The sequence below is a fragment of the Ambystoma mexicanum genome, chromosome 3q, assembly GCF_040938575.1.
Source record: "Ambystoma mexicanum isolate Mex_15411 chromosome 3q, UKY_AmexF1_1, whole genome shotgun sequence".
NCBI lineage: Eukaryota > Metazoa > Chordata > Amphibia > Caudata > Ambystomatidae > Ambystoma > Ambystoma mexicanum.
This window is the reverse complement of record NC_090926.1, coordinates 446,390,876-446,462,964: the sequence shown is the minus strand read 5'-3', so window position 1 is coordinate 446,462,964 and position 72,089 is coordinate 446,390,876.

The following is a 72,089-nucleotide window of genomic DNA, read 5'->3' as shown; positions in this document are numbered from 1 at the left end:
TAGACATAGTGTTAAAGGTAAGTCACCTAAAAATACATATTACATAAAAAGAAAAGGAGAAGAAAAATATATCAATGATTATAATGCAATCATTGCCCACTTATGGAATGCAAACATAGATGTGCATTACATTGCAGACAATTCTGCTACAGTTGCACGATATGTCACAGCATACTTAACTAAAGCAGAAAAGACAGAGCTCCAAGACCTCTGGAATGACCTGTCATCAGATAAAACAGTATCTCAGAAATTATACAGCTTGGGCATAAAAATGCTCACCCATAGAGAATGTGGATCTTATGAAGCAGCTGATCGTTTAACTGGTACTTCATTGTATGGTAAATCTGAAAATATAGTATGGCTAAGTCTTGGTCCAGCTAAATCTAGAAAAAGAGTTCTAAAATCATATGAAGATATATAAACAATAGCCAAACATGATCCCAACAGCCAAGACATTTTAAAAAACAATTTATTGGACACATACTACCCAAACAGAAGTAATACTTTGGAAAACATGTGTCTATACCAAATAGCCCAAAACTACACATACACAAATAATATGAAACCTGATGAAAAAAAGGGTAAATATAGAGTGACAGACTGTGAAGGCAGCTTAGTTAAACTCACTAAACCAAATTTAATTAATCATATCAAATTGTCATTGAAGACTCCTCAACATAAAGACGTATATTACATGTCCCTGCTACAACTCTTCAAACCATGGAGAAAAGAAGAACAATTACTAGATAACTATGACTCATATGAGAATGCTTTCAAAGCAAATGAAAGCACTACAACTGATGTAAACTTTACACAGTACAAGACAATGTTGCACAATGAATAGCAACATGAAGAAGAACTCCAAGCCCAACTAGATAAGGATACTCCTGACAGTAGTCAACCGTCTGTAACAGGAAGCCAAGAACCACTGGGAGAACCACTAATAACAAATGAGGCAGAATTAGCTATGATAGAAGTAGAAAACACCATGTGTCAGTATGAAGATAAGGAAGACTTAACTATACTACAATCAAAACTAAACAATGAGCAAAGTAGCATTTTTCAAGAAGTAACAAAACAAATTACACATGGTGTAAAACATGAAAATAAAGAATGTTCCTGCCATAATTATAAACCTATACTACTGTACATCAGTGGTGAAGCTGGTTCTGGCAAAACATTCCTAATCAAAATCATTAGTAAGTTCCTTCAACAATTGACAAACAACAAACTGTCAGCTGTTGTCACTGCCCCCACAGGTTTAGCTGCCTACAACATAGGTGGGGTTACATTACACCGATTACTACTATTACCAGTAGAACACCAGAACAAATTAGACTATTACAAACTTTCTGCAGAAGCTGCAATGGAATTACGCAGAGTATTGAAACAAATGAAAATGCTACTAATAGATGAAGTGAGCATGGCCTCCAACCTGATGTTAGCTTTGATTCACCTCAGATTACAAGAAGTACTCAAAACAGACTATGAAGAGCTCTTTGCAGGAAAACACATTATTGTTTTTGGAGATCTGCTTCAATTAACACCAGTAAAAGGTGAACCTATTTTTAAAACATTAGGGCACAAACTCTGCCGTAAAACTGTTGGCAGCATTGGAAATGTCAACCTTTGGCAACATTTCCAATACAGAGAATTAACAGAAAACATGCGCCAATCTTCAGATCTAACTTATGCCAACATGTGCTACAGATGTTATGGAACAATTAGCCCACAAAAATGTCAATTGTATGGCCTTAATGCCAAATCTTGCAAGCTGTCTCAAATTCAATTAAATAATGTTAAGTAAAGAAATGCAACCAATAATGGAAATTAGCGCCACAGACAAACTAGATGTACATTGTATGACACTACCCATGTGTGACCAAGCCACAACAAGACTAAATAATTTAGAAAAATCAATCTCAAACACAGCAGGCTTAGAAAAGATGTTAAAATTATCCTTAAATTGCAGAGTAATGCTTAAACGTAACCTTGACGTGGACCAAGGTCTAGTTAATGGAGCACTGGGTACAGTTGTTGGCTTTCAAACATACCCATGTGACAATAAAATTCAGTTTGTCAATATACTCTTTGACAAACATTCAGAAGTAAAACGGATAGGACGCTCAACATCTAGATTCCTTCTCTTCAAAGATATGTATGTACGCAGAGAACAATTTTTTCTAACTCTTGCATACGCAGTCACGATTCATAAATCACAAGGTCTTACCCTAGACAAAGCAATGATAGATATTGGTAACACAGACTTTAAAGAAGGCATGAGCTACGTAGCACTATCACGCTTACGTACACTTGACGGTCTATTTCTAATCAACTTTGATGCAAGTAAACGCTGATATTCCTTGCATTTTAGAATATAATAGACTTCGCTCACTATACACTCCCCATCTAAACACATATTCTGTTCCACAAAAACTAAAACGTTGTAAAAGAAAACTAAATCAAACAGAAATGCAACAGGACGTCACTGCAAATCCTCCAAAGAGAGTAAAAGAAGCTAATACTTCATCAAGTACCACAAACAAAAAACAAAAAAAAATCAATTAGAGAAAGTAAACCAGGTACTTCTTTAAAGAAGGAAGACAAACTCCAAAAAAAGCAGTTAGATACAGAACTACCTGGACCATTTAAATTCTCAAATATAGTTTGCGTAAGTTGCTATGAAAATGTAGCAATGAATATTCTATTTCAATTACCACCAATTGTTGACAACATTTACTTACACTTTAGAGACCCATTGTGTATGCAAATGTTAGTACTTCATAGAAACGCAAAAAACAATCCTGACAACACATATAGTGTTTATGGAATAAGACAAGAATTGGACTACTGTGCTGGAATGGTGAAATTCACTATAAACTCACAGGAAGATCCACAAGAATTTTTAATGTACTTACTACAAGTACTGGAAAACAAAAACATACCTATAAAGGAAATCTTACAGATTTCATACATGTGGAAACATACATGCACTCTGTGCAACAATGTGACACAAGAAGAAATTCTCAATGAACGCTTCATATGTATATCAATACCAAATTGTGAATCCATTCCATTTCAGCAACTTGTACAAAATGCAAACCATGGTAGATTATGCTCTACCTGCAATTCAGATAATCGCTCCACGTTAGTAATACAAACACATAGTAAATACGTAATACTAAGGCTTCTACGTTACAATGCAGATGGTACCAAAAACAACTGCTAGCTGACTGGATTCACACATAGTCAAATATCACTTGGTAAGAAAACCTTCACAACAATAGGTATAATCTACCACGCAGGAGCCACAACCAATTCAGGGCACTACACGGCATATATAAAAAAGAAATGTGGATGGTTTGAATGTGATGATAGTACCATTACTCTAAAGCAGAGATTACCAGCAAATCTTACAAACGCTTATTTGATGATCTTAAAACCAAAATTTGATAAATAAACTGTATTTAAACCTTTAAGTAAATTTGTGTTAAAAAAATATAAACTGTTAGAATACTCCAAAAGCTATCTAACTGCTCAAAGATTCTACAACAACTAATCAGATAAATGAATACCACTAAATTAGACCAAAAAATACACAGTAAGAATACGCCAATTGGTATCTAACTGTCCCAAAATTATAAATTTGTGTTAAAATAATATAAACTGTTAGAATACTCCAAAAGCTATCTAACACCTCAAAGATTCTACAACAACTAATCAGATAAATGAATACCACTGAATTAGGCCAAAAAATACACAGTTAGAATACGCCAATTGGTATCTAACTGTCCCAAAATTTAACAATATCCAAATAGATGAATCAAAACCACTAAAATATATTAAAAAAAATAGATAGTTAGAATACGCCAATTGGTATCTAACTGCTCCAAAATTTTATAATATCAAAACAAATGAAGAATCTGTTACTGCTCCAAAAAAATACAACAAAGCAAAGTATAAAGCATTAGCCAGAAACAACAAGTGAACACTGAAAACAAACAAACAAATAAACTGTAGCATAACAGAAAAAGGGTTTTTATTTAATCCAACATGGATTTTTTTTTTCTCCCACAGACCCAATGATTTTAGCAACAAATACAGAAACTGAGCAAATTGCACAGTACTCTGATTTGTACTCTACTAAATATGAGGGTCGAAAAAAAATAAAAGTATATTGCTTATACAATGTAATAAGTCATTACAAAATACTAATACTAACATGCTATTTTCTTTTATCACAGAAATGAAGAAGAAAAACATGGACTCCCATTACTAGATCAAACAGTAAGTATACAATAATAAGGACAACCATAGCAGCATATCACATCCATAGTATCTAATACCTTTGTTCCTTATACATTTGTTTTTCACCCAAAGTTATAAGCAAATATGAATGTGATATGCTGCGGTGGTTGTTGCCAGGGCATAGAGTCTTGGGTGCATGGCCAAATGGCCATGCACCCAAGACTCTATGCCCTGGCAACAACCACCGCAGCATATCACATCCATAGAGTCAAACATTTCAACTATGATCTATGGGAAACTTTTAATGTCCGCGAACAATGTGAGTGTTCTTAGAACACTTTGAACTTGCCAGCGAACAAAACGGACACCGTTTTCAGGACACCCCCCTACGAACATTTCAGAACAACGCGATCGTTCTTAGAACACTTTCAACTTAACAACGAACAATACGGACAGCGTGCTAAGGACACCCCCTACGAACATTCCAGGACACCGGGAGTGTTCTCAAAAACGTCTTCAGAACACCCCCATTGTGTTTATTTGCGAACATTTCAGGACACCGTGGGTGTTCTTAGAACACATTCAACTTGACAGAGAACAATACGGACAGCGTCCTCAGGACACCCGCTACGAACACTCCCCGGACACCGCAAGTGTTCTTAGAAGCGTCTTCAGAACACCACCATCTTGTTTATTTGCAAACATTTCAGGACACCGCAAGTGTTCTTAGGACACATTCAACTTGACAGAGAACAGTACGGACAGCGTCCTCAGGACACCGCCTACGAACATTGCAGGACACCGGGAGTGTTCTTAAAAGCTTCTTCAGAACACCACCATCTTGTTTATTTGCGAACATTTCAGGACACCGCGAGTGTTCTTAGGACACATTCAACTTGACAGAGAACAATACGGACAGCGTCCTCCGGACACCCCCTACGAACACTCCCCGGACACCGCAAGTGTTCTTAGAAGCGTCTTTAGAAAACCACCATCTTGTTTATTTGCGAACATTTCAGGACACCGCAAGTGTTCTTAGGACACATTCAAATTGACAGAGAATAATACGGACAGCGTCCCCTGACACCCTCTACGAACACTCCCCGGACACCGCAAGTGTTCTTAGAAGCGTCTTCAGAACACCCCCATTTTGTTTATTTGCGAACATTTCAGGACACCGCGGGTGTTCTTAGAACACATTCAACTTGACAGAGAACAATACGGACAGCGTCCTCAGGACACCCCCTACGAACATTCCAGGACACCGGGAGTGTTCTTAGAAGCGTCTTCAGAACACCACCATCTTGTTTATTTGCGAACATTTCAGGACACTGCGAGTGTTCTTAGGACACATTCAACTTGACAGAGAACAATACGGACAGCGTCCTCAGGACACCCCCTACGAACACTCCCCGGACAACGCGAGTGTTCTTAGAAGCGTCTTCAGAACACCCCCATTTTGTTTATTTGCGAACATTTCAGGACACCGCGAGTGTTCTTAGGACACATTCAACTTGACAGAGAACAATACGGACAGCGTCCTCAGGACACCCCCTACGAACACTCCCCGGACACCGCGAGTGTTCTTAGAAGCGTCTTCAGAACACCCCCATTTTGTTTATTTGCGAACATTTCAGGACACCGCGAGTGTTCTTAGGACACATTCAACTTGACAGAGAACAATACGGACAGCGTCCTCAGGACACCCCCTACGAACACTCCCCGGACACCGCGAGTGTTCTTAGAAGCGTCTTCAGAACACCCCCATTTTGTTTATTTGCGAACATTTCAGGACACCGCGAGTGTTCTTAGGACACATTCAACTTGACAGAGAACAATACGGACAGCGTCCTCAGGACACCCCCTACGAACACTCCCCGGACACCGCGAGTGTTCTTAGAAGTTTCTTCAGAACACCCCCATTTTGTTTATATGCGAACATTTCAGGACACTGCGGGTGTTCTTAGAACACATTCAACTTGACAGAGAACAATACGGACAGCGTCCTCAGGACACCCCCTACGAACATTTCAGGACACCGGGAGTGTTCTCAAAAACGTCTTCAGAACACCCCCATTTTGTTTATTTGCGAACATTTCAGGACACCGCGGGTGTTCTTAGAACACATTCAACTTGACAGAGAACAATATGGACAGCGTCCTCAGGACACCCCCTACGAACACTCCCCGGACACCGCGAGTGTTCTTAGAAGTTTCTTCAGAACACCCCCATTTTGTTTATTTGCGAACATTTCAGGACACTGTGGGTGTTCTTAGAACACATTCAACTTGACAGAGAACAATACGGACAGCGTCCTCAGGACACCCCCTACGAACATTTCAGGACACCGGGAGTGTTCTCAAAAACGTCTTCAGAACACCCCATTTTGTTTATTTGCGAACATTTCAGGACACCGCGGGTGTTCTTAGAACACATTCAACTTGACAGAGAACAATATGGACAGTGTCCTCAGGACACCCCCTACGAACACCGCCCGGACACCGCGAGTGTTCTTAGAACAGTTTCACTTTGCTTGTGAACAAAATGGACACATATTGAGTGCTTAGAACACCCCCCAGTCAGTTTATTTAGAACATTTCAGAACACCCGTGATGTCTGCAAACAAATCAAACACAAAAAGAATGTCTAACACATAAAAAACACAACTTTGATCCTATCTCATACACTCCCACCCTCCCCAAACACTCCTACACACCAACACACTCTACAAAATACACATTTTGAACAAAGTTTCACCGCTCTGTCCGTGGACGTCTGCGAATCCAAGATGGCAGGCGCTACCGAAAAATCTGACGCGCTTCACGCTCCACGCCGTCCAATCAGCGAACACGTTGCATGTCCGCGAACATCACGCAAGACGATTGGGCAATCAGGACACTGTCCGCGGAGCGAACAGGGAAGTGTGTCCGCAAAACGAACACAGATATCACTAATTTTTTTTTACCTACTTTTTGGTCATTTTAAAAAAAACTACTGGACGGATTTTCACCAAATTTGCAAAAGCACGCTTTTGGGACCAAGCCGCTGCTCCTGGTCCAAATTTGGTGGAAATCTGTCCAGCGGTTTGGGCTGTAGGAGCGAGCAAAACATTTTTCCCATTCAGTCTATGGGAAAAAAAAAAGTTTTGGGACCCCCCCTATAACTTTGCCCCCCTTGGACGAATCCTCACCAAACTTTGCAAACAAATTCAGAGTGACCCAAATACATTTTTTGCAAAGTTTGGTGAGGATCCGTCCAGGGAGAGCGAAGTTATAAGCCACCCAAAAAGTGTTCTTCCTATGGAAACAGCAACTTAACCATAACTACATGGCCACTACTGTGGCCATGTAATATACGTAAAGGGATTTTGGGGGGGTTTGGCGTTGGGTGGTGGGTTGCGGGGGGTTTCCCCCGCATATATGTTACAATTGATCTTCACAATTCGGTCAATTGTGAAAAGGTCAATTGTAATTTGAACAGTTGTAAAACGAACAATTCGTATACAACCATGCAGATACTAAACCCACATCACAATTTCAATTCCCCAAAAATATATGCATATGCATGCAGGTGCTAGCAGAGAAATGCTTTACATGATTCATTTCCAAGCCTTTGTTAACAGTGAACCCCAGGTGCCGTTTAACATGTGCCCTGTTCTGTCGGGCCATGGTTCTGTAGGTCAGCCAGGTCGAGTCAACATAGCCCAAAATGTCAGGGGTGACTGAAGCCCGGTCAGCTCAATGGTGTTGCACCACTGGTGCCATGTCAGATGTTGGGAGGAGGGCAATCTGTGTTGAGGTGGAACCTAAGAGAAGGCCAAGCCTAATCGTTGCTGGGTGAGCAGAGGAGCATGTTCTAGGGGTACCAATGTACTGAGACTGGGGGTGCCGACTCCCTGCTGCAGATTCACCCATCTGACTGATTATATTGGAACAGGAAGGGGTGGGGTGCAATTTGGGCAGCTGCCACTAAGTAGTGATGTCTACAAAATGTAAATGTCTTTCTTTTTTTCTTTTTGTTGTCATCAAGAGCACAGTTATGTTGTAATAATATTTAGGGCAATTTTCAATCCCACTGGGATGGCAGTAAAAAGAAAAAAATCGGAAGCCATGTATGATAACCAGGGTTCCCTCTTTCACCTTCCCTATGCAGACTAATGGGGTGGGGCAGAGGCTGCTCAGTGCTGAGCCCTCCAACATTGGAGTAAACCGGAAGATAGTACACCACCCACGCTTCATACTTAAGCTGTTTTGTCCTTGACATTCAATAAATAATGGTCTGGAATTATTGCATTCTGACAGACACAAAATCATTGACACGCGACTTATGTTCGAAAAAGGGCTATGGGTCTTGCTGGTGGAATACAATCAGTGTATTTTCTTTGGTCGTGTAACTAAAGAATAATATGAAAATTGCATATGGATTTTTCTAAAAAAAGGTCTTCACACTAATAACGTGAACCCTCTGAACAAAAGGTAAGGGGGCCATCGATAGGAAATGTGCAGTTCTGACGGTATTGATTACGACATCGACGAGGGCGAGGAGAGGGGGATGGAGGTGCGGTTCGGAGTTTCCTTCCCAGTAGGTTTTCCTCTCCCGCCATCGATTCAGCGATTAATACCCTAGGCTAGGACGCCTCTGAAGCCAACCCTGCGCGAGGCAGCCTGTCTTGACACTCGTGTAGGAGTTTAGTGCTTATTAGAGGATGGAAGCAATCGAGCCATATTATGTAAATGCCCCGTTGGAGTCGAAACTCAGCTAATCCAATTTGCACCCTGTTTGCTGCTTGCGTAGGAAGGATGGAACTGCTGACAGGCCATATTACAGGAAGACTTTGTTCTGGGCAAAAATGAAGAGAATTGATTTTGTTCTATTTGTGCTGTTTTCATAATGAGAATCTGAGCAAACAGAGTGTGCCTGCAACCAAGCCCCCTGCTTCATTCTTTACTCACGAAGCAGCAGCAATAATCGTGGATGCTCCAATTATTACCCCAATGCAAAATTGCATTACATTGCTTAACATTGGCCCGCATATTACACAATGACCCCCATTATAAGTGAGCAGGTCCGGAAATAAAAGTGCCGGTAACAACGTTACCATCTTCCGGACAGGCTCACTTCGAGTCTGCCGGTAGGGGGTTGTGAATTACCCGCAGGCCTGGCTTGCCAGTAGTTCTGCCCCCTACCAGCTGATTTTTCACTGCAACACCAGCACTCTAACTAACGGTGCCGGTGCTTCAGTGTTTCCCATTCTTGGAAAGGGAACCTACCACCTGTAAAATCCCAGCAGCACCAGGATATCAGGTGGACGAAACGGTCAGGCGAGTCTGCCAGTAACACGCCGGTAGCATTAGCAGGTTACCGGCAGACTGGTAATGAGGGCCAATGTGTCTTTGCCACTGGGAACCAGCGGATGCATGATAATGTGACTGCATCACTGACTATGCCACAAACAGACCTCATTAGATGCACTACAGAAGGGGAATAGACTAATTTGCATGGGCAAATGCATCATGCAAAGAAAATAAAATAGGTTATGGAAACTCTATCAGAATATGGCATTGCTGGATTGACATTTCCATTGCAGGGATACCCTTTGCACCTATTGAAAAAGTGAAATAACAATTTTTTCACCAATCGGTTGGGGTAAATGCCAGGCCTCAATTACACAGGACGTGTAGCACTTGTTTGCCACATTTGCAAATTATGTAGACTGATCTTGGCCCCGTGCCAGGAAGATCCAGGTCCAGGAAGGTCCAGCCTCAGAAACAGAAAGGAGATCGATCAAGGATTTATCTGTTTTTTCAGACAGACACGGACAATCAGATAATAAGGAAAAATATCTGCTCTTAACGTTGTGATACCTAACCATCTTTGACCGGCGCAAATCCCCGCATTCACTTCCCTGCTCATTCATTTTCGCTTGCCAGCAGTAACGCAATGCCTTTGAGTGTCAGTGAAGTTGTCTTGTGTGTAGGGGCATTATGCTCTGGGAGAATTGTTTGTGTACTTGCTGCTGGCTACCATCTTCGACTGCTCCCGTGGTGGCGCACCAAGCAGCGACTCAAAGGACTTAATCAGACCAACTCTCACAGCAAGGATAGAAGGGCGTGAGAGGTGTGAGAGATGAAGAATCGAGGACACTTGCACTGTGGCTCTTACGGCAGAGGCAGCTCGAAAGAAAGGAATTGGTGCAGTGGGGCATGAACAGGGGATCAGTAGATACCAGACAATTATTCACAAAGTACTTTCATAGCAACCCAACTCTTGGATCACGCAGATTAAGCATAACAACAGAGAAGGCTCCCAGTCTGCAGCAATGGCTGCCTTGTACTTGCTGAGCGGTTTGCCATGCAGTGTCGGAATACTCATTGGTCTGAGATGAACTTGGGCAAGGAAGGAGTGCAGATGGTGCAGTATCTCAGCTATTTCATTCCTGTCGAAATTCATAATAAATGCCAATAGACACAGTTAAGTTTAAATAGGACTAACATACAATCCTCACCATGCTCTAACGTACTAACCATAACCGCCACAACTTGGGAAATGGTGTAATAACAGTAATAAGTAAGCTAAATCATCCACCTGAAAAAGACTGAAGGCGGACATATCAAATCCACCGTCTTCATTGAATGGAAACAGGATGTATCCACTGACATCAAAACTGTCCTAAAGCAACCCAAATCAATGGGAGACCTCATCCAATCTCTAACAACCTTTTAAGATCTTACTCCTACTGACATTGCGGTCATCTGCCAAGACTTCCAAATCCTTGCTCTGTGTGTCACAGAAACAGAGACGAGGATAAATGCCCCGGAAAATCATAACTACAAAAATCATGCGAGTTAGACGTCTGGAAGATGGAAACCACTGTAACTGACTGCAGAATAGAAATCGAAGAGGCAACCTCAGGATTCTCTGTCTCCCATAGAAAGTAGACTCAAAGGCTCCTTCCTGTAATACTTTGGTAGAATACCTTATTCCAAGGATACTAAGAAAAAGTTCCCACAACATTTCTAAGGAGACCATGCCCATTGTGTGCTTCCCTTTCCACAAAACAATTCCAAACACCCTAAAGCTATAATATTTAAGCTATTACAATTCCAGCACACCAAAAGAATCCCCCATGTTGGCAAACAAAAATGAGGCATTGTTTTGGAAGGCAACACAATTACCATCACAGAGGACATTGCAAGAGAAACTGTTCAGAACAGTAAGGCCTCCCTTCCTATAGACCAACATTGAGAAGCCTGGACATCAGATTTTGCAGAATTTAAATGTGGAAGAAATGGTCACATGATATTAGTTTCTGACTGCTCGTTTTCTGTTAGCAATTGCAATTGGTATTGCCTTCTGTTTTCATTGTTTACTATATCTATTCCAGATGACTTGTTGATGCATGCTCGCATGCATGCACATACATATAATATACATAGATATAATCATTGAAATAATCTGAGTCCCTATGTGCATGCATGTTCACTTATTCTAGCTCCACAGGAGGTTCGCTCATAAGGTCAATGCTAGTTCTTTCTACCTCTCTCCCTTCTGGTATACCTTCACCAACACCCTAAAACTCACTATGCATTCCTCCTCAGTTCAAATAATCTTAAAAATGCCCAATCACAACAAATAGTTTGGCACACTCACAAACGCACACACACATAGACATGATCATTTTACACTTTTTACATAGCTTGCATCACAAATAATGATATTGAGCTTATGACCCTTAGGAACGTGCATATGGAATGGATGGGATCACACTAGAGTAATTCTGAGTCCAAATAACGGAACCAACTCAGGAAGATTCCAAAGTACTGTTTTATTAACAATTATCTAAAACATTGAGGTTACAATGAACATCAACGGACATACGCACAGTCTCTCAATGATCTCCACACAAAATACAATACTTATAGTGATAATGCAACAGAGTGATGTCATACTACTTAGCAATAGTGACAAAATCTATCAACGTCGGGATTGGTTAAGGGAGACATCTAAGTATACATTTCTATAGTAGCTAGGATTGTTATTGGCTGTCCATTAACAGGTGGACAACTTATGCCTACCTCTAAAAACATGTAATTTCAGAAACATTCAGATACACAGTTTCTCATTGGTATACAAACTATAAGGTCCTTCGTTATATAGACTGATATAATTGGTTGGAACGCGTGTACCATGTCTGGAACATTCAGTTAATTTAGCAGCATGTAAGCCCAGACCCAGGTGCAAGGAGATAGAACATGAAACTACCTCGCCACCCAATTAGCCCGGGCATCTCTCATCGCCCATGCCTTCTGCCATGAAATTGTATTTGTACTTGAAATTCCGGAGTATCCTTGTCTTTGAGAATGCACGGGAGTGAGGACACTCGCTATCTTGTTTGGAACTCCAAGTTCAAACTCTATTTCCATCCTTGGTTCACGTGACAGGAGAACACAATTTGGTCGATTTTGCAGCTTTTAAATGCTCTAAATGAATTACAGCTTGGCATCCTTTGTGTTCTTTCTTGCACCTTAACGTGAGAAGGTTCATCCTTGGTATATTTGTTCTTCTTCAGAATAGATAGCTGACATTGCTTCATGAATCTTGACTCCTGGACAGGCAGCCTCACATGCAGCTCACTCAGCCTATTATTTTTGCTGCAACACAGTTTTCCATTCCTGCTTCATGGGTTCTGGCTTACTTAATGATACCAATGTCCAGTTTCTATACATCTATTGAACATTCTCTGCAACACTTTGTGGATGTTTAATATTCTCCTTTTATACTTTAAAGTTCATTAGATCCTTACTTTACCAGCGGCCCTCTAGGATCCATACATCATCTTCAGCCAGTATCTTGAGACATCTTGCACTTTCTAATGACGTCATGAGCTCTTCTTCTTGGCTCCTTTTCATATTCCTTCAGGGAGTTCCGCCCACAAGTTATCATCACATCGGGGGCACATTTGATAAGGTTCTCTTAATGGGTGTCTTCTTCCAAACACTTGCTGCAGTACTGGCACAATGGCTGGTGTCAAACACGGCATGGCCTCATGTCACTGCAATAGGGGAGGTAGGGGGCAGGATTTCGTGCAGAGGTATATAGCTGCTCCTCTACAATATAGTTTGCGTTTTCATCAAACAATACTGCTACAGACACATCCATTATTCCCTTACACCTACATTTACACCTCAATTGGGTCATTCAAATTAACCCCCCCATTGACAGATATTACATCATTTCACAATAGAAGTATAGGCTTTCTCCAAAGCACATATTTCAACCATTTCTTGTCCCTTTTGACATATCATCATAACACATAATCCTTGAACCCCATACTTTTGGCTTTGCAGTTCAATAACTTTTGATTGCAATATTAATTCACTCACATTTGTGATTGCACACCACCTCTAAGTCTATTTGAGCCCACATCCCCATTCTTTAATATATAAACTCATTTACAATCAATATTTAAACATTCCCCTACCTCTCACTGCAGGATAGATTCTGGTGTACAATAGTTTTACAGAATGCAGATACATGTAAGAAGTGTTGCTTATACTACTTCAAAACTATCTAAGGACTAAAAACGATTTCATCCAACACGTGTTCATTTTATAATAAGATTCTTTGGGAGGGGATACATGACTGGGTTGGTCGGAGCTTATGGTGTAGCATCTATTCACATGGTTCAAGTATGTCATGTATTACTAAACATGCAGGCAACCCGAACCTATGTCTCTGATAGTAGATACATGCATGTTATTGTTTACACCTAAACATACCTAATTGTTAATGATAATGTTTTATAATGTTTCATAGCTAAGCATACTTGACTCTAGTCGATCAAATAGATATCTGTACAGCTATTTTTCTTATTTCTATCCATGCTCTGATGGTGGTGGTCACTAAATTGTATGGAGTAAGGACACAAATTCATGACATCCAAGCATTCCAACTATGTTCTACGCTTCCCTGTTTTATACAGGTATAAACTACCCTTTTACTAATTTGTTCCACATAGTGAGTAAACCTTATAATCCCCTCTACTTACTCACCCTCTCCACTATCTCGTTCCTTGCTATGGCCTTGGGCCTCATTACGAGTATGGCAGTCCAGAAACAACCATGGCAGTAGCAACGTACCAGCACCCGTTCCAGACCACTATACTCCGGTAAGGGCCACGGATCCCCACAGCAGACTTGACCTGCCGGCGAATCAGGGCCCTCCGGGCATGTTTCTCACTGAAACACTGGCACAGGGCCGGTGCTTCAGTGTCCGTATTCCCATGGAGTCCTATGGGACTCAGTGGCACTGGGATTTCAGGCAGCAGAATCGGTGTTACAGGGTTGGTGGCATCCCACCAGTAGCACCGGTGGGTTACCGCCAACCACGCAATGAGGTCCCTTGTCTCTGTTTCTCCTTCCTTTTACCTACATGACGTCCGCTCATTACAATTTCTTCATGCATTATTTTTTATTTTTTATTATGCTATGGTTTTTAATAAAGCTTTCACAATGAATACAGAACATAAGCAATATAAACAACATAATACAAATCTCACCTATTACAAAAGATAAGATCAATAAAACATTACAATAAATGGATTAAAATGTCCAAAATATAAAAAATAGCTTCAACAACTCAAACAAAGCAATCAAAAATCGATACAAAGCCAATATTAAAGAGGCACTTTTACCCTCCATTGGATGAGGCGACAGTGACTGATCAGCAAGCTCAAAATCTCTATAGATACATGGTCCAAAGTGAATAAGCCTTAAGGTGAATGTTCTGGGAAAATACAAGATGTTTTAGCGATTCCAGAATTTCCTCTTCAGCACGCAATCTACAAATACATCCAGAAACAGTGATGAGTAATCTAGGTCTCTTACATTCCAGGGTTGGAAGCAAGTTCAACTTGAAACGTATGTATACATCTATACAACTGGGAAATACGCGTATGTAGCATACATTCTATTAAACGAGACATGTTCAGAATTGACAAAATGTTTATTTTTACCCTCTTCAAATTCCCTGCAAAAAGAATTGTATACTGTTAAGAAAGCAAGAGTCCTCCCTAGGGCAACATTTGCACTTTTAGAGAAACCTTAATGTTCCCAAAACTCCTTCCCAAACTTTTCTTTCATAGGTCACAATTAGTTCTACAAACCAGCAAATAATGTTAATATGTAAATATGTAATAGGGTCTTAACCATCAAGTCAAAAAGAAAAACAATGACTATTGTTACAAACTCAAAAGAGGCATATTTCTCCTTCAAGAATCCAAAGCACAAATAAATAAAGTTAAGAAGATGAATAATGGAGGGGTAAATTATGCCACCTTTTCAGATGCACTGAGGAAAAGAAATGGTGTCATTATCCAAATTTCCTAAAAATTCTAACATTACTTTGCCAAACCAGGAACAAGATATGGATGACAGATGGTATGTCACCTGACCCTATGTGCTACAAATATTCACGTGATAAGCATATAGGTCCTTAGTGCAGACTCCCTTACCTTTTTGGAATCAATAGCTAAAGCTCTATTGCCCACTCCCTCTAAGACATCTTGTTGGTTGGCTGTGATTTCAGCGTATCTCTAGACCCAATCTTAAATAAGCATTCTTCTCACAAAACTAAAATTACAAAAACAGACAGATTACTTTCAGATATCTGAACAGAAATCATGTGGTCAACATTTGGAGATCTTTCAAACCAACCAGTCATGAACCCACCTGTGTTCTTTCCTCCTCATCAGTCTCTCCTGTATAAACTATATTTTGATTAGTAATGTTGTCTTTCCATCCCTTCAGATCCAAACATTGAACTAATAATATTTTCAGATCATGTTTGCATTAGAGTCAAACTGATCTGCACCAACCCTGGCCCCCAGTAGGCCGACACTTTGGAAACAATATGTTCATAATATTCAGTGGGAGTCACCTATAAAGCAAATCAGATGCAACATTGAGTCCTACTTTGCAAATAACCTAACAATCCAAAATAAAGGTGCATCCATATTGGACGCTCTGAAATGAAACATCAGAGTCTCTTTAATTAATATCTCAACCAAAATTAATAAAAAAAGGAAAGAGATAACAGATTTAGAAATGAAAAAATAAGAAAATGATTTGGTTCTACCGACTACTTTTTAAGAATCTAATCTTATACTTACAAGACTGAAATCACTAAACTATGAGTATATTAATATTCACAGTTTTAGGGCTCATAGCTGGTTACAAACTCAAAAAAGCTAACAATCTATGATCCAATTACAATTTGGGCTGCCCTTCAGTAAACAATCTAAACAATAAGTCTAGTAATGAACATATAGCAGCAATCAAAAAAGAGGATGGGCCCATCAAAATCAGTAATAATGATACAGCAGAAGTCTGTAGGCTTTTTATTCAAAACGTTACACCCTCAGGGGAAAGTCTGATGATGATTTAATAGACACATGTTTTCCAGATCTAAACATTCCATCCATCTCCTCATCAGAGAAGGACTACTTAGACTCTCAAATTGAGCTACAAGAAATCCTCAATGCTATTTCCACTCAAGCCAATATTAAAGCCCTCGGCGCTGATGGCTTCTCAGCCACCTTTTATAAAGTGTTCCCTAAAACCCTTTCACCCCAACTGTCTTAGATCCGTTTCACCATTTTGCAAAGGTAGGGGAAATTAGCGGTACTGCAGCAGAGGCCTGAATAATGCTAATTCCGGAAGAGAATAAAGACCCCCAATGCTCGGAAAATTACAGAAAATCTCATTTCTTAATCTGAAATGTAAAATTCAAGCTAAAATCACAGCCAGTGGACTGTCTAAAGCCTTTTTTTACGATGCATTTTTTTACAATCAGGATTCATTCGAGGAGGCTTGGCCAGTGTTAACACACATTTGTTAAGAACATCATAGAAATAAGCATTTAATTCCCTGCAGCTATCAAAACATTAGCTTCTGAAAGAACATGAGAGAATGGCTCATGGCCTTTGCAGAGTGCTATAGTAAAAAAAAAAACGTGATTTCTTCATTCAATGAATCCAACTCATAATGACCCTATATAGCCATCCTAAAGCATGTGTCCGTGTTAATGGTTAAAATGCTGCCTTCTTTCACGAGAAAAATGAGTCCAGGCACGGCTGCCCACTTTTTCCCTTGTTATTTATTATCGTACCATAGCCCCTTTTGCAGTCAATCTGCCACAACCGTGTAATCAAAGTAATAGTAATGGGCAGCACACCTTTCAAAACGATGGCATTTTCAGATGAAATTATTGCATTTTCATCAGACATTGTTTCTTCTCGCTCACCTCTCCTCAAAACTAGCAAATCATACTCTACTGCTTCAGGTTATATATTAAACTCTGCTAAATCAGAAGCTAACCCAATAAACATGCACTGCATGAAAGTGTTGATCGAGAGAGCCGGCCCAAAATGGCAATCCCAACAACTAAAATGCTTGTACTTATTCTTCGATAAAGATCTTCACTTCTGCATTATTAGTTTCAATGTAACATGAATACTTAACTTAATCACTACATTAACAGGAAAACTCATTAAAGTAGACAACAACATGACAAATTGTAGAGAATTGCACCTACCAGGGAACACTATGATTAAATAGCTATGGGAAGGAGGGCAACTATTATCATTTGCCCAGCTCCAAGCAAGACATAGTATGAAATTCTATATTTGTTTTTAAAACTGAGGGCATGTTTTTCCAAACCACATCTGAACAATGACGCTATTAATGACAAAGATGACTACTGCCAATGATTATGTGACCTAAATACAACACTCTCCCACTGATTGTCATAGATGACCTCTAATCCAAATGCTCTTCAACCCTCTCCCATACCAGATTCTTTACTCTAGCTGTACAGCTTCGACACCAGATAAACTATGCACATTTGGAGTCAGAGAAAACAACCTTCGCAGGCACTGTTTCGAGGAGGCAGGTGACCCAATTAATATGCTTTTACAATGTATGATACTGTATCTTTACTGGGGGTAATTAAAAGAGAACTTGGCAATCATTTTAAATCTAAAAACAGCATCAACCTGAAGCTTACCTGTTTAGGTGCTTTGGGCACCATGTCCAGGGACAGTCTTATGTACCAGGATGTCGTCCTTCTAGAGTTCAGTGTTTTCCTAGCCATAAAATCTATATTGTGGAACTGGAAAAACCTTGCCTTCCTTTCACATTGCACTTGATAGGCAAGTGTATGTCACTAATGCAATTTTGTTGAAATTGAAATAACATCTAATATTATCAATGGGCCTCATTACGACCCGGCAGTAACCATGCCAGTAAAAACTGCACGGCTGCCGCTGGAGTCGTGTTTTTTTTTCCGGCACCTGGCAATGGGGAATTACTGGGGCATTACTGCCCTGGCATTCCCGGTAATTCCCCAAAGACAGGCGCCGGGAAAAATGTCTCCCCATATCTATTTGATTCCCATAGGACTCAATGGGAATGGGGAGGACGGAAGCACCAGCACTGAGTGCAACAGTGCTTCCGTCTAAGTCTGCAGACGGCTGCCTTTCCGGCCGCCAGGTGAGACCTGCTAATCGGGACAGCACCTGCGTGCAGACCTTGAAGTGTGCCAGTCCGGTAACAACGGTGACTGTTGTTACCAGACCAGCATACTCATAATGAGGCTCAATGTGTCTTTTTGGCATAAACTGGATGGATGCTCCACCAATATGTTAATCTACCTATGAAGGATAAACCAGTCCACCCTTTGCGATGATCCTGTTAAGATACATCCGTATGATACAGTCCACCAGCTCCAAGTATTGATTTCTCAATCTCTAGCTCACCTCCCATACCACTATAAACTAGACCCATGCTAATCTCTAAGGTTATTATCAATACCATCTCTTTCGATCTCACTATCTTCTGCTTATTCCCCCTCTCTCCTCCAAATTATTTCTTTACTCATTTTAATTTGGGTATCACCTCAACAAAAACGAATTGAAAAATAATGAGGCCAAAAACACTAAGAGGGTAATTCATAGAATTTAGCGCACAAGTGGCGCACTGTGGGATGTTTTTACCCATGCATCCAAGCCTCCAAGCCCTACCTCAAAAACTGTGCAGTACTGACATGGAAAACATCATGATGGCCAGAGTTTCCCAGAAAATGCCCAGGGAAGTGCATGAAGAATAGGCTGCCACCCATTTTGCCGATGTTATGGGCACAGAAGGGCACTGCCTAAAACCACCATTGGACTACCCACACGTTAGTCTGAAACCGTTTGGGAATGGCAATGCTGATTGCCAAAAGCAACCTAGAATTGCGGGGAACTCATTTTCTTAAATCCCAAAAATGTGTGCAGTACCAGTACTCACCATTATCAGAAAGCCGGCGTTTTAAAACCACCAGATTTTGTTTAAATCTGAATAAATGAACCCAAGCAAGCCAAAGAAAGACTTACTGAGAGGTGGATACAATCTAAAGTTATATTCTGAAGTGACTTGAAGGTTTATAACAAGACTGGCTGAGCTGTGGATTTCAGCAGTTTAAGTAAGTTTGGGCTGAAAGACACTAAAAACCTAAATGTTTAAAAGAAATGAGTGACCTACTTTTGAGTGTCACATAGGTTGCAATTGTTTAAATGTCATAGTTTTAAACTTAGAATCAGCATCCTAGCTGCATATGTAAAAAATTGTCTTGACTTAAACTGGGGAACAAAAGTGACATTAGCTGGGGCCTGGCTTAAGGAACTGAATTCTGCCCACCAGCTCCCCCCGACAGGAGTTGAGACTTGCACAACAGCTGTGTTCCCAGGCCTATCTGCCTTTTGCTGCTCCCGCCAAAAGGGATATGACACTTCCCTGATTGAATTACCTGGGCTCTGCAGGAAATTGAACAAAGCCCTGTCCTGACTCAGGCAAATGTTTTATTATGGGGGCCGTAAAAAGTGGCTTCCTCCTGGAAGTAATGGGGAGGAGCACTGCCTGTGAGAGCAAGCTGGCTTGGCAGAACTGGAAAAACCAGAAATTCAACCTTGTGCTGGGGGGAAACCACACCCCTGTAGCCAGAATATGGTTTTAGAAAAAGATGAATAACTCATAGAGCGGACTTGTGAAAATTATTTAAATTATACCATAATTCTTGTGATTTTTCTGCCCACATTTTAAGAGGTTTTTAGAACCGGTGGCATGATCTGGGGGCAAACTAGCAGTTAAGAGGGTATTACTTAAAATGTATGAATGTAAAAAATCTGACACTTCATCAAGTAATGTCCATACTCCTTGCGCACATGTGCATAAATTTGAGTAAGAATCTGATATTGGTAACCTGACCAAAAAGTGAAATATGTTGCCATTTCCGAATGCAAGCTCCCAGGAAGAGCAGATTTGGACAGGGTATACCTCCTGTGATATGTGATGGGTGCATGTAATTTTAAACAAATGTGTACCTGTGCAAATATGTCTTTTGGGTCAAAATATAGATTGTGTGTAATTTGACAGGGGTGGGTTCTCTGTACCATAAACAAACCTCATCATGATGACACTTCATTTCACTCCCCCAATCAAGGGGAAGAGGAGGAAGTGGCCAATGACAAGTGGAGAGGGGTGGAGCCTAGTGATGCTGCACACACACCCATTTTCAAAACACATAAAAGCAGACAGTCAGGACAGATAGTGACTTTCAAATCCATTTGCTGCGGGACGCTCTGCTGGGAAAATCCATACTTTACCTCCATCAATCTCTAGAGAAAGCTGTGCAGAAAGATCCAGACTTCAAATCTATCAATATCCAGAACCAGAGACCCAGACCAGACCACTGTTAGCAGAACCAGAGAGCTGACCCAGATCACTGTGAAGTGCCGAGACCAGACCAGAGTCCAGTCTAAAAGCAGACCAGATCCGTGGCGAGGCCCATTCTAATTCAAGAATATAGTGTGAGTACCTAGCAGAACTGTGCAGAACCAATCTCTTAGTTAAAATAATATAATTCAATCTATTTTAATCTAAGTAGAACTGCCTCCTAACTGTCACCTGTCATTTTCTAGTTGTTAGCTGTCACTTGTCTTTTTGAATTTTAACATTCCAAATCCGAAAAACTACCTTTATTTAATCGCTCATATCTCCGTAACCGTTTGTGCTAGGAACTTGGTTTAACTTTCCTCTGAAAGCTTAGAATCTTAGCTTTCCTACCAACCTAGGACAGCATTCCTATTCCCGATACTTCTGCCGCAATCGCGAAAAACGCACTCGCGAATTTGCCGCGATTTGCAAATTTCTCAACGTGTGAAAACAGCAGTTTTCTTGCTTTCAGTTGCCAAAAATTCGTTTAACCTGCCAGTTACTCCTAGATCCTTGCTAAAGTGAGCCTGGACTAATATTAACTTGATACCACTCACCCTGAACCTCTAGAGGGAATTAAAACCATTTTCAGCATATTCCTTTCTTCATTGCCAGCACATATAAAATCATTTTGGGCCTTTGTTTCCAACTTCTGTAGTGTAAGCTTGCTGGGGTGAACTGAATTACATTTGATTGCATTTCTGAGAACTGTGTGCTTTCCTTCCATTTCCTTGCATTGCATAAAGGGGGGAGGGGATTGCCAGAGAAAAGTTATTACATTGTTTTGTTGAACGCATATTGAGTGTTTTCTGTACTGCATTTTCCTTCCACCTTGCATCCATTTGAAACCATAAAGTATTGTTGCTATCTTATCCATCCTATAACCACTCATCATTGATTATAAAGAAGTGTGCTAGTGCCAGACTATCCATTATTGATTACTGCTCAGATTCAGTGTGATATTCAATTATTAAATTATTATAAAGTGTGATATATATATCTATTGTTAAAATTATCAAATAAACCTTTTAACTTGCAAAACAGAACTACTTCTTGGCTCAGTGGGGTCAGGGGGATTCAAAGAGAGGGGTGTTATATAGGGGTAGTCATCCAGAACGCATGAACTGGACATAAAGATATATCAATAAGGGTTTCCATTCAGTATCCCGGACTAGGCATTGACTTAGCTGTAGTGTTGAATTGAATCCTCTTACAGCAGGCGGCTGGCGCACAGTGTGCGTGTTCGAATCTCTGCGCCAGCCGCGTGCGTTAAAATCAATTTCCACGCACAGCGTATTCATGGATTTTAGCTACCAAAAACCAGCCGTGGAGCACAGTGGCGCAGCGACCCTGCAGCAGCGTCAGTTAACCCCCAAGAACGCCCCTCGCGCAGGGAATAGCCATCAAAATCCCTAATCCAGCGCAAAGGGCTGCACTAACGCTGTACCAGTATACATGGCTGCCACACAGCACACGGCAAGCGGGGAACGTGTATTACTGGGGTGCATGGGAAGTTTCACACGCGAAAGGGCCTGTGCGAGTGGGGTACAGGTATTACTGGGGTTTGCGAGAAGTTTCACACGCGAAAGGTCCTGTGCGAGTGGGGAACGTGTATTACTGGGGTTCACAGGAAGTTTCACACGCGAAAGGGCCTGTGCGAGTGGGGTACGTGTATTACTGGGGTTTGCGAGAAGTTTCACACGCGAAAGGTCCTGTGCGAGTGGGGTACGTGTATTACTGGGGTTCACGGGAAGTTTCACATGCGATAGGCCCTGTGCGAATGGGGTACATGTATTACTGGGATTCGTGGGAAGTTTCACACACAATTGTTCCTGTGCGAGTGGGGTACGTGTATTACTGGGATTCGCGGTAAGTTTCACACGCGAAAGGGCCAGGGCGAGTGGGGTACGTGTATTACTGGGGTTCGCGGGAAGTTTCACACGAGAAAGGTCCTGTGCGAGTGGGGTACGTGTATTACTGGGGTTCGCGGGAAGCTTCACACGCGATAGGTCCTGTGCGAGTGGGGTACGTGTATTACTGGGGTTCGCGGGAAGTTTCACACGTGAAAGGGCCTGTGCGTGTGGGGTACGTGTATTACTGGGGTTCGTGGGAAGTTTCACACGCAAAAGGTCCTGTGTGAGTCGGGTACGTGTATTACTGGGGTTCGCGGAAAGCTTCACACGCGATAGGTCCTGTGCGAGTGGGGTACGTGTATTACCTGGGTTCGTGGGAAGTTTCACACGTGAAAGGGCCTGTGCGTGTGGGGTACGTGTATTACTGGGGTTCGCGGGAAGTTTCACACGCGATTGGCCCTGTGCTAGTGGGGTACATGTATTACTCGGGTTCGCGGGAAGTTTCACACGCGATTTCGCTGTCAGAGCTGGTACGTGTTTCTAGTGGGGTGCACGGGGAGTCCCACATGTGAATTAGCAGTGTGGGTCCTCCCAGGTGTGCCCTCCACCCCATCCACGGCCCCTGCAGGCAACCCACAACACAGGGGACTACCATGCACCCCTGGGCATGCCCCCCAGCCAGCACACATGTCACCTTCCACTAGTGATCACCAACACATGTCCCCCTGCACCCCCACCCCCATCAGTAAGGGGCACCTGCCAGTAGACCCCCAATCATGTCCCACACATGTCCCCCTGCACCCCCACACCCCAGCAGTGAGGGGCACATGCCAGCAGGCCCCCACTCATGTCCACCTGCACCCCCACCCCCAGCAGTGAGGGGCACCTGCCAGCAGGCCCCCACTCATGTCCCACTCATGTCCCCCTGGACTCCCACCCACCAGCAGTGAGGGGCACCTGCCAGCAGGCCCCCACTCATGCCCCCCCCTTACACAAAATAAAGAAGCACAATCATGGGCCACTTCTACACCAAAAAACCACATCACGCCACCCCATTCTTGAGACGCAATGATTTCCCAATCCACCCCACACTGACATGCCTATCTCAAGACACAAACCAAAAGTCAACTAGGTACATTAACACATGTCTGTCACACAGATACACTGGGTGGTATTGATTGTGTAAACACACATTTTCAAATGCATCAAACCAATGAGCGAATCCCACACATGGAAATAAAATATGAATGTGTATTATGTACAAAAATAAATAAATGAAATGAAATCATACAAAAATAGCAAACATGAAATGAAAAGCATGTGCAAAAGATGAGTGAATGAAAATTATACCCAATCCAAAACAATTTGAAAGAAAACCAGTCCAAACTCTCTCTCCACCAACGCAAATCCAAAGGAAAGATTAAAAAAAAAATCCATTGCTTCATGTTCATAAGGAAAAAAAGAATTCAAATTATTACATAGTCCAACTATTTACAATAAATTGTCCCAAAAAAAATCCATTACTCCATGTCCATAATGAAAAAAAATAATCCATGATCAAACTATTCACAATCCATTGTCCGAAAGAAAAATCCATGAATCCATGTGCAAAATCCAAAAAATAAATCAAATCAATCCATTGTCCAACTATCTAACGGGTCATGAGCCCAACCAAACAAAGGAAACCTACCTAAGAAACTACATAAAAATAAAACTATATACAAATGTGTGTGGCATTGTCCATTGACCACAAATAAAAGGAAAAGGAAAAGGAAACCTAACTCTAAAAACTATTTACAATGGCAGCGGGTGTCATGATCTCTGCTTCCAAAAGGTCAGGGTTTTCCCAACTCCCTTGGAAGCAGATCCATAACCCAGGTTCCGAGTGCCAACCAGTCCCAATTGGGACCTTTTGGACCCAGTCCTGGCGCCAGTGGCACCAGGCTCATAAATATGCCCAGTCCCAGCGCCGGAAGCGCCGGGCTCATAATGCTTGGGTGGACTTACCTGCAGCAGACCATGCTGCTTACTTGCCTGCCAGTTGAGCCTCTGATCCTCTTCTGTTTGGAACTACTTTTCCTGTTGGGTGGGGCAGGAGCCACTCCCTAGATTCAGAACACTGGAACTATTCTGGAAAGCAGGAACTCTTTTCTTACCTAGGCGTGGCTGTGGAAGGAGACACCTAAGCACTACAGGAGGCTATTTAAACCACACCCGATGGATGAATCTTGCTTTGCGTTATTCTGCATCCTCTGCAGCAGAACGCTCATCGTGTCTTCTGCATCTGATCCTGGGCCTAAGGAAAAAGGCTTACCATCCTGAATCTAGTCTTCAGCAACACCTATAAAGACAAGAAAGAACAGGTTAGCATTACGGTCTTCAGTGACAGCTCTTCACTTACCTGGTCCATCGGCTGTCACCAACGCCTCGCGCTGCATTCCGGCATCTGAAAGACAAAAGCTTACCAACTCTTCGCACGCTCCGGAGGCCTTCGGCGCTGCATCCCGCATCTGAAAGACAAAACAAGGTGCATTTAAAGACATTGGGGAACTTTAATACTCACGTGCCATTACTCCTTTCCACATCTAACCCAGTGGGTATTCCGGCACCCTGCAGCCGCTCCGAACTTGTACCTGCAAAATAAAAAGACAGTTAGAGCGCATCGTGAAGCAGGCAACAAGCGCTTACTTACGTGCTTCCAGGCGCTTCTATTCATCACACTGGCTCCATCTTCAACTCACTTCAGCCCGTCATCCGCCATCGCCGGAACCCTGCAAAACAAGAAACATCATTACTAAAGACTTTAAAGACATTAGAATTACTCGAAACTTACCGTTCGTGCAGTAAACGATGGACAGCAGTCCTCTGAAGTCAAGAGGCCTGCTCCCCTTATCCAGTGAAGAAACTGGTTACAGCACCCTGCCCCGAGGCAGATGGAGAGCACGGCGTTCACTTACCTAAGGTGAGAGCGTTAACCTTTGGGGTTCTACAGGAGAAGAGAAAGGGAAGAAGAGAGAGACATTCAATAACCCAGTTCCTTAATCCCATATTTTCTATCTGCAGACATCTTACCCTTCAAGTCAGACATACAGTGCACAGAGGTCCAGCCCAAAGAGCCAGCCGTGTGTTACACATCACCATTGAAGATACGGTATACGCGCAGTCAAGACCGGCGCCTCTACGGGAATCAGGTGAGCGTTACAGAACGCAAAGCCTACCACAAAACTCCCGTCCAGGCGCTATGGAAACCTCGGATACCGACCAGCTAGCCCAGTTACTTGGGGAACTAAGGGCAGAAGTGCATGCAGCCCGTCAGGAAACGAACGCTCTAAGAAGGGAACTGATTATTTCCAAGGAGCGAACAGATGATCTCGCTAGACAATTGCTACAGTCACAAGCTGGACAGACCCCGTTACCCGCATCTGGGGGAAATCTTCATTCTACATCCTCTATGAATCCAGTGCAGATCAACCTACCTGGGAATGTACCTCTGGCTCCACCCGAACGATTTTCTGGTGACCCAAAGAGGTTTGCAGTATTTATCAATCAGTGCCGGTTGCATTTCTTATGCCGGCCAGCAGCCTTTCCAACTGATCAAGCTAAAGTAGCTTTCGTGCTTTCGTACCTTAGTGGCAATGCGGCAGACTGGTCGATCCCTCTAGTAAATCAAGATGATCCGGTCCTCCATGATTTTCAAGCTTTTCAGCTCAGTATGGAAAGACTGTTCGCAAGACATTCACAGGGGCAGGCCTTGGACAATGAGCTTCTTTTGTTGCGACAAGGTAATCAAGACCTTTTGGCTTATATTGCGTCTTTCAACAGACTGATAGTGGAAACTCAATGGCCTGAGGACAAAAGGATTACGCTGTTTTATAGAGGTCTACGTGGAGAGCTCAAAGATGTGTTAGCCCAAGTAGTGAATCCCTCACAAGATTGTTCGGACTATATAGACTTAGTCGTTCAAATAGATCACAGACTGCAGAACAGGAAGGCCGATCGTTCCAAGTTTGATGCTCGAGTATTTTCTAAACCACCAACTCCTTCCAAAGGAGTAGACTCCGGGGAACCCAAGCAAATAGGGGGTCTGAAAGGTCCTCTAACACAAAAGGAGCGGGAAAGGAGAAAACAGTTGCAATTATGCCTCTATTGCGGAAACTCAGGGCACTTTCTTCGAGACTGTCCGGTGAAACCTGCCAAGAAGGCAGTAGGAGCTGCAGTTACCAAAGTTACAAACTCTGAGCAGGGAAACGACCTCGCCCGACAAGAATAGAGGTCCTCTTGCCGAGCGTGAAAACCAGTTCCGTGACCTCGCATTTCGTGATACCTATGGTCCTCATTAGCCCTGATAATCCGGATCGATTACATGCAATTGAAGCTTACGTCCACAGCGGTGCCATCGGCAATTATGTGGATCATGAAATGGTTTTGAGGATGAATCTAACTCTTTGTCCCAAGGCTGTAAAGGATGTCATTACTACGGTGGATGGTACGGAGATAGCCTCCGGGCCAGTAACGCATACCACTCAAGAGGTGACGCTAGTAAGTCAAGATGGACACCATGAGAAGATCGTGTTCGATGTGATCAAGGCCCCTCAGTTTCAGATTATTCTAGGAATACCTTGGTTAGAGAAACACAATCCTCTGATCGATTGGCGAGCAAGAACGGTCCAGTTTCCAGAATGTGTCTCTACTTGTCACCCTCCACCTGGTGTTGCACTAGCAGCAATTTCTTCAGAGACTCCCCAGTTACCTCCCGAATACCTAGAATACCAAGATGTTTTCCGGAAGGATCAGGCGAAATCTCTACCTCCTCATAGGTCTTATGACTGCCAGATAGACCTGATACCTGGATCTACTCCTCCTTGTAGTAGAATTTATGCCCTCACCGAGCCTGAGAACCTTCACCTTCGACAATACCTGGATCAATACCTGGCAAATGGGTTTATTCGTCCTTCCAAGTCCCCTTCTTCTTCAGCTTTGTTCTTCGTTCCTAAAAAGGAAGGAGACCTTAGAACTTGGATAGATTATCGCTCCCTGAACCAGATCACCGTTAAGAATAGATATCCGTTACCTTTGATCCCTGAACTCCTGGACCAAGTCAGAAAAGCATGCATATATACAAAGCTGGATCTTAGAGGAGCTTACCACTTGGTACGAGTAAAAGATGGCGATGAATGGAAGACGGCCTTCCGCACCAAGTATGGGCTATTTGAATATCAGGTCATGCCCTTCGGACTTTGCAATGCCCCATCCGCCTTTCAATATTGTATGAATGATGTCCTCAGAGAGCTCATAGATGTGTGTGTTGTTGTTTACATTGACGACATCCTCGTTTATTCTTCATCGGAATCTGAACATCGGAAACACGTGAAAACGGTCCTCGAAAGATTGCGTCAACACAAACTTTTCGCTAAATTGGAAAAATGTGTTTTCAACGTGACTGAAGTTGAATTCTTGGGATTCATATTATCACCTGGCGGAGTGCGTATGGATTCAAAGAAGGTCTATGCAGTTCTCAAATGGCCATCACCATCCTCCGTAAAAGGTGTGCAAAGCATGTTAGGCTTCGCTAACTTTTACCGCAGGTTTATCCCCGAATTATCTCGAATAGTCCAGCCCATCACTGCCTTGTTAAAGAAAAACAAACGTTTTGAATGGTCTACCGAGGTGGAACAAGCTTTCCAGGATTTTAAGACTAAATTTATCTCTGCACCAATCTTAAAACACCCTCGCCCCGAACTCCCCTACATCGTGGAAACTGATGCTTCAAGCCTTGCCATGGGGGCAGTTCTATCACAAAAGGACCCGGTAACCAATCAGTTGCATCCCGTGGCATTTTGGTCCCGCAAATTCTCGCCTCCTGAAATCAATTACACGATTACTGACAAGGAACTTCTGGCTATCAAGTCTGCCTTTAAGGCTTGGCGGCATTATCTGCTGGGGGCCCGACACACCGTTACTGTGATTACGGATCACCGAAACCTGCAATATTTGAAAACCACAAAAGCCCAATCCTCTAGACAACTCCGTTGGGCATTATTCTTTGCCGAGTTTGACTTCATAATTACCTATCGACCTGGTACAAAGAACGGTAAAGCTGATGCCCTTTCTCGGATGGGAGTGGAAGAACACTTGATCAACCCTAAACCTGTACCAATCATTCCCGAACAAAGAATTCTGGGTGTAATCGCCACAGAATCCATAGAGGAAGTTAAGGATAAAGCCAGGCAACTTGTAACCCCAGCAGACATACAGAATTGGCATCTGCAGGGAAAGGACTTTGCAGTAAAGGACAACTTATTGCATTTCCAAGAACGATTATACGATTTACAGAAAAAAGTAATCTCTTGTTATCACGATTCTTTAATGGAAGGACATCCCGGTATGGCCAAGACCTCAGAAAAGATCAAGCGCTACTTCTGGTGGCCGTCTTGGAAAAAAGATATCAGAGACTTTATAATGTCCTGTGGAGTATGCGCCCAAAACAAGAGTCAAAAGGAAAGACCAGCAGGCCTCTTACGCCCTATTGACATCCCACCTCGCCCTTGGCATACGCTTTCTATGGACTTCATCACCGATCTACCTCCATGCTCCGGATACAATACGATTCTTGTAATCGTGGACTTATTCTCCAAGATGGCGCATTTCATTCCGCTCAAAGGCTTGCCAACAGCAGCAACTCTGGCCCGAGAATTTCTCGAAAACATCGTCCGACTGCACGTTTTTCCTTCGGTTCTAATTTCGGATTGAGGTAGTCAATTTATTTCTCATTTTTGGCAAAGTTGCTGTTGGTCGGCTCAAATTGATGTGAGACTATTGACCAGTCACCACCCTCAGACCGACGGACAAACCGAGAGGACCAATCAAACTCTGGAACAGTATTTACGCTGCATGCTGCAACAAACTGAAAAAACTTGGAAAGACATCCTTTGGATAGCCGAATATGCCTACAATAACTCTGTCCATTCGGGAACTGGGAAAACCCTGTTTTTTCTTTTGTACGGCAGTCACCCTCGAACCTCGGAGTTGGATCCCCTCCAAGATTTTGAAACACCAGCAGTAGACTACCTGCATTCTACAATCACCCAAGCCTTTAAGGAAGCTGTTTCTCACCTTCAAAGGGCTAAAGAACAATACAAGAAAGGAGCAGATCAACATCCGAAGGAAGCCCCTCAATATCAAGTAGGGGATCAAGTCTGGTTATCCACCAAATATCTACCTCTAAAAGGGCCACGCACATTCAACCCAAGATACCTTGGTCCCTATTCCATCACTACCATAGTAAACCCAGTAGCGGTCAAGTTGGACTTGCCCCCGCACATGAAGATACATCCGGTCTTCCACGTCTCTCTATTAAAACCCGTGCAACCTCAAACCCGACTAATTAAATCTCCAAAACCTATCCTAGTTGATGGAGAACTCGAGTTTGAAGTCAAAAGCATTCTGGACTCCAAGATCTCCAAATCTAAACTATTTTACCTAATTGACTGGAAAGGCTACGGCCCCCAAGAGAGATCCTGGGAACCTGCTGAATATGTCCACGCTCCTCGCCTAATCAAAAGATTTCACCGAACATTTCCTGACAAGCCAAAACCCCCGGAGGAGCCCGGTTTGGGAAGGGCCTTGAGGGGGGTACTGTCATGATCTCTGCTTCCAAAAGGTCAGGGTTTTCCCAACTCCCTTGGAAGCAGATCCATAACCCAGGTTCCGAGTGCCAACCAGTCCCAATTGGGACCTTTTGGACCCAGTCCTGGCACCAGTGGCACCAGGCTCATAAATATGCCCAGTCCCAGCGCTGGAAGCGCCGGGCTCATAATGCTTGGGTGGACTTACCTGCAGCAGACCATGCTGCTTACTTGCCTGCCAGTTGAGCCTCTGATCCTCTTCTGTTTGGAACTACGTTTCCTGTTGGGTGGGGCAGGAGCCACTCCCTAGATTCAGAACACTGGAACTCTTCTGGAAAGCAGGAACTCTTTTCTTACCTAGGCGTGGCTGTGGAAGGAGACACCTAAGCACTACAGGAGGCTATTTAAACCACACCCGATGGATGAATCTTGCTTTGCGTTATTCTGCATCCTCTGCAGCAGAACGCTCATCGTGTCTTCTGCATCTGATCCTAGGCCTAAGGAAAAAGGCTTACCATCCTGAATCCAGTCTTCAGCAACACCTATAAAGACAAGAAAGAACAGGTTAGCATTACGGTCTTCAGTGACAGCTCTTCACTTACCTGGTCCATCGGCTGTCACCAACGCCTCGCGCTGCATTCCGGCATCTGAAAGACAAACGCTTACCTACTCTTCGTGCGCTCCGGAGGTCTTCACACTGCATTCCGGCATCTGAAAGACAAAAGCTTACCAACTCTTTGCACGCTCCGGAGGCCTCCGGCGCTGCATCCCGCATCTGAAAGACAAAACAAGGTGCGTTTAAAGACATTGGGGAACTTTAATACTCACGTGCCATTACTCCTTTGCACATCTAACCCAGTGGGTATTCCGGCACCCTGCAGCCGCTCCGAACTTGTACCTGCAAAATAAAAAGACAGTTAGAGCGCATCGTGAAGCAGGCAACAAGCGCTTACTTACGTGCTTCCAGACGCTTCTATTCATCACACGGGCTCCATCTTCAACTCACTTCAGCCCGTCATCCGCCATCGCCGGAACCCTGCAAAACAAGAAACATCATTACTAAAGACTTTAAAGACATTAGAATTACTCGAAACTTACCGTTCGTGCAGTAAACGATGGACAGCAGTCCTCTGAAGTCAAGAGGCCTGCTCCCCTTATCCAGTGAAGAAACTGGTTACAGCACCCTGCCCCGAGGCAGATGGAGAGCACGGCATTCACTTACCTAAGGTGAGAGCGTTAACCTTTGGGGTTCTACAGGAGAAGAGAAAGGGAAGAAGAGAGAGACATTCAATAACCCAGTTCCTTAATCCCATATTTTCTATCTGCAGACATCTTACCCTTCAAGTCAGACATACAGTGCACAGAGGTCCAGCCCAAAGAGCCAGCCGTGTGTTACAAATCACCTTTGAAGATACGGTATACGCCCAGTCAAGACCGGCGCCTCTACGGGAATCAGGTGAGCGTTACAGCGGGTTAGTCCGACGGCTCACTTCCCGATTTCCCGGGCCAGGGCATCATCGAACTCCTGCTCAATGTCCCGGACGCGGTCCTCTTCCATGGCCCTGAGGGTTCGCAGGGACGATGACATGTGGACCTCCAGGTCCCTGCAAATTGCCTCGAGGGACTCAGCCCGCCTCAGAGCCCTACGCATGGAGTTCTCCGCCCTGTCCATTGTGAGCCGTGCCTCTTCTGCCCGCTGCTGCTCCGCATCTATAGCATGGCCTAACCGCTGCCACATGGAAGACACTTCCAGTCTTGGGTCCTCCTGCCCTCTGGCCGATGCCTGCCCCTCCGATGTTGAAGCCCCAGAGCCTTCATGGCTCCCACCTTGTTGCTGCTGCTGCTGTGCCTCTGCCTGTGCCCTGGCTCTTGCTGCCTGCACATCCTCCTCTGGCTGAGTTGCAGTTGTTGAGCTGGCCACCCCTGCTGGACGTCCGACTCCCGACTGTGGTAGGGATGTGTCCTCCACCAGCCTGGCCGCAGGGTCAGAGGCAGCTCCACAGGGTACTCAGATGATACATGGGTGGGATGATGGCATGGAGGATGACTGGCGCATAGGGAGTTCAGGTGAGGAGGGGGTTTGAACAAGGTCCAGCAAACGGAGGAATCCGGCCCTGGTGACCCATCCCAGTAGATCAACGCGGTCAACGAGGCATTCGAGATGACGTGCAGTGTCCTCACAAAAACACTGCAGGTCACCTTGCATGCCCCGTTGACGCAACACCATCCCACTCAGGACAGGCTCAACCCGGTCCTGGATAGCCACGTCCACAGGGGGAGGAGGATCCCCTCCCTGAAAACGGGTCTGGACGGAGGCATCCCTGCTGGTGCAGGATGATGCAGTCACAGGATCGGGGACAGGATTACACACAGGCACCTCCACGGTGGCCTGTGCTGCCTCCTGTCCCTGCCCCTGCACTGCACCACTAGCACCAGTGGAATCCCCACCTCCAGACCCCGTGTCTGTCCCTTGCACGGCCTCCTCCTCCAGCAAACCCCCCACCAACCTGGATGACTCCGTGCCATCTTCCTCCATCGGACCCTGTGGGGTCTCAGCTGCCCCTTCTGCTGCTGAGCAGTCCAACTCCGACCTCCGCCTCTTGGACCTACCCTCAGCAGCTTTGGCCTGGGACGCGGCACCGGACTCCTCACTCCCTGACGAGATGACAACCTGGGAGGGGAGACGGGCCTTGCGTCTCCGGCTGGCGGTGCGATCGCTGCCGCTGTGCTCCACAGCACCCTCTCTGCCCTCTTCATCAGTTAACGCTGCAGACAGGGAGAGATAGGACACAGGCATCAGGGCACTGTACAATGGACTGATACACACATGACAGTTGCACATGAGTGGCAGTGTCAAACTTCAGACATGGCATCACAATCCCCAACACACATGACATTTCAACTCACACACATGAGCAATCCACAGCCATGTCACAACAGCCTGCACCATCCATACACATACAACAGCATGAGCATCCAAAGATCAGCCAGACATCACATGAAACACATGGAGTGCAGTAGAAATGCACAGTTGCCAACACACTTACATGCATATGTACATCTCCTCCAACTGTTGCATTGATGAGATCGCCGTACATGTCAGATCTGCCATTCAGCCTTCTACATGTGTCACATGCATCCATGTTGCATCACAGTTGCACACTTGTCAAATACTCACACATGCACATGTACACAGTGCAGATACATGCATTAGGAACCACCATCCATGCCACAACCATGCCAATGTACATACACAGAAATTCAAACATGTGTGCTCCCACACCTGCATGTGTCCAGCATGCTTACCGACACATACACCATTAATGTGTCTCACACCTGAGAGGACACACATGTGGCAGCCTCACACCCATGTTCATACACATCCCTACATGGCCCTACAAAAACACATGTGTAAGCTGCACACTACTGGCACACCACGACACGCACAGCGTCCAATCACCCTGCATGTACACTTACCCCTCGACTCCATACGGGTCTGCCTCTCAAGGATCTGGACATAGCGCGCTGGGCATATGCGTTCCAGGACCCTCATTTGGTGGTCCAACAGCTGGCCCCGGCACCCCCTCGGCATCCGCTGCCTTCGCGAGGCGCCGGGCCTTGTTGAGGGTCCTGGACCTGAAGTCCTCCCAGCGCTTCTTGACATGATGTAAGTCGCGGACTGCCACCCACTCTGCGTTGATGGCAGTCACAATGTCCATCCAGATCCTGGTCCGTCCTTCATTGTCGGCACGCGAACTTCCAAAGAGGGCAACATAATGCCCCAGGACTTGCTCCACCAGGACACCAACTTCCCTGGCACTGAAGCTGGTGGCCCTCTGCCTCTCTGGCTGGAGGTTGCCAGTGCTGCCAGATGGTGTTGTGCTGGACATGGCAACCCCAGAGGCAGGAGTGGGTGGGCAACTGGGTCCTGGGGTTGGTCTGTGGAGCGATGGAATCCCAGTCGGGAGTCTTCGGTTCCAGCAGGAGTGGTCACAGCAACTGCACCCCTGGCTGACGTGCAGGCAGCAAATGGCAGGGCACGTGGGCAGCAGGCAGTCAGGCAGCAGCAGATTGCAGGTGGGAGCGTGCTCGGGGCTCTGGGAGGCAGTAATTCAGCCTTCTGGGCAGGAGCGTGGTCTTCTGTGTGTTTTCGCATGGCCAGCTTGATACGGAGTGATTTGACATGTGAAAAAACTGCACGTCAGTGTGTAATTGGAGGAAAGGCCCTTAGCGCGTAAGCGTGTCAGCACACGTACGTGTTTTCATTGGACCAAAGGTCCTTAGCGTGTAAGCGCTTCTCTCGCGGGCGTTTCCCTCGTGACGTGGGCATAGTGGTTCAGCGCGCATGAAAATAATGCACGTCTGCGTGTGAATGCGTGTAATCTGAGGAAAGGGCCTACGCGCGTAAGTGACGTGACGCACGCAGGCGTTTCCCGGAGCACGGGTTAAAGGTGAGTGGGGCCAGCAGTTCGCTGTACGTGCCTTTCGTGGAGACCGACATGTGTAGCTGCTTCGTGTTGTTTCGCGCGCCATCACATCTTCACAGTGATCGAGGATGTATCTCTTCTTTTGGTGAGGGTATTGGCTACGCGCGTTTTTCATTATCACGCTAGTCATACGGTGAGTCACGCACGCTATTTTTCCCACTGTGGGTGCCCCTGTGTATCACACCCGTTTTCGAGGTCATAGTAGCCTGTGTGTCCCAGGCTGTTACTGGGTGCCACTGCGTACTGTGGGAGGTTGATTCCACGCACGTAGGCTGCAGGTTTGCATGCACGGTTTTACTGCAGTTTTGGGGGTGCCTGAGCGTAGCGTGACCCGTCACTACATCACCGGGGTCACATACAGCCTTGCAGGTGCAGGGGGGCTGTTAACATCTTGCATTCCACCCCCTTCACTCCAATTGCCCAGGTCACTTGTGGTGTACACCTCCCATTGGCACTACTCCATCTGTGCCATGGTTGGGAGGCCACCAAAGGTGAGGTGCGACTCAGCTGGGTGTACTCCTTGTGGCGGGTGTGGTCAGGGACGTGGCCGGGGTGACCAGGGAGTTGGGGGACTCCAGGGTGTCCAGGCTGGCCGCAGAGGGGGAAGAGGCAGGGGTGCGCCACTTGAGCACGATGTTGTGTCATGTGTCGGTGCAGTCATGCCACCACGCCCTGTGGTTCCAGGAGATGCAGCTTCTGCATCTGGCACTGGCGCTCGTGTGACCCGGCAGTCCGTTTCATCGACTGCCATGGGCCCAAGGGTAGTGGTAGCTGCAGGTGCAGCTGTGGACACCACCACCCAGGCTCAGAGTCTGCCAGCGCGGGCATGTTGGTGATTGAAGAGCCCTTGGAAGAATTCCAACAGGACCGGAGGGAAACCATAGGGGCACGCAGGGCTGCCCTGACCAAGACACGTGTCCCTGGGGCAGTAATGTCATCTGCTGCCCTGAACAGCCGGGTGTTGGCAAGTGCAGGGGCAGATGCAGCTAACAACACCCCGGCTGTGAGTCTGCCAACCAGGACAGTTGCGGTCAATGACCCTGCCACAGCGGATGTTGATGCTCAGGTTCCATTAGAGGGCACCTAGCTGCCACTGACACAAGTCAGCCCTTTGGTCGTCCCTCCACCTGCCACTCCCTTGGCTCAATCCACCAGTCCCACTGGCCATACTGATCAGGGCGGCATCAGCCAGCCAGGGTCTGCGCCACAATCCAAGAGGAGGAAGGCTGCACCTGCAGCACAGGCTGGGATCCCACACACAGCCACGACCTCCTGCACGTCGAGGAAGAAGCCTTTCCGCAACCAGGAACTGGGCTTCATTGTGGGCTACTTGCGGAAACACAGCTGTGACATGCTAGTGGGTGCTATTCGTCAGACTACGGCTGCCCACAGTGATACCCACTGGAAGCAAGTTGCAGAAAATGTGATTTCATTCAGCCATGAGGTGCGCACGGCGCAAGAGTGCAAAAAGCATTGGAATGACCTCAAACGCAGCGCTAAGGCTAAGCGTGCCTCAAATTACAACTTGACTCTGGTGACTGGCGGTGGGCCTGCACCGGAGGAGGAAGACCTCACTCTGCATGAGTCACTCGTTGCCGAGTTCATACCATCTGAATTGGTCGAAGGAGTGGGAGAGATGCCGGACCTTGATGCCCAGTCCGGTGAGTGTTGATGCGTGTTTGTCGAGGATGGGTGTGTGTTTTACTTGTGTGATGTGTTGTGCATGCCTGCCACTACATGTCATGTGTACATGGTTATGATGTGTGAGTAATGCAATGCTTCCCTGATGCATGTCTACTCTGCTGGATGGTGGACATGTGGAGCAGACAGGGACTGTCCACATCACCACTTTTGCACCGTAGTCACATGCTTGTTACCAGAATGCCCCTCCGGTCCATGTTCTAGCTCACTGGCACTTCTGCATGTAGCGTGGGGTGAGCTTCCTCTCAGCCCAGGAACTATGCATAGCATGACTGACATGCATGTGTCCTCTGCCTGCAAGGGGGTAGCCAATGTAGGCATGCTCCCTTGCCCCTCAACCCCCTGCTCTGCACCCCAATTCCCTCTTAGCACTTGTCTGCTACAATATTGTCCTTGGTTACTTCCCTGGTCATGCCTCCTGTGTACATTCTAACATCCAGCGGCCAATCTGCCAGACTGCCAGACATATCCATTGTGGTACATCCTTAGTACTTGATGCAGGATGTCTCACTTGGACTGTGAAGAGGTCAGATGCCCCGCAGGGACATGGTGTCCACAGAGTGCCCATTCATGCTCCATGTGCATTCCAGGCATGCCCATATGTGTCCCTGACTGGATGATCACTGTTACACAAGTCCATCATGACCCAAATTGCATGGCATTTCATCTGTCTTCCCCTGTCAACTGTGGCTCAGTACTGCGTTGCACACATGTTTAGGGTCTGACAATCTGTGAGGGTCACAGGCCTCAGCCTGTTTAATGGCCAATGACTCTGTCCAACTGGTGTAGTGTCTTCTTCACACGTGGGTGGACTCCAGAGGTGTCATCATGTGTCATGCATACTGTCCCATCATCATTTGCAGTGTTGTCACTTGACTCACATGAAGCTTTTGATGCTAGTCAATACTGTCTGTCAATACAAAGGTCTATGGTCAGCCTTTTGATAACATGCTAGGCATCCCTGCTTTTGCACTTGGGTGGAGCGGTGCTTTGCTTGTAGACATGCTACCCATTGAATGCACATTGCACGTGATGCCTGAAGATGACCTTGCACTGCCTTCACATTTTCTGACACACACCATGGAGTCCTTGTACATGTAGGTAGTGAGTAACAAACATATGTGCTGCACTGCATAGACCCACTTCAATACAGACTGCACCTTTCAACAGGTCTGATCACAGAAGCAATTCCAAGTTGACCCAGCATGCATGCCAGGTTCTATTTTGTGTGTCACATGTCTGCCTGATGTGTTTGTTGTCGGTGTGTGTGTGTTGTGTGCTTCGAACATGTGTAGTGACTTTTTTTCTCTCTATTTTTCAGATGATGACGCAATGGAGCCGGAGGATGGTGTTGTCATGCCAGGCAAAAGGTTGTTATCACTACATCAACCCAGCACAATTGGGGGTAGTGGGGTGGTAGGCCAGGAAAACCCCCAAGTGCTACAGTCCATCTTGTCTTTGGCTGCCTATGAGTCCAGCCCTGAAGAACACTCTGACGAGCATGTCGAGTTGGATGAGCATCAGGTCCATATATCAGGGGTGAGTGATTCCGATATGGACACTCCTCTGTCCGCGACACCTGCACTGAGGGGTCAGACAGTCTTGGAACCTCTGCCCGTGGTGGATCGGGACGCAGGGTCACCCTCCACACCAGTCACTGATGTGCCTGGGACATCACGTTGACGGGGGCATGTAGTCGTGCAGCCGTGGGCAGTGCTAACACAACGAGGACACACAGTCCTTGGGTCCCGCAGGGGTCAAGCCCAGCAACGTGGTTGCCACGCGCAACCACAGTATACTGAGTGGGAGCAAGACATGACTGCCAATTCTGAATGGCAGGGGGCAGTAATGGAGAACATTGCTGAGAGCATGGAGCGTGTTGCCCAATCTGTGCTCCCCCCTGCTAGGCAGGTGCTTCTCCAGCAGCAGGCGGCACGTTCCACGGCCTGCTCGCTCAGGCTGGGCATGGCAGCTTCAGACAGGGCACGCCAGGCTGAAATGTCGTCTCTGCATCAAGCAATTGCTGCTCATGCAGAGGCACACATGAAGGCCCTGAGGGAGGAGCATGCTTCCCTCAGATCCACTCTGGGTGTCCTTCTGATGTCCCAGAGGGAGTGGGCAGAGGAGAGGTTTGCACAGCTTGAGCGTACCATCTCGGCTGAGCTACATGCTTGCTGGGAGGTGCAGTGGTTGTCCAGCCAGGCCTTGCAGGAGAATCTCTGTGTTACACGTGCTACCTTGCAAGAGGAAGCACGTGTATCACGGGAGGTTCTGCATGCAGACATACATGTCATCGCCACACAGAACCAGGCTCACCTGTCCGGCAGACCTGCTGCCGACAAGGGGCAAGCTGCTGGCTTCTTTCCAGGATGACAATTTATCTCCCACATAGGTCGGGCTGTGCAGGCGTTGAGCCCATGGAGGTTTTTTTTTCCTCAGCATCATCGCATGTGGGTGTTGAGCAGCACCCTGTACCTCCCCCCTCCTGGATGCCTCCCACCTCCGGGTCGTATGTGGCCATTTTTGATTTTTCTTTTAGTTTAGTTAGTTAAGTTTCTGTTTGATAGTTAGTTTAAATAGGTAAAGTAGGTTTTTCATAGTTAGTGTAATTAGTTAATATAGTTTAAAATTGCTAGTCTATTGTGCTTTCATGTGACAGTGTGGTGCTTTGTGGCTTTTGAAAGCATCCACTGTCTGTTCCAGCTGGGCCCTTCAAGCTTGTCTTGTGTATGTGTTTGCTGCTCTGGGTCCTTGACTCACATATGCCATTCTTGCTTCCCTTATCGATGGGCTCGCACGGATGGTTCGGTGTAACAGCCTATTACACAAGGGCAATGGACTGTCATATCTGTGGCATGTCTGTGGCATGTCTGCTGCTGTGGAACTTGTGTTAACACTCCTAGTGGGGATGATTGGGGTGTAATTGACCACTGTTCTTCTTTTGCTAGATGGGGTGTTTAATGATTCATGTGTACATTCATTTCTATGCATTGTGTAGTATGTTTCTTATCTTTAATGAACATGTGCTTGTTGAAAATCATGCCATAGATAGTGTGTTCCACACTGTTGCTGTGAAAGGCGGACTGATCGTGTGGTTTCTGATGTACGTCTCTGACATGATCCACTCATGTAATGCCTGAAGAGACACACACAGATGAATATTAAGCATTAATCATGTGTTTCATGGACCTTCTGCAGGGGGATGAGCCTCAAGACCACCTTTGCCAGCAGACATGGGCCATTGGACATCTGGAATCTGGACACGTTTGGTGGTGCCAACATGCGCATGTGTACGCGAACAGAGCCACAGGGATTGCGATCATACATCCAATAAACGATGACGAGTTTCAAGGGACTCCAGGCAAGGTGAGCAGCACAGGGGGGTCACAACACAGCAAACCTTCTACCTGGCCAGTTGAACATGCATGCTTAGTAGCAGCACTGACTGTGAGCTTGGATAAATATTGGTGTTGAAGCGCACAATACAGCTCAGATGTGTTGGTGGACTGATGGCTAGTTGATGGGAACGTTTTCTGGGGCACCTGCATGGGCAGTGGCACATACCCTCCGTTCCACCATGGTCCATTGAGGCACTTGTATTAGCCATGTAGCGTTGCAAGACATGGAATGAAGCAGCTCACAGGGGCAGACAGCAAGGGACAGACTCAGGTGCAGTGCATTTCCTTTCCAAGTAGAATTTGATATGTGCACTGGCTACTTTATTTGGATCATGGTGGTACAGGACTTGTTCTGAAGTCAGACCTTGCTATATGCGTCTGTCTGCTTACCCAGGGAACATTGCATGTTGTGTGAATCATGACATATTGGTGTTCCATTTGCCACGCACACACCGGTGCCTGACTTAATGCATTGACTGTGTATGAACCATCACAGGGGTAATGTTACGTATGGGTATGAAGCATCCACACAAGATTATCTGTTTGTAGAGTATTTTGGTACTTTGGGGCATATTTGGTGGTGTGTTTGTGTGTTTTGGCATTCACAGATTATTAACTGTGGCTCTCTTTGCAGCATTGAACTGCTCCTGTTACCGGTCAGGAGAGTGCGCAGGCAGGAGGCCAGCACTCACCCCAGAGATAAGTTTCTCTTTGACTTCCATTTGAGTAATTTGCTGCTATGTGCATGTGAACACGTTTGGTCTATTTGTGTATGTGTTAATGTGTGTACTACATTTTGGTGCATTCCCTACTTTCCTGTGTCAATCCTACTCCCCTCTCCTGCCCCTCATTCCGGTTATCCAGTATGCCAATGCCTGTGCCGACTGCATATCCCTGACCCTCATTCCCCACCAAGGTCTCAGAGGCCTCTGTAAGTTAGACCTTGCAGGCACCCAGACCAAAGTGGGGATGGTTGTTTTGTGCCACTCCTGCGCCTGTACATGGGAGCTGTGACAGTAGACATTCGTTCGTGTTGCATCATTCTATGGTATGTACCACACATGGTTCAGATCCTGTTGTGACATTGTTTTACTGTGCTACCTTGGTTGTTAACATCATTGTGGTAGTACTTGGCCTTTGTAGTGTACTGCTACTTGAAGTCATCTACTGGAGGCTGTTCTGGTTTGTTTTACTGCCTGCAGGGTATTTGCTTGGCTTCTGTGTTGTCCTGCTTTGAGTTCTCTTGGATTGTGTGCTTTTGCAAATCTAGGTGGACTCTGAGGGAGCTGGCAACCTTTTACACACAAGGTGGGAGATGGTGACAAAGGGGAAGGGTAATCCTGTGGCAAGGTGGAATTCAAGGATGTCAGATGAATAACCCAGATGCAGTTGTTCAGTGGGTCGTGCTGATTTGTGAGGGGGGGGGGTGTTTTGTTGTTGATAGTTGCCTTGCCCTGCAGTTTGATGGGCACCCTGAAATTGTAATTGTGCTTTACTATGTACATGATGTATTCTGCTCACCAATGCCTGTTCATGTGTTGTGTTTACCTTTCAGGTGTGAGGGGATAGTTTTGGTTTGACATGCTGGGGTATACACATGGTGAATGTTCACATGTGATGTGTAGAGGACAGTGATGGTCACTTGATTTCACATGCATATGTTGAGTGCATGTCCCTACTGACCCACACACTCGCACTATGATCCACTACATGTACAACCAACCTTACATGTCCACGTGCACACTCTGTTTGCCTTCTGGTGCCCACTGTGTCCCTGCAGCGAATGTTTTATGACCATTTGTGGATCCTGTACATGCCTAATTTTGTTATTGTATGTAGTTTGTCACTTAGATGTGATGCTCAGGGTGTGCATCACCCACACGGCTGTTCACTGTGCTGTGCGCTGAGCAGTATGTCGCAGGAGGTGGACATGGCACACAGTAGCTGCAGTGTTTATTATGCAATGCACATTGTGCATGTGGACAGGCATTCATTGTTATATTTCAAATACGACTATTGGAATGGATTTGGGTATGAATTATTTTGGGTGGGAGATTGTTGGTCAGTCATTTCATCTGATTCCATGTCAGGCATCATTGTATGATGCCAATTTACATTTTTCATATGGCAATGTGTACCTTATTGGTACTGTGTTGGTGTATGGCTATTGATTGCCATGTCATGTTGTGGTTTGGGAGGGTTTCAGTGACATACCAGTGATAGTCATGATCTGTTTTGCAGGTCGGTGTGATTCACACCTTGCATGTGTGCCTTTTGGTCACACAGGATTGCTTGTGTTTAAGTAGCTAGGGATGCACACAATGTGGCAATTCCATGGCAACAATCTCACGGTGGTAAGGTTGTGACAGTTGACTGTCTCTTTGTCATCATCGATCGTCACCTGGTATGTGCCAAGCCTGTGTGCACTCCGCAGGGTTGGGAGTTTAGGTGAAAAATCTGGTCTCAAGCTGCGACCGGGCTTCCTCGCCACGTGCCCTATCCCCTCCCATGGGCAGCGCCTGTGCCTGTGGTTGGGGATGTGGGGGCACCACCCTGTCCACCGTTACGCCCTGCCGTGTTGCAACATTGTGCAGGACACATGCTGCCACAATGATCCTGCACACTACTGGGGGTGCATAGAGTAGCTGCCCGCCAGAGCGGTCAAGGGAGCAGAAGCGTGACTTGAGCACTCCGAATGTGCGCTCCACTATGGTCCTGGTTGCAATATGGGCCGCGTTGTATCTTACCTGGGTGGTGTGGTGGGGTTCCGGATTGGCGTCATCATGTGGTTGCTCAGAGGGTAGGCACTGTCCCCTGGAGAGGTGATAATGGTTGTGACTATTGGGGTTTGCATATTTGTGTGTGTGTGTGACATGCATGCATGTGCACGAGCATTTGTACTCACCTAGGAGCCATGCGTCGCCATTCTGCCCAGCTTCCAGGGCCCGGCTCAAGGCGGACATTCTGTATATGAAACTGTCATGGGTCGAGCCACGGTAGTTTGCATTGACAGAGGTGATGATTCCCTTTGCATCGCATACCACCTGTACGTTGATGGAATGCCAGTGCTTGCGGTTTTGGTAGATGTGCTCAGTGGCCCTAGGTGGACGTAGGGCCACATGGGTGCAATCAATGGACCGTGCACTTTGGGGAAGTGTGCCACCCTGTAAAAGTCCTGGATAACGGCCTGCCTTTCTGCGGGTGTTCTGGGCATGTATATGTGCCTGCGGACTGAGGGGCACGCTGTCATAATTGTCATACCTGGTGTAGGCAGCGTGACTGCGTGGCCTGTGAGACCCCACCCACTATGGCAGTAGTCTGCTGAAAAGACCCAGTGGCCATACAATGCAGGACATTGAGCACCTTCTCCAAGGGGCTCAATGCTTGGGAGCAGAGGGTGGGGGATGTTAGGTCATCTTCCCACTCCCTGACCAGGTCTAGGATGATATGGGGTGGAAACCTATACCTGCCATAGACCTGGTCGTCAGGCATCCGAAAAAGGCTTGTCTGTGGTGAAAAAATGCGTGCTGTGGCTATTCTCCTCCTCCTGCGGTGTCCCACGATCAGTGCTGCGACAAATGGGACATTCATCGTAGCTGTATATACGTGTTTGTTGTTTGCGTGCAGTTTTATGCTGTGCGCGAGGAAGCTTCTGCCTGCCTTCGTGTGGCGGACGTGTTGACGCCTGTGTGCGTCTTTTGCCGTGCGTGGGTTTCCCTTATTCAAATCCATGAATACGGGTTGTTCGCGTGCGTGTGGGCGTTCTGTGTAGTTCCCTGCAGTACTTCCCCAGTTACGCCTTCTTTTTCACGCATTGTTCCCCATTCCGAGTGTTACGCCCACTGTTCCGCCCACTTTTGTTGTGTGCGCTGTTCTATGTGCGTTTTTCCTGTGCGCAAAGCGCACACCGTTTGATCACGTGTGTGCCAGCGTGCGTCATGCACGGATTTGGCGAGCAACCAGTGGGAAAGTAGTGCAGCTCCTTCCTTGAATTACATGCGTGCGCGTGCGCTTGCTTTCTCACGCTTGCGCCTCCTTGCGCCTGTTTGCGCTGGGATTTTCGGGGCATGTTTGTTCCATGAATCGCCCCCTAAATTTTTAAAATCACATTTTCTGACTTTTGTACACATTGTTTCGCTATAAATAGTACGTTGGTTTAGGACATATATAAAGGTTGGAGATGTGGTAGTTGAGGGGGCTCTTCCCGCATTACATTTTGAAAACATTTGCAAAAAAACAAAACACAACTGTGTAAAACAAATTCAGTGTTTTCAGGCTTGTTATTTTTTGTGTGTAATTTTTAAATGTAGATCCTCCATTTGAATTCAATGTGACAATTCTTTGCCTCGATCGTACACTAACCTATTATTTTCAATCTGTTGTTCACCTATACTATGCGAATTGGGCATATTTATATATCATCGTGATATTCCTGTGGTTTAAAACCAAACACATTTTAAAATATGAAATATAGTCCGACAGTACCACCTGCACCAGAGTACATTCAAAAGGACAGATGCATGGCACAATACTGGTTATCCCAGTACTGAATTCAAAATCTGAAAGTTGTGAGTCTCTATATTTTATCTTTCCTTCTTTGCCTTTCTTTTCTTGTGTTTTCTTTTCTTTTCTCAACAGACACGTTTTGTGCTAATATCAAGATTTTGCCAGGCTGTTTATTGGTCATTTACATACCTTTTTTCGAATGCCCTTATTGTTACAACCATGTGACTGTTTTGGAATGTGTCCAAACTGAATAGCAATCAGATATGTCATTCTTGAATGATTCTGTGCTGTAGCTAGCTCTCCATTGAATATGTTTATTCGAGAATTAGAAATCAGAAACAAAATTGAATGGCTAATAAACAGTCTTGAGAGTGTGAGATAACAGAGCAAAATGGGTATCACCTGAAAAAGGAAAATAAAAACTAAAAAAGGAGAAATAAAACAAAGAACTCTTAAGTTTGTGATTCTTTTGTTATTTGGAATTCAGAGCAGGTGAAGCCAGTACGGTAAAACAAAGAGGTGATGGCTGGAAGGTTTCAAATTAATCTTAAACCACTGGCAATTGCTCTGTGCAACCCTTTGGACCATTGTTCTTCACCTGCCAAGCCATTACAGAAAACGGGAAAGCCCATATGCAAAATCTGGCTTGGCCCCACCCTCGAAAGGGGCAGTTCAGCCCGAACAGTTAGGTCACATCTCTTCTGCACAAACAACAAGCATCCCCAGACATGTTTCGGTCTCATTGGGCATCATCAGTGAGGAGTAGCTTGGTTCTCTAGGTCCATCATGCATGGGACCCACACCTGTGCATCATCTGAACTGTGCCACACATCATTGGATAACATGGATGATCATTTCTATTAAGTCTTGTAAGAATGCAGTCATTGAACAGTTGCGTGTTTGCTACCTAATCAATACAATTGAATGAAGTCATACTTTTTATGATTCATTTGTCCTTTAGACTGTACAGAGATTGTCATGTTGAAGTTATAATGATTTTTAACACACCTTACCCTTTGAGATGCTGACACTATTGAAGAAGTTAATGGTTTAAAACCTACCTACTGGTCCGATATTTGTCATGATATTCATCTTTATAAAAATATAAAGGCTTACAAATTAAATCTGAATGATTTAAATTCTGCTGTGCTCTTGACTGCAGTGTGACTTGAGTATGGCTCAGAGGGGGCTATAGTCCCGGGTCTTTTGGTTGTAGCTCCAGATATAAGCTCAGGGGCTTCAACCAAAAGAATAGCGAGCCCCAACTCTCGAGAGTCCTGACATTAGCATAGCCCTATCTTTTCCAGACCTACCAACGCCCTTGGTAGAGTTTCAATGATTAATCGTCATTTCAATTCGGTTGTAAGATATCTGGGAGCACAAAAGAAACACATTCGAAAAAATCCAGACAGGACTATATAAGCTTAGAATTATTGCAAACCTTTAAATACATTGCCGAACTCCATACACTATAGCAGGTAGTGGGGTGCGATTCTTCATTAATTATGATGTCAAGTAATTATATTTTCCTTCCAAAGTTTATTTCAACAAAATGTTGTGAAGACGTGTTATCACTTTGTGGATGATCATCATCAATAGATTCCAAAAAGAATAGAAGAAATAGAGGGATTAGTCATTTCAGCCATGTCAGACACAATACAGACCACATGACTGCCATGACTAGAATTTCACCCCTAGTTTGGAGCCAGATGAGCAATACATTATGGGTATGCACATTAGCTCAAATGTCAAGTATTTGCTCCATGTAAATGTATTTGTCTCTAGAGCAGTGTTATTTTCTATAAAGCACTAGCAGGTGTACCTGTGCTTTGCACAGTAATTCCCAGGCTGAAGCATATAAGCGTTACGTGCCATACCCTTAGGTGTATGGCTGAAGCAAGTCAGCTTTGTACTGTTTAGGACTCATGGATTCATCATCTTCCATGGGGAATTAAGTTCCTGTAATCATCCTGAAAGATTTGGCATGATGTGACAGACAACGTCATTGCAGACACTCATGAAGACACATGCACCGTTTACTTTCACCTGCATTACTACGAAAGTGAGTGAAGCTAGTGTCAGCTATAATGCTGATTTTGTGGGATGTTTAGGGACAATGAACTGCTGACGTTTTTTACGACAGAACTATGGCATTTCAGACCACTAAAAAAGGAAAATAGGGAAATGTATTTGTTATACTTGTTACATTTTCTACACCATGGAAGCTACCAACATGCCACATTGTAGGTGTGCAGCATGTTGGGAAGTATGCTGAACATTTTGAAAATACATCACACACATATCCACATATGGCAGGGGTAAGTACTAAAGAACGCTGGTTTTATATACTTTTTATATTGTCTAGACTATGGTACCAACACACATGCAAAATTGCAGGTTTGTAGCATGTCGGGGAGCATGTTGCTGAACATTTTTAACAGATACACACACACACAGACACACATATCCCACATAAGGTAGCAGTAAGCATTGCAGACTGCTGTTCTTTTATACTTTTTACTTTTTCTACACCACGGAAACTACCCACATGCCAAATATCAGGTGTGCAGCATGTTAGCAAGTATGCTGAACATTTTGAACAGACACACACACGTATCCACATATGGCAGGGGTAAGCTTTGCAGGGTGCTTAAAAAAGAAAACGATTCAAGCAATCTATATTTTATACGTATTTCATTCTCTACATCAAGGAACCTACCCGCATGCCAAATTTCAGGTTTGTAGCATGTTGCAAATTATGCCAAACATTTCGAAAGGGACACAAACACATATCCACTTATTAACTAACTAACTAACTAACTAACTAACTAAGGAGTTTCTTATATAGCACAATCACTCACCAAAGGTCTCAGGGCGCTTACATAACATAACAAACAAATGACATAAATTGAAAAACAAGTGGAAGAGGAATAGCCGCGATGGCGACTAACACGTCCTGAGAGATAGCCAGAGATCTTAGGGTATACGATGGCGATTAGACATCAAAAAGAAAGGTCTTAAGACGATTTCTGAATTGTTGCAGTGTGGTGGACTGTTTGAGGTGGAGAGGGATTATGTTCCAGTTCTTAGGGCCCCAGGCCCCAAAGCTTGCTTCACCCCCTTTCTTCAGAAGGGTACGTGGTTGTGATAAATAGCAAGAGACTGTTTGAGCGTAGCGTACGCTTTCGAATCGCTGTCTGTAGCCTAGTTTTTAGATATTCCTGAAAGACATTTAAAAACTATGACTAGTCCTTTGAATTTAAGCCGCTGCTCATTAGAGAGCCAGTGTAACTTTCTTCGATGTTCTGAGATGTGAGTTTGGCAACTTAGGCCACATACAGCTCGAGCAGCTCAGTTCTGTATAGTTTGGAGACTCCTAATGCTTCTTTTTGAGGTGCCTATCAGGAGACTGTTGCAGTAGTCCAGCTTGGTGTTAACTATGGCTGCTGCAATGGATGCTCTATTAACTTCGGACAGATATGGTCTTATTTGCCATAAGTAATGTGTGACAAAACTGCAAGATGACTTGAGGTAGGATACGTGCTTCTGAAATGTAAGATAAGTATCAAAATATACTCCCAACGTTTTTACAGAATCTGATACATGAATGTTGTTACCGCCAATTACGAAGACTGTATAGTCTGTGTCCATGTTTTTATTCCTAAAAGGTGTACTGATAACCAGCAACTCTGTTTTTTTATCGTTGAGTGCGAGAGAGTTAAGAGCCATCCATTTTTGAATGGTATCATAAATTTCATTTACAGTAGCCAAATCATCCCTGTAGACACCAGATAGTTTAATCACTATCTGCGTGTCGTCGGCGTAGTTAGCAAATTGTATGCCCATTGATTTCAGCAAATCACATAGGCATTTGATGTAAATATTAAAAAGTAGTGGGGATAAGCAGGATTCCTGGGGGACACCACAGGTCACAGGAATTTTTTGAGATTTAAAAGATCCCTTCACAACACATGCATTCCTAGGACCCAGGAAAGATTTTAGCCACCGTACTGCTTCAGGAGAGCATAGGCCAGTTTTTTGGAGTCTATCAGCAAGTAATTCATGGTCGACCAAGTCGAACACAGAGGAGAGATCCAGCAGGAGCAGTAAAGCAGAATTACCCTCCTCAAGTATCTCTGTTATATTGGCCTTGAGATCTAATAACGCTGTCTCAGTTCTATGGTTGGCTCTGAAACCGGACTGTTCCCTGGCAAGAATGTTATTATTTTCGACAAATTTCTCCAGCTGGATATAGGCTATTTTGTCCAGTATTTTAAGTATAAAGGGAACATTTGTGATGGGACGATAGTTCTCAGGTAGCAAAGGATCGAGATTGTCCGTCTTAAGTAGAGGGGTGATCCATGCCTCCTTTATGCCAACAGGAACAGCAGCTTCCTGAAAGGAGCGATTGACAAGTTATGTTACCCATGGGGTAAGGGAGCTGGCAAATTCCTTAAAAAGTGAAGTGGGAAAGATGTCTCCTTTGCATGATGTAGGTTTTAGGCCTTCAATAATCGCTAGGACCTCTGATTCTGTCATGCTAGTAAAGGAAAAAGGTGTTATACCGTGATGCGGAGATTCTGGCAGAGATGGTAATGATGATTCAGTTAAACACTGAGACCCAATTTTATCCCTAATGCGTCCTTGATGGAGTTCAGTTTTCTGAGTAAAACTATCAAGTATGTTTTGACACCATTCATTGTTTATAGTGATCCTATGATCAGTATTGGGATTTTTGAGTTTGTTAAGAACTGTAAAAAGTTCTTTCTATTTTATTGCGGCTTTTTCAATTCTGTTATTAAAAGACAGTTGTTTAGCCTCAAGCACAAGACTTTTGTATTCTCTAGCTGCGACTTGATAGGTCAGTAGGGCGAGGGGGGATGGGTGGTTGCGCCACTGGCATTCACATTTCCGTTTGTTTTTCCAAGCAGTGATTAAATTGGGGGTGAATTGAAGTTTGAAGCCTTGCTTCTTCGTCCTTTTTTCCTGTCGGAGGGGGGCAAGAATATCAAACGCCTTGTTAGTTGCGTTTCTAAAGGCAGTAGTAAAGTCTTCCAAAGATAGGTTACCTCCTAGGGGTGGTAGCATGGGCTGTATGGTAGATTTAAATGTATCAGCTGTAATATTTTTTATATTACGTGATTCACTTATACTACTCGTTTTTTCCAGGATAGAATTACATTTTAATGCTAATGCAAAATGTACCAAACGGTGGTCGGACCACGGGCACGGATCTATATTAGTTATAGTAGGTATAATATTCCCAGTGAGAATCCAATCAAGGGTGTTTCCAGCTTTGTGGGTTGGCTTATCCACTGAATGTACAAACCCTATAAAAGGAGAGTGTCTGAAGAAGGGATTGAACTTCTGTATCTTGAAGATTATTTGCCCATAGGTTGAAATCTCCTAAAATAACAGCCGCAGTATTAGTTTTACATAGACTTCCTATGAGAGCTAGCAATTGTTCCTCAAAGAGGGGAGTTTCTCTTGGGGGTCTGTAAATAATTATTAGACGTAAAGAGTGAGTTGTATCTGTGTTAAGTTTGAGTTGAATAGCTTCGCATAATTCAAGTTGAGGAGAAGACGATATGTAGAAATCTAAAGAAGATTTAAAGATAATTGCAACCCCACCTCCACGTCTGGATTTATGGTCAGCATGTAAGCACTTGTATCCTACTGGAGTGGCAAGAGCTATAGCATGCAAGGCTGTATCATGAAGCCATGTCTCGGTTAGGACAAAAAGGTCATAATTATTAGCCATGATATTATCAGCGATCTCAGTTGTGTGTAACACCATGGAGCATGTGTTCAAAAGAGCGCACTTGAGAGTGCTGTCATTAATATGAAGTGAGGAGTGTTGTTTGTTTACACTACTTAAAGTAGGTTCCTCTTGTAATGTGACTGTGTTAGCACAGTCAGCTGAAGCAGTGGTATGGTGCTCATATGTTGGGCAAGAAAGAGCATGATAACTTACTCTACAAGGTATGGTGTGCAGGGAGCTTTCTTTTTTGAAAGGGCAATTGGCTTCCACCTGAATCCGTAATCTACGATTTCTTTGAATCATAGATACGAGTTCTATTTGTGTGTATTCTTTTATAGGCATGCCTGGTACCTGGTCTAAGTGCAAGTGACTATAGGTGCACAATAGGATAAAAAGAGAAGAAAAAGGGATGTTGCTATGTTATGCACTCACCTGTAGCGAACCGGAGCAAACCGGCCCCTACGCGCTGGCGCTTACGCGCCTGACGTGAGATTAAATGCACGTCAGAACTACAGTGGAGATGGGAGTTGCAGTTCTTAACAGTTTCCTCACTGCAAACAAGCAAAGCAAAGATACTAAAAAGGTGCTTTCACGGCAAAAAGCACGCGAGGCAGAAGAAGAAATAAAATCCTGACTTATTTCGCAATTACATTAGTTTTCAAAGCACAAGTAGTTTGAGCAGTTCCTACAATTCCTACAATTGTTAACTATACAGGTAAAAAGGGTTTTTAAAAGTGAGTGAAAACAAAAGTAAAATAAACAGCACTTCACTTCAGCCTATCATATAAAATAAAAACAATCTATTGCCTGATGGATGCTTTCTCAGTTTAAATACCGGAGAAAACCTGCCCCTACGCGCCGGCGCTTACGCGCCTGACGTGAGATTAAATGCACGTCAGAACTACAGTGGAGATGGGAGTTGCAGTTCTTAACAGTTTCCTCACTGCAAACAAGCAAAGCAAAGATACTAAAAAGGTGCTTTCACGATGAGAAGCACGCGAGGCAGAAGAAGAAATAAAATCCTGACTTATTTCGCAATTACATTAATTTTCAAAGCACAAGTAGTTTGAGCAGTTCCTACAATTCCTACAATTCTTAACTATACAGGTAAAAAGGGTTTTTAAAAGCGAGTGAAAACGAAAGTAAAATAAACAGCACTTCACTTCAGCCTATCATATGAAATAAACACAATCTACCTTATGGCAGGGTAAGCATTGCAGACCGCTTATCTTTCATACTTTTTACATTGTCTACACTATGGAAACTACCCACATGCCAGATTTCAGGTTTGTGGCATGTTGGGAAGGATGCTGAATATTTTGAACAGAAACACAGACATATCTAGATATGGCAGGGGTAAGCATTGCAGACTGCTGGTGTTTTATACTTTTTACATTGTCTACACCATGGATCCTATCCACATACCCACATATTGTGGGGGTAGGCATTGCAGACCTGCTTAAAGAAACATTGGGGGAAATCATGTATATCTTTACTTTTTACATTGTATACACCATGGAATCTATCCACATGCCAAATTTCAGGTTTTTATCATGTTGGGAAGTATGTTGAACATTTTGATGAGGCACACACATAAATATCTACATAAGGCAGGGGCAAGCATTGCAGACCGCGTAAAAAAGAAAACAATTCTAGCAATCTATATTTTATACTTATTTCATTCTCTACACCAAGAAACTTACCCTCATGCCAAATGCCAGGTTTGTATCATGTTGGGAAGTATGCTGAACATATCGAGCAGACACACGCACATGTCCATATAACGCGGGTGTAGGCATAGCAGACCTGCTTAAAAAAACATTGAGGAAAAATGTGTATCTTATACTATTTACATTGTATAAACCATGGAACCAATCCACATGCCATAATACAGGTTTGTAGCATGTTGGGAAGTATGCTGAACATTTCGAATAGACACACACACATATCCAGATATGGCATGGGTAAGCATTGCAGTCAGTTTATCTTGTATACTGTTTCTTTGTCTACACCATGGAACTTACCCACACGCTAGATTTCAGGTTTGTAGCATGTTGGGAAGAATGCTGAACATTTTGAGCAGGCACATACACATATCCACATATGGCAGGCGAAAAGCATTGCAGTCCACTTAAAAAAAGAATTAATGGAACAATCTATATTTGATACTTTTGCCATTGTCTATACCATGCAACCTACACACATGCCACATTTCAGGTTTGTGGCATGTTGGTAAGTATGCTGAACATTTTCTAAAACACACACACGTATCCACATATGGCAGGGGCAAACATTGCCGACCACTTATAAAATGAAGAAAATTCAAAAAATATTTATTTTATACTTTTTACATTGGCTATGCCATGAATCCTACCGACTTGCCAAATTTGAGGTTTGTAGCATATTGGAAAGTATACTGATAATTTCGAACAGACACACACACACATATCAACATATGGCAGGGGTATGCATTGCAGACCGCTGGTCTTTTATACTTTTTACATTGTATGCACCTTGGAACCTATCTACTTGCCAAATTTCAGGTTTGTAGCATGTTGGGAAGTATGCTGGACATTTCGAAGAGACACACACACATATTGACATATGACAAGGGATAATAAGCATTGCAGGCTGCTTAAAAATGAAAAAAAAATCTAGCTATCTATATTTTAAACTTATTTCATCCTCTACACCAAGGAACCTACCCACATGCCAAATTTCAGATTTGTAGCATATTGGAAATTATGCAGAACATTTCGAACAGACACAAACACAGATCCACTTATTGCAGGGTAAGCATTGCAGACCACTTACCTTTTATACTTTTTACATTGTCTACACTATGGAACCTACCCACATGCCAAATCTCAGGTTTGTAGCATGTTGGGAAGTGTTCTCGACATTTCGAAGAAACACACACACACATATTCACATATGGCAGGTGTAAGCATTGTAGAAAGCATATCGTGTATACTGTTTCATTGTCCACTCCATGGAACATACCCACATGCTAGATTTCAGGTTTGCACCATGCTGGGACGCATATAGAACACTTTGAAAAGGCACATACACATATCCACATATGGCAGGGGTAAACATTGCAGACCACTTAAAAAATGAACAACTAGAACAATCTGTGTTTGATACTTTTGCCATTGTCTACACCATGCAACCTACACTCATGCCAAATTTCAGGTTTGTAGCATGTTGGTAAGTATGCTGAACATTTTCGAAAACACACACACACATCCACATATGGCAGGGGTAGGCATTGCAGACCTGCTTTAAAAACATTTGGGGAAAATGTATATCTTATACTATTTACATTGTATATACCATGGAACCTATCCACTTGTCATATTACAGGTTTGTAGCATGTTGGGAAGTATGCTGAACATTTCGAAGAGACACACACACATATTCACATATAGCAGGGTTAAGCATTGCAGACAGTGTATTTTGTATACTGTTTCTTTGTCTATACAATGGAACCTACCCACATGCTAGATTTCAGGTTTGTACCATGTTAGGACGTATGCTAAACATTAAAAACAGTCACATACACATATCTAGATATGGCAAGGGTAAGCATTGTACAACACCATAAAAAAGAACAACTAGAACAATGTATATTTGATATTTTGTCCATTTTCTACACCATGCAACCTACACACATGCCACATTTCAGGTTTGTAGCATGTTGGTAAGTAGGCTGAACATTTTCCAAAAAAGACACACACACACACACATTTCCACATAAAGGTATGGGTAAGCATTGCAGACCACTTAAGAAATAAAGAAAATTAGAAACATATTTATTTTATACTTTTTATATTGTTGAAAACCATGGAATGTACCCACATGATAAATATCAGGTTTGTAGCATGTTGGTAAGTATGCTGAAAATTTCGAAAAGACACAAACACACATATCCACATATTGCAGGGATAAGCACTGAACACAGCTTAAAAAAAACATTGGAATCATTGATGTTTTATACGTTTTACATAGTTTTCACTATGGAACCTACCCAAATGCCAAAGTCCAGGTTTGTAACATGTTGGGAAGTATGCCGAACATTTTGAACAGACACTCATAACCACTTATGGCAGTGGTAAGCATTGCAGACTGCTTAAAAAAGAAAAACAACCACCCACATGCCAAATATCAGGTTTGTGTCATGCTGGGAAGTATGCTAAACATTTCGAACAGTCACACACACATATCCACATAAGGCTGGGGGAAGCATTGAATCCTGGTTATCTTTTACAATGTTGACATTGTCTACACCATGGAACCTAGAACAAGAAAGTGTGTACGAGTGCACACCTGTTTGTATTGTAATTTGGTGATATTGACTAAGTTAGTGAGGTGCAGAGGAGAGTAACGCAACCCTGACACTAGATTGCGATGAACAAAGTACAACAAGAAAGAAAGATCCACAGTCAGTGAATCCCTCACGTCCCGTACACACTCAAGAGATTGTGTGGTAACAAACAATAGATAAGTGTAATTCAATTCGTTATTGATGGATAGAAAGCCTATCCAATGAAGTAATAAGTCTTATTCAAAGAAGAGTGTTCACTGGTGAGAGTCCATGAATGGGCCCCAATCGCAATCAACTTCATACATATCCTAAGGTTTCATTCATTATCAGTCACTAAAAAAAATCACTTAAATGCAATTAGGTTATGATATTACACATAATATTTGATTTAACTCAAAGAAGTGGAGCAAACAACCTTCCAAATATGCAAACAAGATTACAACATTACTTTCATATTGGTACAGTGTTATGTTGGTCAGAAGTTGTTCATATTAAAAACTCAACAAGTTTCTGAAATAAAATTTCCTTCATCAAGAGTGGTCACTTGTGCATACATTCAAAAGTTCTTCAATTCAATTTCTGGTATCTGTGTATTACAAAGCAAATGAGCCTCTATCCGTTTTTATTTTTTTAATAATAAACTTACAGTGTCATCACTTTTAAGTGGAATTCCTACCTCTCATAGGTGCCCCAGTGTGTCTCTGCTTGTGTCTATGTTGAACCAGGAGCAATATCCATGGCTGGAGTGGCTAAAGTTATTCTATGTACCTGGGAACGTTAATCGATACAGAGTTGAATGTACCTATAACTTCCACAAAAGTTTCTCAACTGTTGAATTATTATATCACGGAATATGGGACATACCCCCTACAGTGGAGCAGGTCACCCACTCTACACCGGGTTAAATGTAGGAACGCCTGGTTGTGCTTATAGTACTTTATAGAGGGTTGTTGGTATACAGACTGGTTGACTATCCACATACGCTTTGACTGTAAGAGTACATGGTTCAACTTAGGATGGAATACTGTTTATACTAGTGGGTATCAGTTCATATTGTCCAAATTAGTCACAGAGCTCAGCTTACCTCCCAAATGTAAGCTTGATCATAGTGGGTAGTGTCTAAAGTTCAGATGCCTTAGTACACACTGGGACTTCAACAAACTTGTAACATCTGCAGAGTCTCCCCAAAATAGTTCAGGAACCGAGGGCAAGCCTATCTGCACGGTCTGGGATCACCTCTGTATTGCTGTTTGGGTGTAAAGGAGTAGAGTCAGGACGTCATATAGCACCTAACTTAGTATAGTTGGACATGATGAATAACCCAGATGCAGTTGTTCAGTGGGTAGTGCTGATTTGTGAGGGGGTGGGAGGGTGTTTTGTTGTTGATAGTTGCCTTGCCCTGCAGTGTGATGGGCACCCTGAAATTGTAATTGTGCTTTACTATGTACATGATGTATTCTGCTCACCAATGCCTGTTCATGTGTTGTGTTTACCTTTCAGGTGTGAGGGGATAGTTTTGGTTTGACATGCTGGGGTATACACATGGTGAATGTTCACATGTGATGTGTAGAGGACAGTGATGGTCACTTGATTTCACATGCATATGTTGATGATTTTACATGCATATGTTGAGTGCATGTCCCTACTGACCCACACACTCGCACTATGATCCACTACATGTACAACCACCCTTACATGTCCACGTGCACACTCTGTTTGCCTTCTGGTGCCCACTTTGTCCCTGTAGCGAATGTTCTATGACCATTTGTGGATCCTTTACATGCCTAATTTTGTTATTTTATGTAATTTGTCACTTAAATGTGATGCTCAGGGTGTGCATCACACACAATGGCTGTTCACTGTGCTGTGCGCTGAGCAGTGTGTCGCAGGAGGTGGACATGGCACACAGTAGCTGCAGTGTTTATTATGCAATGCACATTGTGCATGTGGACAGGCATTCATTGTTATATTTCAAATACGACTATTGGAATGGATTTGGGTATGACTTATTTTGGGTGGGAGGTTGTTGGTCAGTCATTTCATCTGATTCTCTGTCAGGCATCATTGTCTGATGCCCATTTACATTTTTCATATGGCAATGTGCACCTTATTGGTACTGTGTTGGTGTATGGCTATTGCTTGCCATGTCATGTTGTGGTTTGGGAGGGTTTCAGTGACATACCAGTGATAGTCATGGCCTGTTTTGCAGGTCTGTGTGATTCACACCTTGCATGTGTGCCTTTTGGTCACACAGGATTGCTTGTGTTTAAGTAGCTAGGGATGCACACAATGTGGCAATTCCATGGCAACAATCTCACGGTGGTAAGGTGGTGACAGTTGACTGTCTCTTTGTCATCATCGATTGTCACCTTGTATGTGCCAAGCCTGTGTGCACTCCGCAGGGTTGGGAGTTTAGGTGAAAAATCTGGTCTCAAGCTGGGACCGGGCTTCCTCGCCACGTGCCCTATCCCCTCCCATGGGCAGCGCCTGTGCCTGTGGTTGTGGATGTGGGGGCACCACCATGTCCACCGGTACGCCCTGCCGTGTTGCAACATTGTGCAGGACACATGCTGCCACAATGATCCTGCTCGCTACTGGGGGTGCATAGAGTAGCTGCCCGCCAGAGCGGTCAAGGGAGCAGAAGCGTGACTTGAGCACTCTGAATGTGCGCTCCACTATGGCCCTGGTTGCAATATGGGCCGCGTTGTATCTTACCTGGGGTGGTGTTGTGGGGTTCCGGATTGCCGTCATCATGTGGTTGCTCAGAGGGTAGGCACTGTCCCCTGGAGAGGTGATAATGGTTGTGATTATTGGGGTTTGCATATTTGTGTGTGTGTGTGTGACATGTATGCATGTGCACGAGCATTTGTACTCACCTAGGAGCCATGCGTCGCTATGCTGCCCAGCTTCCAGGGCCCGGCTCAAGGTGGACATTCTGTATATGAAACTGTCATGGGTCGAGCCACGGTAGTTTGCATAGACAGAGGTGATGATTCCCTTTGCATCGCATACCACCTGTACGTTGATGGAATGCCAGTGCTTGCGGTTTTGGTAGATGTGCTCAGTGACCCTAGGTGGACGTAGGGCCACATGGGTGCAATCTATGGCACCGTGCACTTTGGGGAAGTGTGCCACCCTGTAAAAGTCCTGGACAATGGCCTGCCTTTCTGCGGGTGTTCTGGGCATGTATATGTGCCTGCGGACTGAGGGGCATGCTGTCATGATTGCCAATACCTGGTGTAGGCAGCGTGACTGGGTGGCCTGTGAGACCCCACCCACTATGGCAGTAGTCTGCTGAAAAGACCCAGTGGCCATAAAATGCAGGACATTGAGCACCTTCTACAAGGGGCTCAATCCTTGGGAGCAGAGGGTGGGGGATGTTAGGTCATCTTCCCACTCCCTGACCAGGTCTAGGATGATATGGGGTGGAAACCTATACCTGCCATAGACCTGGTCGTCAGGCATCCGAAAAAAGCTTGTCCGTGGTGAAAAAATGCGTGCCCTGGCTATTCTCCTCCTCCTGCGGTGTCCCACGATCAGTGCTGCGACAAATGTGTCATTCATCGTAGCTGTATATACGTGTTTGTTGTTTGCGCGCACTTTTATGCTGTGCGCGGGGACGCTTCTGCCTGCCTTTGTGTGGCGGACGCGTTATTTTTTATTTATTTATTCGCATTTGTTTAGCGTACAGGCAGCCCTGAGGGCATCGTGGCGCTTGTTACAGATATGAAAATGACTTGTTGTACATACAGTGAAGTCATTACTTAGTTGCAAGAGAAGAATAGTAGTTACAGGAGAGGAGGAGAAGAGAGGAGAGGAGGAGGAGAGAATAAACGACACGAAGGAAGAGGAATTAGTTAAACAAGGTGGTTTTCAGTTTTTTTCGGAAGGCAGTGAGAGAGGTTTCTGCTCTGACCGTGCAAGGTAGTGCGTTCCATAGCTTGGGGGCAATTTAGGGGAAGCTTATTCCACCTGCTCTAGCTCGTTTGATGCGTGGGACCCTAAGTTGGTTGGTGTGGCATTGCCTGGTTGGTCTGGTGGAGTGAGATGTGGCTAGCGTATCAGACAGGTATGAGGGTGCAGACAGGTTGATACATTTGTGTGCGGTGGTATTTTTAATGTGATGCGCTCTTTGACAGGTAGCCAGTGTGCTGCCTTTCTGGCTTGCACGATGTGGTCCCTTTTTGGTATATTGAGAGCTGCTCTTAGTGCATTATTCTGTGTTGTTTGGAGTTTATTGAGATTGGAGTTGGAGGTGCCAGCCAATAGCACATTACAATAATCTAGTTTGGCTCCAATGGTGGCTCTGGCAATAAAAAGGCAATTATCTTTGGTTAGGAAAGGTTTGATGGCATTAATGATCTTAGTGCTCAGGGCGGAGGCAGAAACAATAGAGTTGACTTGCTTGTCCATGGAGAGTGAGGCGTCAATGTGGACTCCTAGTGTTTTAACAGAAGGTAGAACTGGGATGACACAATTGTCTATGCAGAAGTTGGTGTAGAGTGGGTCAAGGTTCGTGAGAGTAGATTTTTGACCAAGGATGAGAATTTCGGTCTTATCTCCGTTAAGACATAGGCTGTTCGTGGCCATCCATGCTTGGATGGTGGCGTATATATTCTGGAGGGTGGCTGCGTCCTGATGGTAGAGTCCTGTGAGCGGGAGGAGTACTTGGGTATCGTCAGCGTAGTTGGTGTATGTGATCCCAAGTGTGTCCAGTTTATCAAAGAGAGGTTTGGTAAAAAGATTATAGAGGGTAGGAGCCGTACATGAGCCCTGAGGGACTCCATACCTGATGGTAGTAGGCTCTGCGTTAGCTATATTGGAAAACACTTTCATCACTCTTCCTTCGAGGAAGGAGGTGATCCAGTTTGTGGCTTGTTTGGAGAAATGTGCGGCCTGAGTGAGATGGTTCGTGAGGATGGCATGATCGACTAAATCAAATGCCGCCGAGAGGTCTAGGAGGAGCAGAAGGGCTGGCTTGCCGTTATCTAAAATTAGGGTAATTTGGTTCTTCGGATCTAGTAAAGCGGTTTCAGTGCCATGACCTTTGCGGAATCCGGACTGCCTTTTACCTAGGACAGCGTTGTTTTCCAGGTAGGACTGTATCTGCATGTGTGCAGCTTTATCTAAGATTTTTAGAAGAAATGGAACCGTTGTAATGGGACGGTAGTTGTTGGGTTGGGCAGGGTCCAGGGTTGGTTTCTTTAAGAGCGGGCGCACCCACGCCTCTTTAAGGCTGTCAGGGACTTTGCCCGTCTTGAATGAGGCGTTGATGAATGCTGTGATGATCGGTGTAAGGGGTGCCGCACACTCTTTAATGATGTTAGGGGGGCATACATCGCCTTTACATTGAGATGGTTTGAGCTGTTTGAGGATGTGGAGAGCATCTGATTCGGTGATTGGAGAAAAATTGAATTTGGAGGTGTGCTTATCTTTGGCGGTATTGACGGAGAGGGTCTGTTGGGGGTGCAGAGCCTTGAAGTGTTCTGCTATTTTATTTTGAAGAAGGTCTATTTTGTTTAGCATCGACAATCTCATCTGTACAGATTGGGGGGACGGTAAGCTCTTTAAAGATGGTGAAAAGCTCTTTTGAATGGGAGTTGGCTTCCAAGATACGTTTATTGTAGGTTTCTGACTTCGCCTTAAATATGGCACTTTTGTATTTTTGGGAAATACAAAGAAAGTCTACTTTGGTGGCATCACAGGGATTGACCTGCCATGTTTTGAGGGCTTGGCGCTTGCATTGGCGTAGATTTAATAAGACCTCCGTGAACCATGAGTTGGAGTGAAACAATTTTTTTTCTTTTTTGTTTTCAAGAGGAGCTGCGGCGTTGATGGCATGGGTGAGGGTGTCTTTGAAGATCTCTGCTAGAATCTTGGGGTCAGAGGAGAAAGGAGGTGCTAGGCAGGGGTTGTTGAGAAAGGGATGTATATTGTCTGCTGTACGTTTTTTGGCACTTCTGGCTAACTTGGCCGGTGCGGGTATAGGTGGTTTGGAGTATAAGGATATGGGGAAGCAGAATTAAAGGCAGTTGTGATCAGACCATGGAAGGGCTGTGTTGGAGTTGAGGGTGGAGCCACAGTTGTGATCTGCCACCCAAACCTTTATTATGGGTCGGGGCAGTAACCTTCTGAGTGAATCCTAGATCTGTGAGGTTTCTGGCGAGAGTGGTAGCTGCTTTGTCGAGTTTATCATTGTATCCAAGGTTTAGGTCTCCTAGAAGCAGTGTTTTGGAAGTTTGTTTGATATTTTTTCCAAGGAGATGGTTGACTATGCCTGTGAAGTTATTGACAGGGCCTGGAGGTCTATATATGACATGAATGTTTACTGTATCTTTAGGAGAGAGGGTGAGTTTGGCTGAAAGGATGTCAGTGGTGTCTTCCCCGGTGGTGGGAGTCTGTGTTAAGGCTAGGGTGTCTTTAAAAATTAGTGCGACCCCACCTCCCATTTTAGCTAATCTGTCCTGTCTTAAGATTGAGTAACCTGATGTTAGGCGGAAACCTGTGCAGTTCCCTCTGGGACCACTGCAAAAGATTTAGGACTATAGGTGTTTGGCGGTGAACCCACTTGGTAGCAGTCTGTACCACACAGATTCACTTGGTAGCTGTGGCTGAGCAGTCAGACTTCCCTCAAGAAGAGTTGAGCAGTATGTGGAGTATACAAAATAGGACAATTCTTCGCAGCAAGACAAGCAAACACGCAACAAGGCTTAGGGTAAAGATATTAAGGTATTTATTTATAACAAAACATCTATCAAAAACACTATGGCACATTCACGGCAAACAAATCAAACACAATTACTCTACGAAGAAGAAACGATCAATCCCCCTAGTAATATTTCAACAAGTCTAGGCTCTACCGGTATCACTTATTTACAGACAGAGGTGTATACCTCAACCTAGATGGCACTCTAATATTAGTTAGGACGGGAGAGAAAAAGATAGACAGGTTACGAAATCAACACGGTTCAATACTTCACGGGTAAAATGCAAGGCAGGAAGGCAGGAATCACAATAGATCATAAAGTTCAGAGGCCAGGCCCACTCGGAGAGAGGCAAGGCGATATGTCCCAAAAAGTCTCTAGTGGAGATGTATTCAAGTCGTTGTAGCAAATTGTTATCGGCAGATTGAACCAGTTCAGAACAATAAATGAGAAAAGCTTGGAGGCGACCCAACGGAAGGGAGAGGATTAAGACACCTCACTCGAACCGATCGAAAGGGAAGCCAGGCAGATACGGTACCTTGTTGGGTAGGGCAGCTCCGGCGGGGGCAGTTGTTACTGGTGGTGGATGCACGTCAGGTCTTTGCCAAGAGTAGAGATGATCTCGTCGTCGAAGAAAAGTGAAGTCCGGTGCACCACCAGGGAAGAGACCAGCCGCAGAGTGCTCCGTCACAAGGCACCACCTTTTGGTCACGGTACAGGGGTAGTGGCTATCCGGTTGCCGAGGTGCTCTGCACAGGCAATTCGACCACTGCGTCTTTAGGCGAATAAAAAGTAAAGGGGACTGGTGGTTCCCACCAGTCAGGGGAAGAGATTCTCCGGCAGGGAGATCTCCTCTGTCGTCGGGAAGTGGTGAGTCGGTTCTGCAGGACTCCACCGGAGGTGTCGTCGTGCAGGTCGGCTCAGCGTTACCCTCGTCGGATTCTTAGGTCCAGTGGCGACTTCTGAAGATCCAGTCCCAAAAGCCCTGCTTTTATGCAGAAAACCCCCATTCATTCAGCCTAGCTGTCAATCAACACATGCTAAGTGGTGAGCGGGGAGGCTCACCACTTGGGCCAATCACTCCAGAGTGCGACCGGAGTTGGCAAGGCAACTCGGTCCAGGGTGCCTAACCCCCCTCCAACACCCCTGTGGTAACCCAGACAGAATGGCACCACTTTGGAGGGTCTCTTCACAGAGCCCGCCAAAAGTGGAACAAAGGGCTCGACCTTTGGTTTAGGAGTTACAGAGACAAACACAGACACCATTTTACAAACCGAGTTCTGGCAGAAAATACCATCCGATAAACTTATTTAAGATAAGTAGATCGGTGGTACGTTAGAGATTAACGAGGAAAAATATTAATCTCCAACAATGGGACGAATCCCATAGGGTTATGTTTGGGATCGGACATAACAAGTAGTTTCCACTGCCACCAGCCAAAACTCGACGAGGGGGGACGGGACAGCGCCCCCTCGAGTAACAGATCCAGGAGTAATCGAAGTACCCCTACTAGTACGTCCACAATAAGATGGTTTGTACTAGTTCTGTTAGTAAATTTAGGTCTAGTAAAGCCAATGGTGACTTTACATGCCCGGGGAGACGGTAGTCAGTCCCCGGGTATGGAGTCTATGATGGGGGTCCGCTAAGACGCCCCCGTGTTACGGCACGTAGGGTGCGGTGTAACACACATAGAAAAACATATGAGAACCTATGGAGTAAAAGACCCCATAGCCCAGAGAACACATTGACATTCGAAGGAATTACACACATACATGTCCAAGAGTGGGAGGAAAAGAGTCTCACTCTTGGCAGGATGGAAAAAACAAACTCCAGAAATCCAGCAAAGCTGCTGGGGGACTCACTAGGTTAGGAAATTCAGCCTAAACTGAGAATCCTCCCTAACACTCGCCCCCCCCCCAGACTAAGGGACAGGAGGATTTAATCCACTCCTGGATGAATCTCATACCTCTAGTCGATGACATACATCCTAGAGAAACCATCAGCATTTTGGTGGTGACACCCTGACCTGTGCTCAATGGTGAAATCAAACCCTTGCAGGCAGATCGACCATCTCAATAGTTTTGGGTTTTCCCCTTTCATTTGCATTAACCATCTCAAGGGTTGGTGGTCAGTCTGAATGACAAAAGTAGAACCATACAAGTACGGCCTAAACTTCTTCAGAGCCCACACAATAGCAAAGCACTCTCTTTCAATTGTTGCCCACCTTGTTTCAGGATCCTTCAGCTTGCGGCTGATGAAGCAAACGGGGTGCTCCCTACCTTTCCCATCCAGTTGACTGAGTACGGCACCTATTCCTACATTTGAAGCATCTGTCTGCACAATGAAGTGTTGGCGGTAATCAGGAGCTCTGAGTACTGGGGCTTGGCAAAGAGCCTTTTTCATGTTTTCAAAAGCCTGATTGCACTCCTCGTTCCATTTGACCTTTTTAGGAAATTTGGGCGAAGAGATGACATTCAGTGGAGAAGCTATGGTCCCATAGTTCTCTATGAAATTCCTGTAATACCCAGTGAGGCCTAGGAAGGCTCTCACCTGGGTTTGAGTAGTCGGTGTTGTCCAATTTTGCACAGCTTCAATTTTACTGAGCAAAGGCCTTATTTCTCCACCGCCTACCTCATGCCCAAGATAGACTACCTTACTCTGTTCATTTTGGCATTTGCTCGCCTTTATGGTCAGATTGGCTCGTCCAAGAGCCTGCAAAACATCTCTCAGGTGGGTTACATGTTCGTCCCAGGAATTGATGAACACTGCGATGTCATCCAAGTATGCCATGCAGAAGTCCTCCATATCATTCAGAACCTGGTTTACCATTCGTTGAAACGTAGCAGGTGCATTCTTCAGTCCGAAAGGCATTACCTTAAACTGGTATAAGCCAACGGGGGTAGAAAATGCAGTTTTCTCCTTGGCATGGTCTGTCAGGGCTATTTGCCAATAGCCTGACGTCAAGTCAAATGTGTTGAGCAACTTGGCGGTGCCAATTTATCCACCAACTCATCCGTTCTTGGCAAAGGGTGGGCATCAGTCTTGGTGACTGCATTAAGAGCTCTATAATCCACGCAGAATCTAAGTTCTTTAGATCCGGCCTTTGGTACTAACACAACTGGGCTAGACCATGGACTAGTAGAGGGCTCTATTACCCCGAGATCGAGCATCTTGCTGACCTCACCTTTGATGTGGGTTCGTACGTTTTCTGACATGCGGTATCCTCTGCTTTTGACTGGCAGACAGTCACCAGTGAATATGTCGTGCTGGCCCCAAGGGGTCAAGCCTGGTGAAAGCGAGAACAGAGAGGCAAACTGATTCAACATAGATTTGCACTCTTCTTGTTGCTCGGGTGTCAGATTGGAGGAGAGATTTACTCCTTCAATTTTTCCATCTAAAGGTAAGCCTCTGAGGAGATCCGGAACAGCTTCACTCTCTTCTTCTTCCTCGGATGATGCTAGTAGCAACGCTCCTACATCAGGTTGTGAGACATACGCTTTAAGTCGGTTGGTGTGGAAGACTGTCGGAGCCTCCTTGGGATTGCCCAAGTCCACCAGATAGTTAACCTCTCCGAGTTTACCCACTACTCGGAAGGGTCCCATCCACTTATCTTGCAAGGCCCTCTGCCTTGTTGGGATCATAACGAGAACGAGCTGGTCTTGAGCGAACTCAACCATGTTAGCCTTTTGATCGTGCCAGTGCTTGACCAATGCTTGTCCAGCTTTCAAGTTATCGCTTGCTTCCGTCATCATGTGCGACATTCTCCTCCCGAGACCTATCACGTAGTCAGTCACTCTGACTGGCTTGGGGGAAGGAGCACTCTCCAACCCCTCCTTAATCAGGGCCAATGGACCTCTGACGGGATGACCATAGAGTAGTTCGAAGGGAGAGTAACCTACTCCCTCCTGAGGAACTTCTCTATAAGCAAAGAGAAGGCATGGCAGTAGAAGGTCCCACTTACGCTTAAGGGGTTCCTCTAAAGCACCTATCATGCTCTTCATGGTTCGGTTGAACTGTTCTACCAACCCATTGGTTTGTGGGTGGTACGCCGTTGAGAACTTGTAAGTAACTCCACAGGTCTTCCACATGGCTTTCATGTAGTGGGACATAAAGTTTGACACCCTGTCAGAGATTACTTCCTTAGGAAACCCGACCCTAGTAAAAATACCAAGGAGGGCCTTAGCCACAGCCGGGGCTGAAACAGTCCTCATAGGAATTGCCTCAGGATACCTAGTAGCATGGTCTACTACAACAAGTATAAACCTGTTGCCTGAGGAGGTTGGAGGGTCAAGGGGACCAACGATGTCAATCCCTACTCTCTCAAATGGGACTCCCACAACTGGGAGAGGCACTAAAGGTGCCACATTCTTGGAGCCAACCTTACCAGAGGTCTGGCAGGTGTGGCAGCTCCTGCAGTGTTTTTCTACTTCGGCCCCCATCTTTGGCCAATAGAAGTAGAGGGAGAGCCTTTCCTTAGTCTTCTTGAAACTCAAGTGACCAGCCAAAGGAATCTCATGGGCTAACTGCAAGAACGGTGGTCTGTTCTCTTGGGGTACTACAAGTCGTTTGTAGTCTCCAGGTGCAGACTCAGTCGGTTCACTGTAGAAGAGGTCATCTTCCCAGTGCAACCTGTATTTCCCAGGCTCTTGCCCTTCAGCCTGAGCTTCTGCCTAGTGGCGAAGACCTTCCAGAGTTGGACATTCTCTCTGTCCCTTACTGAAGTCTGCCCTGCTGGGTCCACCTTCTGCCAGTAAAGACTGCAGCTCAGGATGGTCAACAGGATCCAGATCTCCAACGAGTTCCTGGCCTTCCATTAGCTCTTCCTCAGAGTCTAATTCTACCACACAGGGTTGTACCTCCCTCTCAGCCTCGGCTGGAGGTGGAGTTACGGGTGTAACTTTGGACAACCGCGGGGAAGTCCGTGTGGGCTGCACTGGAATGCTGGCTGCTGGTTTCGGGATAGAAGTCTTAGGTTTCCCTTTCGCTTCTGATTTCTTGGAGACAGCGGCCGACAATTCCAGTGGAGCAGGAGTGATTTCTTTCTTCATCATCTCCTGGAGAGTACCGCGCATGGTCCTCTCTCTTGCAGGTCTGGTTAGCTCCTGTAACCGTTTACAAGGAGGTCTGGGAGTATGCGATACAACTCCGAGAGTTTTCAAATCGTTACCCAGCAGTAGCAGTACGCGTCCTGGTACCTCACTCTGTATGCTGACAGGTATCTTCACAGTCATGTCGTTACACTGGATGAGAACTGGTAATTGGGGAAGCATCTGCACAGGCCCTCCAGCTAACTTGGTGAGGCGTTTGGGTGCCTTAGCAACATCCTCAGCCTGAGAAAACGATTTATCCACTACAGTTATGCTGGCCCCAGTGTCCCTAATGGCAGGAGTCTCCTGACCATTCACCTGGACACTGTCCTTATAATACTCTTTAGTATTATCGGGGATAGAATTATAGACATCTAAATTCTGTTGTTCCCACAACTCCAGAGATACTAAAGAAACGCTGGCTGAGACTCCAATGGGTTCGTCAGCTAGCAGTAGAAAGTTTCCACTTGCCATTTGGACTTCCTCCTCTGGAGTGAAGGCTAAGGAGACAAGCTGGACCCCTGAAGGTTTACCCTTACATCTGGGATCTCCTTTCACGTGGTCAGTCGAGCCACAAACAAAGCATTTCCCGAATGCTTTCTGGAATGGTGGCTTGTTCTGACCTCCTTCCGGTTTGGCACCAGAAGACAAACTATTCTGCTGTGGTTTTCCCGGTGGCTTACCCTTCTGGTTTTGTTTGGGGCCCTCTTTGGAATGTGAGTTATTCGAATTCTCTTTTGAGTCTTTTTTAGGCTGTTTTCCCTCATCCTTTTTCTGAGTTGCCCCAGAATCCTTATGAGTAGCCCTGTTCGCAACCCATAAGTCAGCAGCCTTAGCTAGTGCCCTGGAATCCAATTCCTTTGAATCAGCCAAGTGCTGTCTGAGCTCAGGAGAACAGGCATCATAAATAGACTCCAACATAAAAAAGATTCCTCATACCCTCGTAAGTGTTCACTTTGTAACCCTTAATCCATCCCTCTAAGTTCTTCAACCCTTCACTCACCCAGGTAGCCCAAGGGGTACCATCATGCTTTTTGAGGGTTCTAAACCTCTTAAGATACTGGGAAGGGATCTTCCCAAATCTAGCTATTAAAGCTAGTTTCACACTTCCGTAATCCGTCTTATCCGCCTCCCCCAATTCCATTACCACATCAGTCGCAACAAGAGGGAGCCTAGAGAACAACCAGGGGAGCAAAGCATTCCCGGTGATGTCCTGGAGCCCATGATTGTATTCAAACAGTTTCAACCAATCCAACACATCCAATCTCGGTTCATACATACCCACTAATTCCTTCGGCATCCGGGGTCTTTTGGGACTGGAGCTCCTAGATGAACCAGAGGAGAGAGAAGCATTTTCCATAGACAACTTTTTCATCTCTAACTCGTGATTAAGTTCTATTTCTCTGAGTCTTAACTCAGCTTGCTTCTGCTCAGCCTGGGCATTCATCCGTCTGAACTCGAGCTCTTGGTTTCGTTCAGATTGAGCCAAGAACCGTTTGTATTCTAGTTCGAGCTTCATTTTTTCAAGTTCAAAATAAGCAGGGTTACTTGTGGGACCTGGTATGGGCCCCGTAGGCACAGCTGGTAGGGCAGGTAGAGGAGCAGGGGAGACAGTTTCATTAGCCTCTCCATCCTCGTCAGCCTCTTCATCGCTATTATCAGAATTACGATTCAGATCAACACCATCACTGTCATCTACATTTGCTGGAGAGATTGGTTCCTCTGAACCAGTACCCAGACTTTGGTTCGCCAGCAATCTCTCTATTAGTTCTAACTTCTTGCCTCTTACAGAAAGATTCTCTTGCCTACACAGAGCTCGCAAACTCTTGGTATTTTCACCTGACAAAGACTCTTGACTGTAAGTTTCCATCGTAGACATGTTTTTTTGAAAGTTGCTTTTTTGTGCGAAGTTTTGTGGTTAGTTATCCTACAGTGTCGAAAAGCACTCTAAACTGTATACTCGATACAAATCCCACCGCTGTACACCAGTGTTAGGCGGAAACCTGTGCAGTTCCCTCTGGGACCACTGCAAAAGATTTAGGACTATAGGTGTTTTGGGGCGAACCCACTTGGTAGCAGCCTGTACCACACAGATTCACTTGGTAGCTATGGCTGAGCAGTCAGACTTCCCTCAAGAAGAGTTGAGCAGTATGTGGAGTATACAAAATAGGACAATTCTTCACAGCAAGACAAGCAAACACGCAACGAGGCTTAGTGTAAAGATATTAAGGTATTTATTTATAACAAAACATCTATCAAAAACACTATGGCACATTCACGGCAAACAAATCAAACACAATTACTCTACGAAGAAGAAACGATCAATCCCCCTAGTAATATTTCGACAAGTCTAGGCTCTACCGGCATCACTTATTTACAGACGGAGGTGTATACCTCAACCTAGATGGCACTCTAATATTAGTTAGGACGGGAGAGAAAAAGATAGGCAGGTTACGAAATCAACACGGTTCAATACTTCACAGGTAAAATGCAAGGCAGGAAGGCAGGAATCACAATAGAGCATAAAGTTCAGAGGGCAGGCCCACTCGGAGAGAGGCAAGGCGATATGTCCCAAAAAGTCTCTAGTGGAGATGCATTCAAGTCGTTGTAGCAAATTGTTATTGGCAGATTGAACCAGTTCTGAACAATAAATGAGAAAAGCTTGGAGGCGACCCAATGGAAGGGAGAGGATTAAGACACCTCACTGGAACCGATCGAAAGGGAAGCCAGGCGGACACGGTACCTTGTTGGGTAGGGCAGCTCCGGCGGGGGCAGTTGTTCCTGGTGGTGGAGGCACGTCGGGTCTTTGCCAAGAGTAGAGATGATCTCGTCGTCGAAGAAAAGTGAAGTCCGGTGCACCACCAGGGAAGAGACCAGCCGCGGAGTGCTCCGTCACAAGGCACCACCTTTTGGTCACGGTACAGGGGTAGTGGCTATCCGGTTGCCGAGGTGCTCTGCACAGGCAATTCGACCACTGCGTCTTTAGGCGAATAAAAAGTAAAGGGGACTGGTGGTTCCCACCAGTCAGGGGAAGAGATTCTCCGGCAGGGAGATCTCCTCTGTCGTCGGGAAGTGGTGAGTCGGTTCTGCAGGACTCCACCGGAGGTGTCGTCGTGCAGGTCGGCTCAGCGTTACCCTCGTCGGATTCTTAGGTCCAGTGGCGACTTCTGAAGATCCAGTCCCAAAAGCCCTGCTTTTATGCAGAAAACCCCCATTCATTCAGCCTAGCTGTCAATCAACACATGCTAAGTGGTGAGCGGGGAGGCTCACCACTTGGGCCAATCACTCCAGAGTGCGACCGGAGTTGGCAAGGCAACTCGGTCCAGGGTGCCTAAACCCCCTCCCATACCCCTGTGTAACCCAGACAGAATAGCACCACTTTGGAGGGTCTCTTCACAGAGCCCGCCAAAAGTGGAACAAAGGGCTCGACCTTTGGTTTAGGAGTTACAGAGACAAACACAGACGCCATTTTACAAACCGGGTTCTGGCAGAAAATACCATCCGATAAACTTATTTAAGATAAGTGGTACGTACCGGTGGTACGTTAGAGATTAACGAGGAAAAGTATTAATCTCCAACAATGGGACGAATCCCATAGGGTTATGTTCGGGGTCGGACATAGCAAGTAGTTTCCACTGCCACCAGCCAAAACTCGACGAGGGGGGATGGGAGAGCGCCCCCTCGAATAACAGATCCAGGAGTAATCGAAGTACCCCTACTAGTACGTCCACAATAAGATGGTTTGTACTAGTTCTGTTAGTAAATTTAGGTCTAGTAAAGCCAATGGTGACTTTACATGCCGGGGAGACGGCAGTCAGTCCCCGGGTATGGAGTCTATGGTGGGGGTCCGCTAGGACACCCCCGTGTTACGGCACGTAGGGTGCGGTGTAACACACATAGAAAAACATATGAGACCCTATAGAGTAAAAGACCCCATAGCCCAGAGAACACATTGACATTCGAATGAATTACACATATACATGTCCAAGAGTGGGAGGAAAAGAGTCTCACTCTTGGCAGGATAGAAAAAACAAACTCCAGAAATCCAGCAAAGCTGCTGGGGGACTCACTAGGTTAGGAAATTCAGCCTAAACAGAGAATTCTCCCTAACACCTGAAGGTACAGCTAGGCTGATAGTAGGGCCAAAGGCAGAATGCAACCATGTTTCTGTTATGTTGACGCCTGTGTGCGTCTTTTGCCGTGCGCGGGTTTCCCTTATTCGAATCCATGAATATGGGTTGTTCGCGTGCGTGTGGGCGTTCCGTGTAGTTCCCTGCAGTACTTCCCCAGTTATGCCTTCTTTTTCACGCATTGTTCCCCATTCCGCGTGTTACGTCCACTGTTCCGCCCATTTTTGTTGTGTGCGCTGCTGTATGTGCGCTTTTGCTGTGCGCAAAGCGCACGCCGTTTGAAGACGTGTGTGCCCGCGTGCGTCATGCACGGATTTGGCACGCAACCAGTGGGAAAGTAGCGCAGCTCCTTCCTTGAATTACATGCGTGCGCTTGCTTTCTCACGCTTGCGCCTCCTTGCGCCTGTTTGCGCTGGGATTTTCGGCGCACATTTGTTCCATGAATCGGCCCTACATTTTTTAAATCACATTTTCTGACTTTTGTACACATCGTTTCGCTATAAATAGTACGTTGGTTTAGGAAATATATGATGGTTGGAGATGTAGTATTTGAGGGGGCTCTTCCCGCATTACATTTTGAAAACATTTGCAAAAAAACAAAACACAACTGTGTAAAACAAATTCAGTGTTTTCAGGCTTGTTATTTTTTGTGTGTAATTTTTAAATGTAGATCCTCCATTTGAATTCAATGTGACAATTCTTTGCCTAGATCGTACCCTAACCTATTATTTTCAATCTGTTGTTCACCTATACTATGCGAATTGGGCATTTTCATGTATCATCGTGATATTCCTGTGTTTTAAAACCAAACACATTTTAAAATATGAAATATAGTCCGACAGTACCACCTGCACCAGAGTACATTCAAAAGGACAGATGCATGGCACAATACTGGTTATCCCAGTACTGAATTCAAAATCTGAAAGTTGTGAGTCTCTATATTTTATCTTTCCTTCTTTGCCTTTCTTTTCTTGTGTTTTCTTTTCTTTTCTCAACAGACACGTTTTGTGCTAATATCATGATTTTGCCAGGCTGTTTATTGGTCATTTGCATACCTTTTTTCGAATGCCCTTATTGTTACAACCATGTGACTGTTTTGAAATGTGTCCAAACTGAATAGAAAACAGAGATGTCATTCTTGAATGATTCTGTGCTGTAGCTGGCTCTCCATTGAATATGTTTATTCGAGAATTAGAAATCAGAAACAAAATTGAATGGCTAATAAACAGTCTTCAGAGTGTGAGATAACAGAGCAAAATGGGTATCACCTGAAAAAGGAAAATAAAAACTAAAAAAGGAGAAATAAAACAAAGAACTCTTAAGTTTGTGATTCTTTTGTTATTTTGAATTCAGAGCTGGTGAAGCCAGTACGGTAAAACAAAGAGGTGATGGCTGGAAGGTTTCAAATTAATCTTAAACCACTGGTAATTGCTCTGTGCAACCCTTTGGAC